The sequence below is a fragment of the Pinus tabuliformis genome, chromosome 3_1, assembly GCF_031772625.1.
Source record: "Pinus tabuliformis cultivar Carrire ecotype Pingquan chromosome 3_1, CPIR1, whole genome shotgun sequence".
NCBI classification, from domain to species: Eukaryota; Viridiplantae; Streptophyta; class Pinopsida; order Pinales; family Pinaceae; genus Pinus; species Pinus tabuliformis.
This window is the reverse complement of record NC_142301.1, coordinates 295,128,556-295,200,644: the sequence shown is the minus strand read 5'-3', so window position 1 is coordinate 295,200,644 and position 72,089 is coordinate 295,128,556. Positions and strand designations below refer to the sequence as shown.

General features: G+C 40.6%; 1 protein-coding gene across 1 annotated transcript; it reads right to left on the bottom strand.

Annotated features, from left to right (window-relative positions):
* Positions 1-30,584: 30,584 nt before the first annotated feature.
* On the bottom strand, positions 30,585-48,381 carry LOC149186943 (peroxisome biogenesis protein 19-1-like). Its single transcript, XM_089409507.1, has 4 exons — positions 47,986-48,381; positions 47,845-47,890; positions 47,456-47,753; positions 30,585-30,692 (listed from the first exon to the last, which is right to left on the bottom strand). The coding sequence occupies exons 1-4, from the start codon at positions 48,032-48,034 to the stop codon at positions 30,585-30,587; spliced, it is 501 nt and encodes a 166-aa protein (XP_089265633.1). The 5' UTR covers positions 48,035-48,381.
* Positions 48,382-72,089: the final 23,708 nt, after the last annotated feature.

Below are 72,089 nucleotides of genomic sequence, written 5' to 3'. Positions count from 1 at the left end.
TGGAGAGTCACCGGTGTCAAGTAGCCTATATAGACCATGGTCCTCTAGGCCAACAGCAACTGTTAGACTAGTCTCCCTGTCAATAATAGAGCACTTGTGTGCACTGAACACAACATCAAGCTGAGGAGAATTCCTCATAATCTGGCTGACAAACAGCAGATTAATTTCCATACCAGGAACATAGTATACATTCAGAAATATGAGTGTGCGCCCACCAGACTGAATTTGAACTGTACCTCTGCCAGCTACTGTGTACTTTTCACCTCCGCCAAATACCACAGAATCACTGAAAGGTGAGAAGTCAATAAACCAGTCACGCCTGTGAGAGAAATGGCGTGATGCACCAGAATCAATGTACCATGCAGAAGAAGGAACATGATCTGAAGACCTTTTAGCCATAAAGGCGTAAAAGGCTTGATTTCCTTCTAACATCAGATTGGTGAGCGTGGCCATTTTCCCAAAGACAATACAGAAGTCCAGCAAAAAAAAATATATCTCCACAGTCTAAAAAATAGCAATAGAGCAGATTCCACTGCTGTAGCTGTACCCTTCTTTCACAAGTCTTACACTGCTGTTTGAAGTGATTTTATTGACTATACAGCTACCGGTTTAACACAGGCTGCAGAACAAATTCTCCACAGGCAGCCTTGACCAAACAAATGCTAAACTTCAGAGATCAAGTAACAGGAAATAAGGCCGAGACTCTTGTATGGCTAGGGCTACAAGATACGTTTTAAAATTCCTCTTTCAGGTGATGCCTTTTCAAATGAAGGAACCACAAATAAATTTCAAGAAAATATCAAGATGACTGTATGAGACTGACATAGAACCTTAACAAATTCTGCCTTGAACAATGCACAAACAAAATAACTCAGATCTGTACCAGACCAAAACACCAGATCAAAACACCAGACAAGAGGTCACATGTATCTTTATAAAATTAAAGCTGATGTGAAGAGAAAAAAATACGTAGACTGAAGCTGTCCACGTTGTTCTGTATACGTTGTTCTGTATATGATACCACACTGACTTGTATATGAAACCACGCTGATACCACGCTTCCGCTGATACCACGCTGACTTGTATATTCAATAGATTTGAGCGATCATTTAATTGAAAAAAAACTGCCGGCAGACTTCCCAGATACGTAAAACAAATACGTAGATTAAAAATAGTTTAACCTACGTGAGCGGATTGATACAGCGGACCGCAGAGAATATTGGAGCTTCAATTTTTGTTGGACGTCGTCAAGGCTTCACGTCTCTGCCAAAAAATTGCACAAGATTCGTGAAAATATAATCGAACGTCTACAATCAATTTCGAGTTTGATTCCCAATGAGCCAGCGGGAGCTGTGTCGAATCAAAGCCTGCCAAGAAATTATTTTTCCGGCCCGATAAAATATGCAAGGTCATTCACGGGACAGAAAGAGTTTCGACGTTTCCATGCCACGTCAGAAAGCCTTGATAGGACGGAAGATGAACGACGAGTATCACAAATTTCCAGCGATTACTCTGAAAAACTTACAGACTCCAGCGATTAGCATTCAAGTTTGGACACGGATCCAGTATTAATCCACAGAAACCCCAAGCTCAAATACGTAGATTGAATACAGTGATTAATTATCGGTCATCAATGGCAGAATGACGTATCACGATGAGATGACAGGGGTTCAAAAGAAACAAATAGACTGAGTCACCTTTGCCGAAGAAATAGCCGGATTCGAGATTTCAAAGCGATTTCAAAATTCTGAGCCGGAAAGCCGTCCAGTTTTAATTCACGATTTCAAGCAAACTGGCCAGCCAAAAACAACAAATCCCTCCCACGAAACGGTCACCGCCACAATTTTAATTCCTCAGAAAAAAAATGATCATGCAGGAGAAGAATCCATTTCTGTATCGAGATGGACGACTGTAAGCTTTTATCACAGCGAGCAAAGCCGAGGCTAAGACTCAGTGAAGGCTACCTGGCTTACAGAGGGCTCGAGCTTAGAAAGGAATGAAGGAACTCAAGAGATTAGAATACGATGCGGATAGCTGATCAAGAAATCTACAGACCCTGAGAGCAGTTTCGAAATGAACTACTGAATTTTTCAAACTATGAAAAATTATTTCGAAAAAAAAAATCCCTGTGCTCTGATACCATAAAACAGTGCGAAACACGCATGTAAAAGAATATCGAATGAATTGATACATTATGAGCAAGCTGAAGCTCAATAATAATACAGAGATATTTACAATAATAGAAACATCAAGTTTCTATGTAGAATATGGAAACAATCAGTTTCATCTAAGAAATTGCTAAAAGAATAAAAATAGCAACAGCTAAAAGAATGAGCATTAAATACTAAATAGGAATATTCTAATAAACCACTTCAATTTTTTTTTTTAATATTTTTTTATATAATAGGGGTTTAATATAATATTTTCTCTTCTTTTTTTATACAATCTTTTTCTTTTTTTTTATATATAAATCTTCCTTCTTTCCTTTTCTTTTTTTCTTAACTTCTTTTTTTTTCTTTTATATATATATATATAATATATATTTATTTTTTTTTTTTTTTTAATGGCCAAAGGGCTGACAACAAGATGGAGAATCTCCAAACACTTGTAGCGAAACACTTTGATTACGACAACAACAAAGTTGACGAAAGATTGATGACCAAAGGCTGGATCAATAGCGATTGAGCGACCAGAGGATCGAATAGCTCTTATACCAATGTAACGAACAAAGTTCATTCTTAAGGTTAAATACTCTAGAAGACTTGGAATATAAAAATCTCCATTGAGATACAAGAATATATAATAAAATGTATGAATGAGAATTGATGATACAAATGAGAGTGAGGGCATGCTTATATACCCTAGGGAGATGCCCCTTTATCAACGGACATGTCCTTGGGGACATACCTCTTCACTAACTAATCACTAATTAATCATTGTTTATAATGTGTTATTATTATTTATATTTACAATATTAATATCTATATTTTATTCATAACAAAGTCCCTGTTTCCAGAACAAACCAAAATACCAAACCAAAGTTCATCCAAAACCTGTGCCAGAATAAAGAAAAGTGACAAGGTAGGGTGGGATCACCTCCACCAAAACTAGTCCAAAAGAAAAAATGGGGTATTAAACCCTCAAAGCCTCAGTGTCAACAAAATAATCCAATCAAAGTCATGCCTCAAGAGATTCTAATCCTCTTATATTTATAGATTTCCTTGAAGGGGTTTTTCTCCTTAATTAATTGAGTGAACTTCACACCAAGCCCCAACTTTGGGCTTTCTTGCCCTAGCTACCCCAAAACTTGCCCAACATTTGATATTTTGGGGTTTTCCCCTTTATCGAGGACTATAGCCTACGAGAACCGATATACTACTTCGTCCCTTAAGCTAATTAATCCCTTGGGGACATTACAATGAAAATGTCACCTTTACTTCAATTTTAACACTATTATTAATTGTTTCAAGGTGTTTGAGAGTGGCTCCAACCTCATTAGATTTCATATGGAGAAAGTAGAATTTTAGATCCCATTCAAAATTTAGCAAACTTAACACTTTTCAGGATTTTAGAATTGGTACGACTGCAATGTTTCCATTGGATTATGTTATGTATGAGGGCATGGAACTGGCATCTTATCAATAGCATGAAGTCCTCTGCATACCCCAATGTTGGTGGCATTAATTGTTGAACTACTCTGTCATGACCCTAGTAAAATGTTCCCTCCACTCAAGCAAAATCATTGATTTGGCATGTTAAGCTTTCCAATATTATTTTAATGCTTAGATGGTGATATTGATGATGAGAATCCCAATATAGGAAAAAATTTGATGAAATGTACTTATTTGTTGCAGCATGATTTATTTGGACTCTAGAAGCCATTTAGAACCTCATTGTTGCTATATTTTTTGTTCAAAGATGGATTGCACTTAGTACTATTTTGGTTATATGCATCCTTGCCATATAGACTAAAAACTTTGCATATTTGTGTATAATGGGTTGGATTCATATGGATGCACATGAAGATATATGTTTCTTTACAAAATTTGAATACTTTATGTATTTTTTATCAAATAGTTTCTCAGTTTGGTTATTTCCATTTTTTTCTGATTCCTATTTGGTTCACATTGTTGGGGGTCAAGCAATGCTAGAAACTACATCCACAGCTAAACCCAACAAACCATAAGAAGGATTCAAAGGAAAAGAATCTCCTAGCCACAAATTCAAGCAATTAAGTCAAAAGCAGCTACAATATGAATGAGAAGATTGTTTGTACATCAATATAGAAAGAAGTGAATCTGAGTAGCCTTCATCACCAAGAAGAGAACAAGATGACCAAACTCTTCCACGTTAAGACCCAAGTTAAGAAGACCATGATAGATGCTCTATTTGACTCAAGTTCACAAGCTAATCTTACAACAGTGGATCTAGTCAACAAACTTGAAATGGAGGTTTGTGATCATCCTAGCCCATATCCATTGAGATGGGTAAACAAGGATGCAGAGATCAAGGTAATAAAACAATGCACAATAAGATTTGCTATAAGTATTGATTATATTGATGAATTAGAATTGGATGTAGTACCACTTGATGCATGTAGAGTCATGTTTGCGAGTTCATAAATGTATATGAGAGATGCAATCTTCATGCGGAAAGCGTGCCAGAAATGCCTCATCAAGGATGGGAAATCCTTCACCATCAAAGCACACAAAGGAAGATCCAAGATTTCACTAGTAAATGCCAACCAAGCCAAGAAGCTAATTAGTTCCAACAAAAAATATGTTTTGCTTTTCTTAAGTGAAAATCAGTCTAGTGATGAGTCAATTAGTGCAAACGCGCTCTTAGAGGGGCGTGTTACCACCCAAACTAGCAAAATTGTCAAGGCTCTTGCAACATGCTTAACTAGCTCATACAAGACAACTACCCATTGTCACCTCGACACAAGTCCCCACTCTTTAAGCCCAACTCCTACTATAATGGCTATGGGGGGATCCGTGAAACAAGTGCTTCAACTCAAAAGTAGAAGATTATGCCTTGTATGGAGTCTTTGGTGAAGAGAAGAGCTAGTTATGGTTAATAAAATTGATCTAGAAATGAAATTTATGCAATAAATAAATGCAAACCAACAATGTATTTTACTCAAAATGCAAGATATTAAACATGTGAACAGCCCAAAAGAGTGAAATTTTGATATGCCTTCCATATCTATTAAGTTTTAATGATACAACCCTTTGGTAAGAGGGGTTAATATGTAGGACATAATTAAATGACTCGCTACATGTCGTGGCACCTGATCCATGCATAATCACCTTCCAAGCTACAATATCAACACTCCCTCTTAGCAAGGAAGGTGTTCTGCACAACACCCAACTTATCCTTGAAGAATACAAATTTGCCCTTCATCAAAGCTTTCGTCAAGATGTCTACTACCTACTCGTCTGTGGGAATGTACTACAGCTTTACTATCCCCTTCTGCACACAATCTCTAATGAAGTGGTACTTGATCTCAATATGCTTTGACTTGTCATGGAATACTGGATTCTCAAAGTTTAATACAACTCTAATTATCACAACGAATGATAATCGGATCCAACTCATCAAAAATCCCAACAAGGAGTTTCTGAAGCCAAATAGCCTCACATGCTGCCATATTGGCAGCCATGTACTCAACCTCTGCAGAACTCAGCGCAACTGACCTCTACTTCCTACTGTACCAAGAGACTACTCTTGATCCCAAACTAAAACTGCACCCAGAAGTGCTCTTCCTATCAGTTGTATTGCCTACCCAATCCGCATTGGTGTACCCCTCCAACTTCACTCCATCCTATTGAGTGTACCTCAACCCATACTCAACTGTGCCTCAGAGATATCTCAAAACATGCTTTGCAGCTACCCAATGCACTTGCTTAAGCTTTGCCATACACTGACTGAGGGTGTTCATTGCAAACAAATGCCTAGCCTAGTGTTGACCAGATACATGAGAGAGCTAATCAACTGTCTATACAAGGTAGGGTCCACTACCTCTGATCTGGAAGTATCAATCTTCTTCCAGTTGGTCACAAGTGGCGTAGCCATGGGTCTGCAGTCCTCCATCCTGAAACGCTTCAAGATCCCAACTGTGTATTTCCCTTGTCCAAGGAAAATCTCTCCCTCTCTCTGCCACACCTCCAACCCCAAAAAGTAGTGCATCAACCCCAAATCCTTCATCTCAAACTCTTCTGCAAGATACTACTTGCAGTGCGCTATGATCTCCTCAGACCCTATGAGAAATAGGTCATCAACATACAACACCAATATGAGAGGCTCACCCTTCACCTGAATGTAGTATAGGTTCAGGTCTACCTCACTCTTGGTGAAGCCCGCGCTCTACAAATAACTATCAATCCACACATACCACACCCGAGAAACTTGCTTGAGCCCATACAGTGCTCTCTTCAACCTGCACACATGGGAATCCCTCCCATGCACCTCAAAACCCTCTAGCTACTCTATGTAGATCTCTTCCTCAATAATATTGTTGAGGAAGGCCATCTTCACGTCCATCTGATGAATCCTCCAACTTATCTACGTTTTTATTTGCCAAAGCAAAGGTCTCATCATAATTGATCGCTTTCTTCTGCGAAAATCACTTAGCCACAAAACGAACATTGAACTTGTCCACATTGCCATTTGTAGCATGCTTAATCTTGTATACCCATCTTGAGCCAACCACTGACTTGCCCATTGGTTGTGGCACAACCTCCCATACGTTGTTATTCATGATGGAAAAATATTCTTCCACCATAGCATTCATCAAAACATTATGTCACGATGCCTCCTAAAAGTTAGCAGATTTAGCCTCAATCAGTTCACTCATCAACACCATATACTTGGAATAGTGTTGAGGAGCCTTGCTATGTCTAATTGAATATCTCGAAGCACCAACATACTCTTAGGCCTCTCTCAATGTTTGCTCTGCCCACATGGCTTGCTTCCCCCTGTGCTTGAAATCTGAGTTGTGACGAATCCCCAGTTCCTCATCCTGATCCTCCAACATGGTCCTTTTCTCTGCGGCAACATGGCAATACACAAAGCACCCAAAGATGTGAATGTGTCCCAAATCTAGTTTCTTCCCTGTAAATGCCTCCTCTGGTGTCAATCTACCCAACAATTTGTGTGGGCTTCTATCATGCAAGTATATGACGATGTTGCAGGCCTCTGCCCACAAAAAACAAGGTAGATCCTAGCCATGGAGCATAGCCTTGGCCACACCAACTATAGCCCTGTTTTTAAGCTCTATGATCTCATTCTGTTGAGGTTTGTACAAAAAAGTCAACCCCTCGATACCTTCTTGAGCACAAAAGTCCTTGAAGGCATTCAAGGTGTACTCACCTCCATTATCCAACCTTAATATCTTGATCTTCCTCCCCGTCTGATTCTCATCTAGAGCCTTGAATTCCTTAAATCTACTGAAGGCCTCATCCTTATTTTTCATGAAATAGATCTAAGTCTTCCTAGAGAAGTCGTTAATGAAGGTCACATAATATCAGTACTCACTCAAGGATATTGTTGACATGGGCCCACACACATCTGAGTGTACTAGATCCAAAATCCCTTTGGACCTAGTGTTGTTGCTCGGAAAACTGGTCTTGGCATATTTACCCAGTGTGCAACCCTTGCAAACCTCATGTTGCTCGACCTTCTAGAAAATTGAGCTTTAGGCCCAACCCGGTTTCAAGTTCATGAAATCACATCAAGTTTAATGCCCTACCCAACATGTATTATGCCACCATCATAAACACGAAAATTTGCAAACTTAAAACACATGAACTTACTCTACTCACTTTTGTTGAGAACAACACAAGCAACCCACAAATTTAACACAGGTGATTTTTGGTCCAATGACCCTTGGAAAAAAACCTGAAGGGAAAACCAATCCACAACAAAGAAATTTTATAAGCTCACAGAAAATTTATAAAGATACACAAGAAAATTTCCAACAATTAATAGCCAACTTATCTCACTAAGTCTGCCCTCGATTTTTGTGCCAAACACCTAGGAAAATGTGCCAAAAATCCCTCCTTGATTTCAATGCCAAATTTGTCCGGATTTGACAGTGTACGACCTCCTAGAAAATCTCATCCAACTATTGTACCACTGTTGTACAAAAAATTGTTGCCTCAATTTTTGTGCCCTCTGCCTCAAAAAATGTGCCCATATTTCATTGTATAACTAGCATTAAATGCATTGTATGGACTACTAATTTTTTGTTGAAAGTGCCTTGGTAATTGTGCCAATTTCTCCTAGATATGCATGCCCAACTCTCCTTTCCTTGTTGCTCCTCCTTCCAAAACTTTCTTTAGCTCTCCCTTTCTCTCTCATTCAAGTCTCATGAAGAATGGTGTGCCTCTTCACTCTCCCTCTCTCCTTTTATTTCTCATCAATGACTAAAATCCCTAACCCTAGATCTCAATGGCTAAGATTCAATCTGACCATCTCAAGATCAATGATCATGACTTAATTTCACATTAGACCCACTTAAATCACTTAAGTGACCCAAACTTTATAAATTTAAACTCACTTTATAAAAAGTCATTTGTTAGTCATTAATTAAAAAGTTACACTTGTCAACTTTATAAAATCACTTTATAAAGTAAAGCGTCTAGGGAGTGAAACGTGCTTGATCACTTCTACATGCTAAGAACCGCCAATGCAGAAGTACCTCCAAGCTACCAAAAACTAACACTCCCTCTTAGCGAGGGAGGTACTTCTTGCACCTCCACCACCAGAATCTATCTCCAAGCCCATCTGAGTACCTATAGCTGCTCCCTCTAAACCTGAAACTTGTCCTACTACCTGCCCTAAAACCTAAGAGAGACTACCAAAACCAACCATGCTCCAAGGAGTCCCATCACACTCCTGAGCATTTATCAATGTCATGTCATACAAATTGAGTCCACTGACAGTACCGGAAGAACATCCCTTCCTAGCCACATGTCCCCTCTTTGTCACTGACACTAATCCTGAATCCAAGATCCCCTTAGATCCAACCATAGGTTGTCCCAGCAACCTGTATGACTACCCCTATCTGATGCCAAGCACTATTGTTGCATCCAAATTTGCTCCCTTTGAATATAGAAGCAGATGTCCATCTGAAACAAAATGTTATATCCATCACCATCCAAGGCTGATACTAAGAGCAAGTGTACCATCAACCTTGGAACAAATAGCATCCCTGTCACCTCCAGAAATCCTCTTGATTCTAGCTAGAATCTAACACATCCAACCCCCTTTACTACATGCGTGGTGCTAGCGCCACAACTCACATGGCAGTCTAAGCTTGTCTTTGAAATAATGTGGAACATTGACCTCATCCCCGTCATGTGACTGGATGCTCTATTGTCCACTAGCCATAACCCATTGTCCTCATACAAAGCAGTACTACTGCCCGAAATACATGTGATAAGAGAAAACTCTTTCTCAAATTTCTTAGCAAAATCATTAATCTCAGGTGAACATGTTGTTTCTACTCAGTTCCTCTTTCTTCTTCTTCTTGTATGGACATTGGCTTGCATAATGACCAATCTTGTGACATGCAAAGCATTTCACTTTGCTCATGTCCTTCACAGAAGCAGATCCCCCACTTCCCTTTACCTTACCTTTTCCCTTTGTCACAAGTAATCAATGAATGAATTGAATTGATTTACAATGAGCAATGAAGCTCAATAAATAATACAAAGATATTGACAGAAATAAAAATAGCAAGTTTCAACTAAGAAATAGAAACAACAAGTTTCTTCTAAGAAACTGCTAATAAGATCACAGACGATCTTATCCAAATGAGCATTAAACACTAAATAGCATTATTCTAATACCCTCCCTTAATGCTCAATCTATTTACAACACCTATAGACCCTCTGAATTTTACAAACTTATCAGGACCAAGGGGCTTGGTGAAGATGTCTGTTGGCTGCTCCGTTGTGGGAACATACAGCAACTGAACGGATCCGTCTTCAACAAGTTGTCGAATGTAGTGGCAATGGGTTTCCACATGCTTTGTTCGTTCATGGAAGACTGGATTCTTGGCAAGTTTGAGCACTCCCTGATTATCACAGAACAAGGGAGTAGGACCTGTCTGGGAAACATGCATATCCGCAAGCATACTTCGAAGCCAAACTGCCTCACAAGATGCCTTAACTGCTCCTCGATACTCTGCTTCTGTTGAGGAGAGAGCCACTGCCTGCTGCTTCTTACTAGTCCAGGTGACAGCACCGGATCCTAGACTAAACACATACCTAACTGTAGATTTACGATCATCAACCAAACTGGCTCAGTCAAAATCTGTGTAACCACTGAGTGTAGGATCGGAACTCCGAGTGTACAGAAGTCCATAATCAGGAGTGCCACACACATAACGCAGCACATGCTCCGCTGCTATCCAATGATCAGCCTTAGTTGCTGACATGAAGCGAGAAATGTAGCTTATTGCAAAATTGATGTCGGGTCTAGTGGCAGTAATGTAGATGAGGTTGCCCACTAATTGCCTGAATAAAGTTTCATCCACAAGTGATGAATGACTGAGCTGAAAGTTTGAGCCCTGGTTCCATAAGAGTTGTGGCAGGTTTGCAATCCTGCATTCTGAATCTGTCCACAAGATTTCTGGGATACTTGGACTGAGAGAGAAAAATGTTGTTCTCAGTCTGCGAGAGACTGAGAGTTCAACCCCCAAACAGTAATGAAGTCCCAAATCTGTCATATCAAAAGTGCTGCACAAATCCTTTTTGATCCCATGGATCAAATGTGTTGAACTGCCAGTAATGATAAGGTCATCCACATAGACAACCACAAACAGAATATCAGCACCAGTATGCTTGATATACAGGTTTGCATCAGATGGACTCTGCTGAAAGCCATGATCTGTTAGGTACTTATCAATTTTCATGTACCAAGCCTGAAGAGCTTGTTTCAGACCATAGAGTGCTTTGACTAATCTACAAACTTTCTGTTCTTGACCGCCAACCTTGAATCCTGGAGGTTGCGTCATGTAGACTTCTTCCTGTAAGTCACCATTCAGAAAAACACTCTTTACATCCATCTGTGGACTTTCCAACTGAACTGAGCTGCTAAGGCAAGAACGAGCCGTATGGTACTCATCTTGGCTGTAGGAGCAAAAGTATCCTCATAGTATATGCCTTCCTTCTGCAAGAACCCTCGAGCAACAAGACAAGCCTTATACTTGTCTAGGGTTCTGTCAACTTTGTATTTCACTTTATATACCCATTTGCAGCTAATGGGTTTCTTCCCTGTAGGAAGATCAGAAAGGGTCCAAGTGTGATTCTTCTGAAGACTCTGGAATTCAGCTTCCATAGCCTGTTCCCACTCAGGTATACCCTTAGCCTCTGAATAGCTTTGAGGCTCAAAAACACTATGTAGGTTAGCCATAAGAGCAAAATTTACTGTAGACTGTTGTTTGCTCTTATTTCTGGAAGTTCTACCTTCAAGAAGCTCATTATCCCGGAGATCACCAATAGTTTTAGCCCACCATTTAGGCCGGAGAGTAGAGGAACCAATATCAGGAGGAGGTGGAGGAGGCTCAGGAACAATAGGAGCAGCAAGAGGAGGGTTATTTTCCGGAGGAAGCTCAAGTAGTGCATCATCAAATACTGATGCTACACCATCGCTCCCATCAGGTGGACCTAACAGAAGAACACTGTGAGGCAGATCCTCAAAACACTACTTAGAAGGAGGAGACTGAAATAACCCTCTTTCTTCATCAAATACTACGTCCTGACTAAAGCAAAGACGACCAGTGTCTATATCGATCAGCCTATAGTCCTTGAAGTGATCATTGTACCCAGTCATCATGAGTTTCTAGCTTTTGGAATCCAACTTAGAGCGCTTAGCAGCTGGAATCCAAACATATGCAACCGAGCCAAACACTTTGAGGTGACTCATCTTAGGCTTACGGCCAAACCAAACCTCTTCTGGAGTCTTCCCCTTAACAACCTGAGTAGGTGATCGGTTAAGAAGATAGACAGCGGTAAACACTGCTTCAACTCAAAATTTGTTCGGAACATTCCTGTGTTGTAACATGGAACGAGCCATTTCAACAACCGTACGGTTGCGACGTTCGACAACACTGTTCCGCTGAGGAGTGTAGGGTGTAGTTAACTGTCGTTTGATGCCATGGGTATCAGAAAAGTTGGAGAAAGCAGAAGAACAAAATTCGCCCCCGTTATTTGTCCTAAGAGTTATGATATTACAGCCAGACTCTTTTTCAACTAAGAACTTAAACTTCTAAAAGATATTAAATACATTAGATTTATATTTTAGAAAGTACACCCACATCTTTCTACTAAAATCATCTACAATAAGCAAAAAATATTTGCAACCAGTAACTGAAGATGTATTCATAGGACCACAAACATTAGCATGAAGTAACTGAAGCACTTTAGATGCGCGCCAAGATTCTCCATCATTGAATGGAGACCAATGTTGCTTGCCAACTTGACAGGCGCCACATACTCCCAAATGCTGAATCTGAATATCAGGTAACCCTGACACAAGTCCTTCTCGAGATAGCTGAGAGAGATACTGAATGTTTAGATGCCCATATCTTTGACGCCATAGAGTGTTGATGGGAGAAACGCAAGCTGTTAAAGCCACTTCTAAAGCATCACCAGTGTCAAGAAGTCTGTATAGGCCAATAGCAACCGTAAGACGAGTGTCCCTGTCAATAATGGAGCACTTGTGCGCACTAAACACCACATCGAGCTGAGGAGAGTTTCTCATAATCTGGCTGACAAATAGCAGATTAATTTCCATACCAGGAACATAGGACACATTCAGGAAGATGAGTGTGCGCCCACCAGACTGGATCTGAACTGTACCTCTGCCAACCATTGTGTACTCCTCACCTCCACCAAATACCACGGAATCACTGAAAGATGAGAAGTCAATAAACCAGTCACACTTGTGAGAGAAATGGCGTGATGCACCAGAGTCAATGTACCAGGCAGAAGACGGAACAGGATCTGAGGACCTCTTAGCCATAAAGGCATAAAAAGCGGATTCCGTCTGCTCGGAATGTTCTGCAACATTCGCTGTCTAATGAGACTCTCCCTGTTTCTTCTGTTCAGAAGCAATCCTCTGTCGGCAATCTTTCTTCATGTGACCGAACTTGTGACAGTAATTACATTGCACATTTTTCTTCCTAGCAAGATCAGAAGGCTGAGAAGAACCTTTCTGCTGAAAGGACTGAGAGGACTGATATTTGGCAGCAAAAGCATTTTCTGAGGAGGCTGATGAAGCACCACTACCAAACTGTTGTTTCCAACGATCCTGCTGCATGAGTTTGGTGCATAACTCCGAAAACTTCAGATCAACATTAGTGGAGGTAATGTTGAGTGTTTCTATGAAGTGCTCATAAGGTTTTGGTAGACTTTTCAGAGTGATGACTACCATATCTTCTTCCTCCATGGTCCGACCAATGGCTTCGAGTTGATCTCGAATGTCTTTAATCTTGTTAAGATGTTCCTGTAAAGACATATGTTCGTCCATCATGATGGAGAACAGCTGATTTTTTAGAAAGAAAGCTCTGCTCTTATCGAATGTCTCGTGCAATTCCATCAAATGTTGCCAGATTTCGGCAGCTGTCTTGCTAGAAGGAATTTGTGGTAACTGATCATCAGTCACAGAGAGTTTGAGAAGCATAACAGCTTCTCGATTGCGATCGTCAAACTTATCTTGATCTGTACCAGGTGTACCAGGACTGAGCTCTTTTCCTAAAACAAGCTGGTCAAGACGCCTATATTCAAAAATGGTCAACATTCTTTGTTTCCAGATGTTATAATTGGTGCCATTAAAGCGTTCACTGCCTTCCAACATCAGATTGGTTAGCGAAGCCATCTGCACGTTTTCCAAGACACAAAAAACACCAAAAAAGAATCTGGCACGGATTTCAATGCAAATGTCGGCTGATCCGGTCAAACTCTGACAAATGCTGGTGTAAATATGAAAGAGAATTAGAAATCGTTCTGAGAGGCTTAGGCAGGAAGAAATGCCAAATGCTGATTTCTCCACGTAGGATCGAACACTGAGAAGCACGTAAATAATCACTGACCAGGAACAACTTTAATTTTAAATACAACAACAAATTGAGCCGCAGAACAACGTGCAATCTAACTCCTGACAAAGCTGTACTGGCCCCAGATTACCACGTCCAGCACCCTTGCCGCTGCACAAAAAACAGGTACGCTGGAAACACTGGTTCACTTTAAACTTCAAAATGGACGGTCCTCCAGCGCTTCAATCTTGCAGAAAGACGACAAATTCCTCCAAAATTGCAGGTCGGGTACAAACAAGGCTGCCAGCTAGTGGACTCAAAATCTTGGTCGCTCCCGCATGCAGACCGAACCAGCCAAAAAACTAAGAGGTAAAGAAAAAATTATTGCCTGCTTCGCGATTAGCTTATATACCTCAGTGCCACGAAACCGCCTTCTGCAATTCAAACAGTTCTTGAGGTTCTTAAATGGGTGTGGGTGGCAAACTCAGGTCGGTCGACAAACAAATGATGCGACAAAAATTCACGACGAAATTCCAAGAAACATTGGGGCTGTAAAATACATGTCAAACAAGCGTTGTTCCGGAATGCAATATAGTGACCCCACTATATTAGTCGACGTGATTGATAGTCGGTCGTTTCGATGCAATGCACAGTAGGGAAAACAAAACAAAAAAAAACAAAAAAACAAAAACAAAAAACAAATAAAATTTTTGCTGCTCACGCTCGCAAACAGAAACGGCACACGCAGTTACTGAGGCTCCAACACCTCCCGGTCAACGTCACGGATTCGAATCACCGCGAAAGCCAAAAAAAAAAATTGATCGTTCTTGCGTGCACAAGTGAAATCTCAAAGCGTATACAACCTCTTTGAAATACGGACCCAAGGATTTCGAATACCCGACTTTGAACTTGACTGAGTTGTACAGCTTTCAAATCCACGCGATGGTGACGAATGGGGCTTCTTAAAAAAAATTCTCCCAAAAGCGGCGAGTTGTTGTTTTGTGATGCAACGCAGTGGGATTTGTTCAGCCGGAGGATCGACTCCAAAGTATATTCCAGTAACCAAGAAACCCTCGGAGTAGTCAGAACCCGTAGGCACAAAGTAAACAACGACGTCCAAAGAGAAAAAAAAATGATGCCCAAAAAAAAATTCAAATTCCAAGAGCAATTTTGGAATGAACCACAGAACTTTTCAAGCAATGAAAAATTATTTCGAAAGATACCCGAGCTCTGATACCATAATCAACGAATGAATTGAATTGAATTACAATGAGCAATGAAGTTCAATAAATAATACAAAGATATTTACAGAAATAGAAACAAGAAGTTTCTACTAAGAAATAGAAACAGCAAGTTTCTTCTAAGAAACTGCTAATAAGATCACAGACGATCTTATTCAAATGAGCATTAAACACTAAATAGTATTATTCTAATAACAAGAGCAACACCCTCCTCATCTCCCCCACCATGTTGCACACCACTTGTGGCATTTCGCCTTATCTCCTCTTGATGGAAATCATCCCACATCCTTCCCCAATATTGAAGTTTCTCACAAGCTACAATCCCATCAATCAAGGCATCCCACCTCTTGGTAAAACCATTCATGGCAGATCTAACCAACTACTCATCAGAGAAGGTTTCTCACATGGCAGCTAACTCAGTTCTCACTTGAATTACCTTGGTGAGGTATGAGAATACAGTGTCGGTTATGTTGAAGAAAGTGTAACTAGGATCGGTCTTCATAATGACACATTTCATTGTCAATGATGTAAATTGTATCTAGCAAAATATTCTGTGAATTTGAGTCATGGGTTTCATGCTCAAATTGTATTTGTAGTAGCTCCCATTGAGAGCTCTAGGCTAGGTGATAGGTTTGTGTCATTGATGTAATTAATTACACTTGTACAATATATAGATTGTGTCTCCAAGATCAAGGGCAGAACCATGAGGCATAACACCTCCAAGTTCAAGGTCAAATACCTTGTCTAAATCTCCTCCAAGCGAAGATCAAAATAGCATTGTAATTTCAGCAAAAATGTATTATATTCATGTCAGCTAAATCATTATGTAAGTCAGTCTAAACTCAAGACATGTCGGCCTAATGAGCAGCGTTAAGAAGACTATAAATAAGGGTCTCTCCTCTCTCATTAGGACACACACTCACCACATCAATTTGGTCTCTTTCTCATGCAAAGAAGTCTAAGAGTGTGAAGTAAAGGTGAAGATCAAGGAGCCACAGTACATAAAAGAGAAGTTTGTTCTGTCCTCCATAACCGCAAGAAGCTCATCCACATGTGCGACACTGGGGCATCTTTCTATCTGCCCTACTTGTCAAGGAAAGTATTTGGTCTTGGGTCTATTTGAAGGGCAGATCTGTTCGAAGAAGGGTGACTAATGGAGCGAAGGTTTAGGAGGGCTAGAAGAGCCCTAAACCTCCCACACGTGCGAAGGTGCAGGTCATCATTAGGGCTGCATTACAGTCCTTGATATTCTTCATGAGAAGGGCTTGATTCAAGGATAAAAGAGCTCGGTTATGCATCAAAGAGGAGATCCGAATATAACGAAGGAAGGAATTGGCTACAAGTACTTGTAGCTCACCCTCACGTGCGAAATCTAGTGACAGCTTCAGGACTGCAGTCAGGTCAGCTGAACAGTTCAAGTCAAGGAGTCACATTATCTTGCCCAAAGGAAAGTCTTGAGGACAACAGCTTGATAAGTGATCTCTTCTATGCAAGTGGAGATAGGAGGAAGGAGGAAAGGAGAAGGAAGTTGATCCTACCATCTACAAGTTGCAGATCTGATCTATGGTGCAGCAAGTTAAGGGACAGCAGTACAAGAAGGTTCTATCTTTGATCTTGGAGACACCTTGGTCAAAGGGTCTTTGTATTGGTCTTGGAAATTTTGTCAAGTGAAGAATCTACAAGAAGAATTACCGTGGGTTTTCCTCTCAGGTTTGGAGAGGTTTTTGCCCTGGCTGCTACCTATATCTTGTGTTATTGTTCTTTTGTTTATTATGCATGATAGCTGGTTGATGAAGTTAACACTCATACATATATGAAAATTCTTGTTTGAATAAGGAAAAGATAAAAATACTTCACAAGCATTTATCTAAGAAAGAGAAATCATTAACATATCAAGCCCTTAGATTTCTCAATAGGTTCTGATCATCATGGTTTGCCTTAGTTTTTCCTGCAACACCATCTTTCTCTTCTCATTAGTGCTTTGGAAAAGTTTGATTAAGACTGCCCAAGTCTCAAAGGCATAAATCTTCCCCAAAACATAGGGAATAAGGTGGTCTTTAATAGCATCTAAAAGGATCCTCTTAGCTTTAAGATTCCTCGTGTTAAAATCGGCCAATTGTACTGGATTAGTAGGTGGAACTACTGCATTCTCAACAATATCCCACAGTTCAAACTCCTAAAGCACCAATACAAACCTCTCCTTCCATGGGCTAAAATTTTCAGCCCCACTCAGCCTATCCTCCACCCTCAACCCTGTTGCCATTGACTTTCTTACCAACACAAGGTTTCAAATCTATCCAAGGGTAAACACCAACTCCCTATCAACCACAGATCCCTGCTTAGTTTGTTGTTATACTAGTTGTTTAATCATTGTTCTCAACAAATCTGCCCACTTGGCTCTTATCATGTAGAAAATTGAGTTTTAGGCCCAACTCAGTTTCAAGTTCATGAAATCACATCAAGTTTAATGCCCAACCCAACATGTTTTATGTTGTTGTCATAAACATGAATATTTTCAAACTTAAAACACATGAACCTACTCTACTCACTTTTGCTGAGAATAACACAAGCAACCCACAAATTTAACACGAGATTTTTGGTCCAAAGACCCTAGAAAAACCCTAGAGGGAAAACCAGTCCACAGAGAGAAATTTTATTGAGCTCACAAAAAATTTACAGAGAAATACACAAGAAAAATTCCAACACTTACTAGCCAACTTATCTCACTGAGTCAGTGCTCAGTTTTTGTGCCAAACACCTAGGAGAATGTGCAAAAAATCCCTCCTTGATTTCATGCCCATCTATTATACCACTGTCGTACGAAATATACCAACTAAACAAAAAATTGTTGCCTTGATTTTAGTGCCCTCTGCCTCAAAAAATGTGTGCAGATTTCACTATACAGCCAGCATCAAATGCATTGTATAGACTACTAAATTTCTGCTGAAAGTGCCTTGGGAACTGTGCCAATCTCTCCTATATATGTGCACCCAGCTCTCCTTTCCTTACCGCTCCTCCTTCCAAAACTTTTTTTAGCTCTCCCTTTCTCTCTCACTTTTCAACTCTCATGAAAAATGGTGTGCCTCTTCACTCTCTCTCTCTCCTGTTACTTCTCATCAATGACTAAAATCCCTAACCCTAGATCTCAATGGTTGAGATTCAGTCAGGCCATCTCAAAATCAACAGCCATAACTTAATTTCACATTGGGCCCACTTAAATCACTTAAGTGGCCCAAAACTTTATAAGGTTAAACTCACTTTATAAAAAGCCACTTTTTAGTCATTAATTATAAAGGTACACTTCTCAACTTTATAAAATCACTTTATAAAGTAAAGTGTCTAGGGAGTGAAATGTACTCGGTCATTGCTACATACTAGTCCCTACCAATGCAGAAGTACCTCTGAACTACCAAAAACTAACAACCTTCAGTTTTGGCAGCCCCATCACTATCTCCTTGGGCACATTAAGTGCTCCAAGAAGAAGATGAGCCATGCTTCTGTCATAACTCTCCCAGCCCTTTACTACAGGTTACCATTGCATGTGTTGGCTCAAAATGTAATAGAAACAAGTTACGTTTCCTAACCCCTATTGCTTTCATTGTCTTGGAGTTCATGGGTTGGATATACACTTTACCCTCCTCAAAGATCACAATGCAACCCTTGTCCTCCAAGGTAGCAACTAAGATGAGGTTCTTTGTCATACCCAAAACATACAACACATCCTCCACCACCAAGGGTTTGTCGGACTCCCTCTGAAACTTGGTCATGCCAATACCAACTGGATGGTACTTGGCATTGTCTCCAAGCTCTATGTAGAAATCCAACTCCTCCTTCAAACTGGTGAAATACTCTTTGACTCTTGTCATGTGGCAAGAAGCCCCATTGTCAATGTACCACATGCTAGTGGAAACTAAAATCGAGAGACATGCAATGAGAAAAAACTCATTCTCAAACCGTGTTGCAAACTCGTCCACCTGTGCGGTAGCATCAACCTACTTCTTCTACTTTCCCTTCTTCTTATTCAGGCACTAGCTTGCGTAGTGACCCAACTAGTGGCATGCAAAGCATTTAACCTTGCTTTGATCACTCTTCTTCTCACCATTGAAAGAGGTCCCCTCGCTTCGCCTTTCTTGGTTTTTTTCGTACCCTTGCTTCCCAAAGCAATGTTTTCTTCTTCTTAGAACCTCTTCCTTTGATCTCTTGTTAATTTTAGAAAACAATTGTATGTTCTATGCTTGCAACAATTACTTCAATGCCCGCTTATTAGCCCAAAGATAATTTCCAAAAGCAATCACATTAACCATTCACATTGACAATAACTATAGATAGAACATGAATAATAAGATGCGAAAGGCAAGCCAAGACAAGAGAACACAAGAATTTGACTCGAGCCAAGGAAAAACTTCAAGATGGGGAAAACCCTTCATCAATTCTTCTTATTATAAACATCAAATGTTCAATAGAGAGACAGAGTACAATAATACAAAGTCAAAGTCAAAATTGACTTGCCAAATCACTATCCAAAACATCCTTGTAAAATCTGCAAACCTGTTCTCAGTCAATAGTAGTCAAATCAGCCCTAACCAATCAACAATCAAACTTCCCTTCTTGAGCTTGGTCAACCTCAGTCAAACTCGACCTTCTTCGCTGGTCAAAGTCAGCGTAAAACAGTCTACAAAACAGCACTCAAAATTGGTCAAATTGAAGTCAGCGCTGCAATCAACGCAGATCAAAGTGCCCAAATCCTCGGTTCCTGTGCCAATAAATGCGGCTTGTTGAAACAAAGATTCTCCCACAAACTCACAGTAAAATCTGGTCAAAATCACCTCAGTCAACGCTGATCGAACTTCAACTAAAACAAAAAAGTCTAAGCAGTCAAAATATGCTGCCTGAAATCCGCACGTGTAAGAAAAGTATAGTTGCTTGCAATTTGTACGACCCAATCAGATGAGGAAAGAGAAGATTTGTTGAGTTGATGAGATGCCAAATGAGGTTGGAGGTCACTATTATTTATATGAGTCGATGAGAGTCAAAAGACATGTCCCTTGGGCTTCATGAGCCTACATGATGGTGTGGTCGACCTTGACAATTTGCACATGTATGGGCTTCACTTCAAAAACATATTTCTCCTTGTCCAAATTTAGTGATCTTTCGATTTTGGTTCTCTTAAAAAGAGAAATTCAATGCAATAATTATCTCCATCAAATGAGTTTTCCAAAGTGAAATTTGGCCCTAGTTGCCAACTCTAACGCTCCCTCTCAACTAGGGAGAATTCCACCTGCCAATCCATCCATCATCATGCCATCATGTCATCATAAACAATCTCTACATCTCGTCTCAGCTCTGTTGAACATTGATATAGATAAGAAGAAGAATCGATTGAGAGTGAGTCACAAGACCTTACCACTCTCCACTAACAAAAGTCAATCCACATAACCAGGGGTAGAACCCCAATCTGACTTGATCCTGAGTGATCAAGTTGTTGAACATCATGCATCCTAGACATAGGGAGTAAGGAATTACACAATGTGTCCATCTATAGTGCTATGGTCCCTATCCTCTTTTCCCAACTCATTGGCCAGATGAGAGGTACTTCCCAAGAGTCCCAGATTGCAAGGGTAGGATGTATGTTGGGGCATTCGTAGGAGAAGGTGAACCACTCATCCTGCTCATATGCCATAGGAGAAGGTGAACCACTCATCCTATGCATATATCATCAGTCATAGGGGAAGGTGAACCACTCACCCTATGCTCTCATATATCATCATGGGGTATCACAGGGGAAGGTGAACCACTCACCCTGTACACAGCATACCTATAGGGGAAGGTGAACCACTCACCCTGTACACAGCATACCTATAGGGGAAGGTGAACCACTCACCCTATGGTCGCACATAGCTCCAAGAAGTACCCCAGGCCCCCAAGAGCTCCCAGAGCTCAATGTCCAACTCAAGCGGGACCCTCATGGGAGGGTCCTTCCACGACTCCAAGTCTCTCTCAGAAGGTTAAGAACTTGACCTTCCCCAAGGGCTTCGTGAGGATGTCAGCAACCTACTCATCAATCCTGATGTGTTGGAGCCTTATTGCTCCCCATTGTACCATATCTCGAATAAAGTGGTACCTGATATCAATGTGCTTGGAGCGGTCATGGAACACGGGATTCTCTGAAAGGCGAATCCCACTCTGGTTATCGTAATAGATAACGGTGGTATCTAGCACGTGCTCAAATAGCTCACTGAAGAGCTTCCTCAACCAAACAACTTCACAACAGGCCATACTAACAGCAATATATTTGGCCTTGGTGGTGCTTAAAGCAACCGATTTCTACTTCCTGCTCATCCAAGAAATTGAAGTAGATCCCAAAGAGAAGCAACATCTTGACGTGCTCTTTCTATCCACCACACTGCCAACCTAGTCAGCATCAGAATATCCATGTAGCCTCAAATTCTCGGCAGTGTATCTCAGTCCATAGTTGATAGTGCCACGAAGATATCTTAAGAGATTCTTTGCAACAACCCAATGTATGTGATGAGGCTCAACCATAAATTGACTCAAAGTATTTACAATGAAGCATATGTCTGGTCGAGAGTTTACCAAGAACATCAGGGCCCCCACAAGTTGTTTGGGCCCAACAGCACTTCACATAGCTTCTTGAAGTTGAGTTCCATCGGAGTAGACACGGACTTGCATTCCACCATTCCACATATCTCACAATGTATTTTCCTTGAGAAAGGAAAATCTCATCTGCCTTTTGCCAAACCTCCAGGCCTAGGAAGTAATGCATCAGTCCTAGGTCCTTCATCTCGAACTCAGAAGTCAACTCCCTCTTGCATTGATAAATGAGAGGGTCTGCACCAATTAGAAAGAGATCATCAACATAAAGGACCAAAATAAGTGGCATGTCCTTTTCAACCTTGAAGTATAGGTTTGGATCAGCATAGCTCCTTGTAAATCCCAGCTTCATAAGATAGCTATCAATCCTCTCATACCAAGCCCTAGGGGCTTGCTTCAACCCATTGAGGGCTTTCTTCAGCCGGCAGACATGTGTCCTTCTATCTTGTACTTCAAACCCCTGAGGTTGTTCCAAGTAGACTTCCTCCTTAAGTGAGCCATGCAAGAAGGCAGTCTTGACGTCCATCTGATGTAGGCTCCAACCTTGGTTGGCAACGAGAGCAATAATAGATCGGATAGTGGTATATCAAGCAATTGGTGCAAATATTTCGTCATAGTCCACTCCTTCCTTTTGAGAGAAGCCACGAGCTACGAACCTGGCCTTATATTTTTCAGCACTTCCATCAGCTCCATGTTTAATTTTGTAAAGCCATTTTGAGGTGACCACGGACTTGTCCTTAGGTCTAAGCACCACGTCCGAGACATCATTTTTCATGATTGATTGATATTCCTCATTCATTGCATCTTTCCATACTTAGTGCTTTACAGCTTCTTCGAACGTGCATGGTTTAGCTTGAACAATAGTACTCATGGCAGCAAAGTACCCTTAATACCTGTTCGGCTTCTTACTTTCTCGAAACGTCCGTCTTGGCACAGTATGTCTTTCAGCATCTTCGAGAGTATCTTTGGGCCATAATGGTATTTTCCTTGAGGTAGAGGGATCACCCAGAGGTGAATCAATAGGATCCGTCGAGCATAGGCTCATCCATCAGAGGTTCTTCTTGTTTTTTCGACAGCATCATCATCGTCCTTTGAGATGGGAAGATCTTTGGCTTTCCTGAGGGCAGTGTCTTCATCACAGATAACATCCTAGCTTACTTCCACATCTCTTTGACCAGATACATATATTCTATATGCCTTTGAGTTTTCACTGTATCCAACGAATATACATTTCTTCCCGAAAGGTTCCAACTTATTCATAGGCACATGAAAGTATATAGGACAACCAAAGATTCGAAAATCAGAAACATCAGGTTTCTTACCAGTGAAAACTTCCTCGAGTGTCTTGAAATCCAAGACTTGATGCGGGCTCCTATTTTGAACATATACAACAGTGTTGGCAGCTTCTCCCCATAAGAATTTTGGTAGACCTTGATCATAGATCATGGCACGAGTGGCTTCCATAATCATTTGATTCTTTCTTTCAGCAACACCATTATGCTCAGGAGTGTATGGAACAGTTGTCTTCCTCTTAATGCCAGCCTCTTTGTAAAAGTCATTGAATTCATTTGATTCATATTCGATTCCATTGTTGGTCCTCAATGTCTTGATCTTCTTCCCTATCTGATTTTCCACCAATGCCTTGAAAGAATAGAACCATTTGAACACTTCATCCTTCCTCTTCAAGAAATAGATCCATGTTTTGCATGAGAAGTCATCCAAAAATATTGCATAGTATAGGTATCCTCCTAATGAAGTCACGGGCAAGATACTAGACACAAAATGGACCAATTGAAGAATATTAGTTGTCTTTCTTTCACTAGAAGGGAATGGTCCCTTTGTATGTTTCCCAGCTACACAACCCTAACAAACTCCTTCATGGTTCGTGTTGAACTCGAGCATCCCTGTGACCATCTTCCTTACCCCAAGTAAGTTTTTGTAATGTAAGTGGGCAAATCTTTGGTTCCATATCTCACATTAAAAAGAAGTATCACTTGCCAAAGCTCCCAAAGGACTTCCACCTAACTTGACAGAAACTATAAACCCTAAATCCAAGAGTAAATGCATCTTTAGGGTTTTTATGCCAAATACGTACCTTTCCATCAATGAATGCTACCTTGAAGCCTTTGTCTTCCAGCACAAAAATAGACACCAAGTTCTTCTTTGAATTGGGTACATACAAAACTTCCTGTAGATGTATCGTTTGACCATAATTCAAATGAAGAGTGACAATACCAATCCTTTTCATAGGGTAGGTGGCATTATCTCCAAGTATGATCTTTAGATTAGTTTTCTTCTCAACCAAATTTGAGAGGGCCTCCTTGTATCCAATGAAGTGCCTTGAGGCTCCACTATCAATCAACCAATGATCCAAAGTATCTGGAGGAGAGGCAGTAGATAGAGCAGAAATAAGATAGAACTCATCTTGTTTTTCTACAACATTACTTTCATCATACCTGGCGTTTCTTGTTCTTTTGGGAGGTCAACCATTTCCATTTCGAGCAACTGGTACATTCCTCTTTCCCTTGTTGAACCTATTGTTCCTTTGATTTCCATTGCTTTTGTAATTGTTGTTGTTGTCGTCATCCCTTGGAGGATTCTTCTTGTGAGGGCACTCTCTAGCATAGTGGTTGAACCTGTTACAATTGTAGCATCTTCCTTTTCTTCCTCCTTTGAATCCCTTCTTAGATCCTTGACCCTGTCTCCTTGGACCAGCATCATTCTTCCTTTTTGCATGAGCAAAGAAAGCAGTAGGTTCATTTCCATTGGAGGACTTATCTCTCTCCATCATCCTTGTCTCTTCTTGAATGCATCTAGCCAATAACTCATTGAAACCAGGTATCATGTCATTGTTGAGAATGGTGGTGGTAAATATATCCCAAGGTCTTCAAAGACCTCCAAGTGCAATGAGAGTGAGTTCCCTGTCAACAATAACTTCTCCAATAGATAGCAAATCATTCTTGATTTGAGTTATTTTGATGAAGAAGGATTGGATAGACTCCCTATTATACATCTTGATATCCTTCAACTTGTTTTTGAGAAAGAGGATTTGATTTGCATTGTTCACTTTGAACATCCCAACCAACTTATCATATATTTCCTTAGAAGTTCCCAAATTAGAAATATAGGCAACCAAATGCTTTTGAATGAAGTCAATCAAATTTTTCTTTGCTTTGACCTCACCTTTTCTATAATTCGTTTTCACAGTAGCAAGTGCATTTGAAGGAGACTCCACCATTTTTCCTTGCACATAATCCAATACTTCATGCTCCTCCAAAGTCAAGTCCAAAGTCATCTTCCATGCATAATAGTCAGATTTGTCATTAAGCTTTTCCTCAGACTTGAAGTAAGATGTAAAGGCCATGGAGGCTTGTCCAACAAATCTCTTAGTGATTGATTTTCTTTCTCTTGCTTGGGCTTTGTCTTCACCTGGGCTCTGATACCATGTTAATTTTAGATAACAATGGTATGTTCTATGCTTGCAACAATTACTTCAATGTCCTTTTATTAGCCCAATGATAATTTCCAATAGCAATCACATTAACTATTAAGATGAACATTAAATGTAGATAGAACATAAAAAATAAAATGCAGAAGACAAGTCAAGGCAAGAGAACACAAGAATTTGGCTCAAGCCAGGGAAAAACCCCAAGATGGGGAAAACCCTTGATCAATTCTTCTTATTATAAATATCAAATGTTCAGCAGAGAGAGAGTACAATAATACAAAGTCAAAGTCAAAATTGACTTGCCAAATCACTGTCCAAAACAACCCTGTCAAATTTGCAATTCTGCTCTCAATCAACAACAGTGAAATCAACCCTAACTAGTCAACAGTCAAACTTCCCCTCTTGAGCTCAGTCAACCTCAGTCAAACTTGGCCTTCTTTGCTGGTCAAAATCAGCCCAAAACAAAAGTCAAAATCAGTCACATTGAAGTCAAGCTTGTGGTCAACGTAGGTCAAAGTGCCCAAAAATCCTCGATTTTTGTGCCAATAAATGTGGCTTGCTGAAATAGAGATTCTCCCACAAAATCGCAATCAAATATGCTCAAAATCACCTCAATCGACGCTGGTCAAACTTCCACTGAAATAAAAAAGTCAACACAGTTAAAAGATGCCTCCTGAAATCCACACGTGTGAGAGAAGTATAGTTGCCTACAATTTGTACGACCCAATCAGATGAGGAGAGAGAAGATTTGTTGAGTTGATGAGGTGCCAAATGAGGTTGGAGGTCACTCTTATTTATATGAATCGATGAGAGTCAAAAAACATGTCTCTTGGGCTTCATGAGCCTACATGATGGTGTGGCCAACCTTGACAATTTGCACATGTGTGAGCTTCACTTCACATATTTCTCCTTGTCCAAATTTAGCGATCTTTAGGTCAATTTTGGTCCTCTCAAAAAGAGGAATTCAATGCAATAATTATCTCCATTAAATGAGTTCTCCAAAGTGGAATTTGGCCCTAGTTGTCAACTTTAACATCTCCCTACTCACCACTATCTCGAATCTCCACCTGGACGAAATCATCCCAAAGCCTCACCTAGTTAGGTAGGTGATCCTGGCCCATAATACACTTGACAAAGACCTCTCAGTGCTTCAAAAAGCCATTCAAGGCTATACGCACTAGCTCCTCCTCAATAATCATCTCTCCAACAGTAGCCAATTCGTCCCTAACCCATGTCAACCTGGACAAGTAAGATGTCACACTCTTCCCTTGGACATTCTTGTGCCATGCAACTTGTCCTTGAGCATCATCTTTCGACTATGATAGTCGCTCTAATATAGTCTCGTGAGTGCATCCCACATCTTTTTCGCAATATCCTTCTCTGACAGATGGGGTATGAGATGATCTTTGACCCCATTGAGAATAATCCTCTGCGCCTTGGCCTCCTTGACCTCATGCAAATCAAGAGCAATTGGATCATTCGCTGGTGGAACCACTGTTGTATTAACGAAATTCCACAACTTGTTCTCCTTGAGAACAGCTGAGATTCAAACCTTCCATTGAAAATAGTTGAAGAACCCTCAAGCCTATCCTCATATCGAACACTGGTAGCCATTGTAGAATAAAATCCTCAAAAAGATTGAAAACTAAAATTTGAATTTTTTGTCCTGAAACCTGTGTCAAATATCCTTGGCTTCGTATTCAAAGTTTAGTGCTTGAATACCATGTTAATTTCTTTAAACCCAGTTGCAAATTTACTATCTCAATAAATAATCACATATCTGAAATAAACAAAGCTTTATAATTTGATTTGTAACAATAAATATTCCAGGTTTTTATCCAAATAAACAGCAGAAGCAAAGGTACTCGAAACCAATCACATGCAATAGAGAATAACACAAATACCCTGGAAACCCCAACGTGGGGAAAACTAACAAACGTTGGACTTCTTATTCAACTTCAAGAGAAATATTTCCTTAGAGCAGTTACATAAGAATTTGCTCTGGAAAATACCTAGCAAAAGATCTCAACCCTCTTTCTCTCACTTGGCTCTTGTACGACCCACACGCACAACCCAGCAGAAAACTTCCAAGTACAAAGAAACTTGGCCCCTTTGTTGATCTCGCTTGCCCTGATCTCACTCTAGCTAGCTTGATCTAGCCTTTTCTTGCTCTCGCTACCAAACATTGCGCTCCACTAAATCTCAACGCGTGCCAAATCGAATGTGCATCTCCTTTGGCTCAAACCTCCTATTAAAAAGATCAAACCCTAATCTCAATGGTTGAGATTAGATCTCAACTCACTGAGATCAACAATTATGACTTAATTTGTCATTGACTTATTTTCCCTTTTATAAAAAGGTAACCAACAATTAAATTAAATTGTCGTCTAAATTCTTGACTTAGGAAATTCATTAATTAATTGTTGTAGGAAATAATTAAGGTGACTCGTTACATGTCAAGGCACATGATCTATTCAGAATCACCTTCCAAGGTACAGTCTCAACATCAACTGGCCACAGAAGATCCAAGCCGCAAGATAGGGATCAGTCGACAAGCAGATAGAGGAAACACAGGGCAATTGTCAGGTTGGGTTGACAAATGCTAGGGCCAGTGCGTGGATGGCCAGGGACATGGTGTGAAGCCACCAAGCAAATATGAGGGCAAACCACCACTAAGAAATTTAAGGGTTAGGTGGAAAATTTTAATCAAGTCACTGAGTAAGGTAGTCGAATTGTGCACAAGGGCAATGTCGCGTTGAGAAAGTGTGGAGGCAATAGGGGTGTATTCTCTAGTCATGGAACCGCAGGACGCGTGGGGAGGAAAAGAGATGCAGCTACCACTAAGACAGGTTAGTCGCTAATTAGTGAAGGACAGGGCTGAAACCGCCTAGAAAGGCAGCCATAGACCGAGTACAAGTATCTACCGATAACATAGGAATAGGTAATAGCCGCGTGCAGTGGATAATTGGCAGGGTAGCCGCCTAAGGATGTGAGACAGGTGTAGGCTACTGGAGATGAGTTTGACAAGCCGAAGCAAAGCACAGGACCGAAGCCGCTACATGAACAACGTCACAAGTGAAAGGGAATCGACACAACACAAAAGAGGTGTGGCCAAGGTAAGGACTCACTAGGACAGAATGTGAAGGAGTCTACAGTCGCCAAAGAAAAGGATGGCAATGTAGCCACTAAGAGTTTGTGGGAAGAGATAAGGCCAATCCATCTGCCACAAACCCAAACATACACAAGGGGTGTCGGTGTCTACAAGAGGATCCAACCAAGACAACTCAAGCACTGGTTAAGCAGACCGGCAAGAACTAGGAAATGCAACAATCGTAGGGGCATTGTGCTAGACAGAGTTGATAGGTCAATGAGAGTGTCATCAGAGCCCATGGAGAAGACGTTAGGGTGACACTCGATGCAAGACGGACCAATCGGTAATGTGAGTAGGTTAAGAGAGCTAGTGTCAGCCAACAGGGATAGGTCGACTCGTAGGAGCAGGTCACATAGTCATTGAAAAAGGGATCTATCGCAACAAGCCGTGAGTGGAGATGTCGGCAAGATTTGGCACGCAAGTGGAACGCGGGACAAAATAGCATTATAGCCAGCTGCAGTCGCCGAGGAGGGTGCTACAAGGAGACATCTTAGAGGATCATGTCGCAAGGGAAGAAGGGTTGATTGTACATACCATATGTGGTCATACAGGTATAGAAGCCACCATAAATCAATGATACAGGTGTTGCAGCAATGCGGTGGACAACAGAGGACATAAGCAAGGGTATGAGGGACAGTATTGCAAGCCTACAAATCCTTGATATATCAACTGACACGAAGGACAGTGCCAGTGCAACTGATAGGATAGGTTAGCCTTCAAAGTGAGAGAGGGAAATCGTACCATTCCGACGATTGGTAATACACTAATTTGTTAGAAACCAGGACACTACTAAGAAGGGGGGTGAATCAATATTGTGAGAATTTTAAAACTTTCTTTCACTAGTAAAGAATACTAGGACACCAATAAACACTTCAACAACCATTCATATAAGCATCACAAGAAGCACAAATTAAACACAGATTCTTCAAACTTCTCTTCAATTACTTTCACAAAGGCAAGCTTCAACTTGTTGTTACAAAGTTCTCTGGCTCCAACCAGAAGGAAGCTACTACTCCCTAATTTATCAGCTACTACTAAAAGGAGCTACAACCTGTTGTTGATTTTTGTAGCTTGGGAGGTACTCCAAGCCCTGAGGATCGAGGGTTTCGAGGAAGGAGCTCCACAAATGGCCTTGTGGGCTTGAAACCCAAGCTTGGGGTTTTGCACCCATCGATGTTTGGGGCAAAACCGTGACAAGACTTTGACATGTGATGGATGAGTATGATAGTAGATGAAGAGACGAACCCAACGCATCGAGAATCTTCAAATTTCGAGTTGTCCTTGAAGAGTTATTAATTTTTGAAGTTAGAGTGTGGGCTTGCATGAGAAGTCAAGTCAGCCTAGTGTTAAGAGGCCTAATGACAGGTTGTCAAGCCCTCTTGGACGAAGTTGGAGCCCTTGTGTTTGGTCTAGATACAAGGTAAAGTTGGAGTCATTTCTCATGATCCTAGAGCAACCCAAGAGAGAAATTCGACTACATTTGTACATCTGTGGCCAAATGCACTTGGATCGTTGATAGAGGCAGTGTTGCATATTGGAGGCTGAAGGACCGAGTAGGTATAGGGTATGACCGAGAGTACCTGAGAGAGCATGTGACAGCCAGATGGTCAGAGTATCTTGTTGAGGGTAGATTGGTTGTCGATGGATTAACACCAAGCCCCAGTTTTGCATTCCTGTCCTCGTGGATGTATGAGGGTCATTATCCCTGGTACGGGAGCCCTAGACTGTTGTATTATTCAGGTTGATTAATATAACGAAGTTGGGTTATTGTACAAAATTGTAAAAAGTTGTCTATATTTTGTGCACTAGTAGATTTACTATTGTTTATATTTTGTTGTGGAAAGTAGTTTCATTGTGATCTTTGGTTTGGTAGCGTCAATGATTTAAGATTCTATCCCAGACACCAAGATCGTGGAAAAACAACACCCCTGATTTATTTGCTGCTATTGAAAGGAGCTCCTACCCTTGATTGTTTACTAGCCACTACTGGAAGGAGCTACAACCCCTGATCTGCAAGCTACCACTTGCTTGACCTCCTTGATTCATCTTTCATTCCATTTTCAAACTCAAATCATGAAGGCCACTCTCTTACATAAAACCAATAAATTTATCCTCAATCACCACAAAATCACCTTCAACATCCTCTGATCTGTGACTAACATGCACAACACCAACATCAATAGCAATAGCATGAACCTATGAACAACAACCTTCTTGCAAATTCAATTCTGCTTATAAAGCATTAGGACTGGTATTCTAAGATCTAAACACTTTAGATATCTTCAATTCTTTTTCATGCATAAAGTCTTATTTTTGCTTATGTCCCACACCTATCAAGTCTTCTAAATGTGTTCAATTATTTTTCAAATTGTAATCTTCTGTCTTTGTGAGAAAAACTGAGCTACACTGCCCAAATTTGCAATTTTGTAAAATATCAAGGTTTAGCTGGACTTCTATCTGTAGTTCCAACTTTAGTTGGCCTTTAAGTTTGGCCAAAATTGCCAAATTTGTCTCGCTACCAACTCATTCATGCGTTTTAACTGGGCTTTTAGTGTTATGCCAATTTAGAGCTAATTGCCAAATATGGCCCAATTTTCCAAATATATAGTTGTCGACCCATTCATGTGATAGGCCCTCAGTATAAGCCCAAAGGGGCTTAAATTATGACTGTGGAACAGTTTTAGGACAGGACGCTAACACATGAAGCCTCTGCATAGAACCCCCTGCTAGGCCCTTTGCTCTATGCCCTGAGGGCTTAACTACGTTCAATGTTCCGCACCCTCGATCACTTAACATGCATAGAACCGTGTCTTGGAGAGCACTTAGCCCCTAGCTTTATTTCCCCGGGAATAAACAATGGTGCGCCTTCGTTTTCCTCCGAGGTCAATCCTTCGGGGTTACGTGTCCCAGTGGGACCACCTCTCATGTTCTGGGGTGATGTGTCAAAGCATGAAGCCTCCATCCCTTGCCACTTATGCGACAGATTATCCCGGATCCTCATCAACTCAGAGAAACTACATGCAGCTCACTTAGAAACTGTCAGGGTGCCTGGCCTTCCAGGGTCCAGGATGACGTGTCTCTATGGGACCTCGCACCGCATAGATGGACCAATCACATACTAGCCAGGATGATGTGTCTTTGCCACTTGTATGCCAACGTGTCTTGGAGCCATCTCCCCAGACTTTTCAACTTGTGCACCCTCGAGGACTTCCGAGGTCATTCCTCCAAGATGACGTGTTCCTACTAGCCTATATGCCACCTCTGCAAGGATGCCACGTGTTAATGGCTGAGTGGTGCCCCGTGTCACCCATTTCCAACCCACTTGGCCACCCAAAAAAGCCAAATCTGCATGCCACGTGTCATGTCCTCGTTGATGCCACATCGTGTTGACATCATCATGCCATCGTGTCTCCATGTCACTTATGTGAGCCAATACAATCACACCATGTCTCATCATTTGTGTAGCACGGGTTCGTGAACCCGTCCCAGGTTCTTGTCCCCACGAACCGAGTGTTGAAACGGGTACTTCCGAAACGAACCCAAATGAACTCGGTACTTCCCATAACAACCCGGTACTAAATATCTTGGGCTGGGTTCTTTTGTGTAAATGGGTTCACCGAACCCCCAAAATGGGTGCATGAACCCCGAAAATGGGTACGTGAGGGGTCCTTGAAGGTGTTTTTCCTTTCTCCATAAATCCTTTTCTTCTCACATTCCACGTAATGGCTTGTCGTTGTGTTGAATAAGTTCATGGAAGTTCTAAATTCCAGTATCAAACAAATGATAGAGAAATGATTTGGGTATCGGATATCCATATGATATATCAAATGGAAGATAATCTCCTCCTGCCTAAGAGTAGCTTACAAATAAATTAATAAGTTTAATGGAGCCTTAATTAACCAATTCACTATAATGACATTTTTACAGTTGAAGTTGGGTTTTAAAGATTGTCAGGTTAATGCAACCAGATCGTTGTACCATACTGTTATCTGAATATGGTAGAATCATACTAGAAGAGTTTTTATGTTATTTTCAGTGCAAACCCTATTCTCAGCCTTCATAGTTTACTGGGATGTAGTTAGTAGGTCCACTAAATATATAAGCTAAAGTGTTGTTCATGAAAGGATTGGTAGAAGGATGGCATTATGTTATCTGGAAACATTCTCTGAGGGACTGATAATAATGAATTTCCTAGAGGTCAGCTTCATCTATAGGTATTCTTTGACTGATAGGAATCAAATCATCTTTTCTAGCATGAATATGTCGTCCTTGTCATTAACTTTATTATAGACCTTAACAACATTGTGTTTCAACTTAATAACGAAATGTATGTGTATTTTAAAAGGATTTTAGTCTGCCAGCCAGTGTCATAGATGAGTATCAGATTGTTAGGTTTCAACTTAAACAATTGTTAACATGCATATTGTTAGGTTTCAACTTAAACAATTGTTAACATGTAAGTTGGAAGATTTCAAAATTCATATATATTATAATTTATAAAATATATATATATATATAAATTATAATATACCCCCGACAAACCCACGTACCCTATTTCAAAAAGTGACGCACCCATCCCTGAACCCATGTTTCCTGGCAACATAAGTCATCATCCAATTTGTCCATGTGGCCAAGTGCCATGTCATCATATAGCAAAAGGAGGGTCTCGGACCTTAGTTTTTCAATGAATTTCTTTGTTATTTGATTTTTGTTGGGACAAGAAGTTTTGTTGCATTTGTCAAGAATTTTCCTACTTTGTGACTCTGTTATCCCAAACAGAATTACGTGGAGCTCCCTTTAAATCTTTCGGGGAAGGACCTCTAAGGTTATAAGTCCCGTGAGGTCCTCTGTGCGCTTACCATTGGTCCACCACTCTGCCATTGTGCCAACTGGATGCCACATCGTCTCGGCTCCCCTATCCACAGGACTTTAAACTTGCACTCCCTTTGAAACTTCCAATGATAGGCCTCCAAGGTGATGTGGTTATGGGGTCCTAACTCCTCCCTACTCTAACATGCACCAATCACCAATCGTTCCACCTGCCATGTCGTCCCACTTTGTAAGTCCAACTGCGTCACTCTTCTTACCATTGTGGTTTTCGCGAACCCCCCTTGTATGGGTTAGTGGTAAAAGAGGGAGGGGGTCTGCTTTTAACAAGTATCGTCAATCACACGATCAATAGTTTGGGCAATACAGCCCATTGTAGACCCCCTATTGTTAACCCTTGGTCGGGCATGGACCTGCGCAATTTCTCTGATGGGTTAGAGGGGACGTATGGTGCACGATCCACCACCTAACTTGCCTATGTTGTGAAATCTAGGGCATCAAGATTAGGTGATTTCTCTATTAATGATAACAGTTTGTGAATGCTTTTTCACTTCAATAGATTATGATCTTCTCTATAGTTAGATTATTAGTGTTCTTCTTCATCAAACAGCTACAAAAGCATAAACAATAAAGAGACAAGAGACATAGAATGTAGGTTGTCACACAAGGCCAAAACCTCTCCCACTTGAGAGGAAAACCCAAACAAATTCTTCTTCTTATAGAAACTTCAATTGACGAACACCAAGACCATGACCTAGACCCTTGACAAAATGACCTCTCCAAGACCAAGTCACAAGATCCTTCTTTGTTGCTTCTCCTTCTTGCACAAGTCAACACAAGTCAAACTTCTTCCTTCACTGCACTTCTTAGCTACCCTGAAACTTCGGCCTCTTTTCCACAGATCTGCAATTCGTACTACTGAGATTTCACACGTGTGAGGAGCAAGAACAAGTTTGGAGGTGTTTCCCTTCTTCGCTATATTTGGAGACTTCTCTAGATGAACTCGGCTACAATAGAACTGATTTGGAGACCCTTTAGATGACCTTCTCTTGGACTGTTATGATACCACTACAGAAACCCTAGCTTTTTTGCCACACGTGTGAGGTTACGAGCCCAAGGACAGTGCCAAATGCTTCAATCTTTCCTTCCTTCTTAATGTTGGTTATATGGTTGTCTTCCTTCACCTTACTCGCACTTCTTCTTACTTCAGATTGACCAAAAATTGTGTGTCTCCAAATGAAGGCCGAGCTGCCTATTTATAGTAGTCAGTGCATCCAAAATAAGCCAACTTGAACATGTGCCTAGGCCGACATGCCTTTCTGGAAACATCTTTAGGCCGACTTCAAGGTGACTTTGTGACAAGGTCTTGGAGAGTTTATGACATAAATAAATTACCTCTTACAATGTGTAACATGCCCAAATGGGTCTCCAAACTTTGACATTGACTCAATAGACTTTATGACTTGATGAAAAATCTTAAAGGTTCACAATGGGAACCTTAACTAAAATAAAATTCCTTGATCATGAAACCCATGATTCAAGCATTACAAAAATAATTTTATTTTCTTCTTTACATTAATTACATAAAATCATATTTACACATGTTATTATGAAGACCAAACCTAGTTACACTTTTCAACACTGCCTCTTAACTAGGGAGGTATTCATAATGGTACTTGGTCATTCTCAATCTGAAGAATTCTCATAAGAAGAGTCGGATTGGTAACCTAGCTGTTTAGCATCATATCAACCAGCATTGTCACATAGCAAGGCCTTAACTAACAACTCTATCTCTCCACAAGATCTAAGCTCAATGATAGCGAGACCAATGATGTATAGACACCCTCATCATTGTCTCTTTCGGAACATACCCCACCCGAGTTCTCACGGTGTGTTCCACCAAGACTATTCTTATCTTGGATTCCTAGTCCTAAAAGAATATCGGTCCTCTACGACTACTCTCATCTTGTATGCCCTAACTCATCCTCAAAGAGCATTGGATGTCAGAGGTTTACCCAATGCTCCATTTTGTCTTCCCAAGTGAAGACAAGAATGATGTATCTATCTCTCCCTCTTAATTAGAGAGGACATACCCATTCCAATGAACGAATGTACTCATTCCTACGAAAGAAATGTACCTAAGCTCCCTCTTGGCTTAGGAATTTTGCTTCCAAGTTTCTACCAAGTAAGAAACTTGTTTCCAGGCTCCCTCTTAATTTGGGACCTATAGCAGCTCCTCATGTGGAGATGATGGGACAAACAGCTACTTGAAGAACTCCTCCTCACAATGTCATGAACTTATTTTCTTTATTCAAGAGTCTTCATGTTTTGGGACTTCTTTGTAGGGCACAGACCATCCATCACTTTCATCCATGAGTCAGTCATGTCATTATTCCTTTCATCGGAAAGTGATCCATCAGTTCCTATTTGGCCTTCCTTCATGCCATGTTGCCTTCTTCATGCCATGTTTCCTTAAGGATCTTTCATCCTACTACATGGACATCAATGGTGGAAGATATCCATAGCTCTTCCCTTGGCAACCCTGCGTATGCCCATCCAGATATTTGTTCACAAGTAAGAAACGAACACTAAATCAAAATTACCTTTGTGATGATCTTTCATCATGACATCTCCTAGTTTGCATCAGCATCCTACATATGTATTGACACATCTCCAAAAGATATATTTTTCCAAGGGCCTCTTTCTTTTTCAAACTTCATCAGAGCCTTCATATCTTTCATGGAGATATCCTAATCAAAATCTTTTAGTCCTTGGATGTTGATTGCCTTTTTCAATCGTTGCATATTCCACGATCTCTTCCTTCCTTTATTTATTCACACATTTTTATTCCCGGGAACTTTTAATCAGAGATCCTCCAATCGATTTGGGGTAGCATCGGATGTGCTCTAGCCATGAAAATTGGTGAAGAGGTTAAAGCACATGAGATCTCCAAAACCCAGAAATCGTTTTGGAAAAATCCATCCGGATGAAGAGTTATTAAAATAATTAATATTTTTAATGAGTTCCTAAGTCTAAACTTAGGGAAATAAAAATATTAATGGGTATTAATAAAGATAAGAATGAGAAGCTTCCAAAAGATAAGGATCAAGTCTATTTTAATCTTAGCATTGATTAGGGACTTAATCTCAGTCGTTGATTCATCAATAGGAAAAGTATAAAAGGGGACTTGAGGGTTAGTTGGAGATACACTGAGGGAGACCAGTCAATTCGATTTCTGGAGCGGGGTTAACTGAGAAATTCAAACTAGAGGTCTAGAGCGCAACAAGAGGCAACGAGTACGGAACAGAGAGTCAGGAACAGCACCAGAAGATCGGTGCAGAGGTTAGAGAGGCAAACGCAGAGGCAACAGGACTGCACAATCACTGGAGGGCCTGCGTGGGTGACGCAGAGAGGCCCAGTGCTGACGCAGAGAGGCAGGAGCTGATGCAGAGGGTCTGGGAGTTGCGCAAAGGCCAGCAAGCCTGACGCCGAGTCTGGGAGAAGTGCTAGAGAATTTATCTCTGTTGGGTAAGCTAGTTTGGCACCCAGTTGTACTGAAGAATAGCTGATCAGTAAAATCCTCCTCTGTTGCACAGATTTTCCCGCATTGGGTTTTTCCGGGGGCAATTGTCCAAAATATCTATGTTGATGTGTTTGATTCTTGTGCACGTATTTGTTTCTGTATTATGGTGTGATATCTGCAGCAGAATTTATTTTAATGTTCACTGATGGGTTTTTCGTAAATAACTTAGTGGAAAATAAGTAGGTAAAATAAATCAGTTGTTGTCGTGATAGAATTTTCACATGGTATTAGAGGAAGTAATCAGAGACAGAAAGGGAAAATCAATTACGGGTCGAGACCATGATGCAGAGGCATCTACGTCAGGAGACTCGCATAGATTTTCAAAAAATTACAGAAGAGACAGTAATTTCAATTTCTCTATGTTGGCTTCCAGATTGGAAGAAGAAATTGCTTGTGTGACTAGCTCTGCATCATCAGAGGTATGGTATATAGACAGTGGAGCCTCTTGGCATATGACGGTAATCCGGGAATGTTTCTTAGATAATCAGGAGGAAAGGATGAATTTTCAGATCACCATGGGGAATAAGGCAAAGTGTACTCCAGTAGGGAACAGTACCATAGTTTTTCAAACAGAAATGGAAGAGTGTTCCATGCTGCGATGTGTTGCATGTACTAGGATTGGGAATGAACTTACTTTCTGTGTCGCAACTTCAAGGCAAGGGCTATGATGTTTTCTTCATCAAGGAGAAAGTATACGTCAAACACCCGAACTAGAAAAAGAAAGTTCAAATCGAGATCAGAAGTAACAGGTTGTACAAACTACAACTAAAATCACCACTGGCACTGATAAGCAGTCATGGAGACAAGTATTTGAACGAACTATGGCAGGAGACTCGCATAGATTTTCAAAAAATTACAGAAGAGACAGTAATTTCAATTTCTCTATGTTGGCTTCCAGATTGGAAGAAGAAATTGCTTGTGTGACTAGCTCTGCATCATCAGAGGTATGGTATATAGACAGTGGAGCCTCTTGGCATATGACGGTAATCCGGGAATGTTTCTTAGATAATCAGGAGGAAAGGATGAATTTTCAGATCACCATGGGGAATAAGGCAAAGTGTACTCCAGTAGGGAACAGTACCATAGTTTTTCAAACAGAAACGGAAGAGTGTTCCATGCTGCGATGTGTTGCATGTACTAGGATTGGGAATGAACTTACTTTCTGTGTCGCAACTTCAAGGCAAGGGCTATGATGTTTTCTTCATCAAGGAGAAAGTATAAGTCAAACACCCGAACTAGAAAAAGAAAGTTCAAATCGAGATCAGAAGTAACAGGTTGTACAAACTACAACTAAAATCACCACTGGCACTGATAAGCAGTCATGGAGACAAGTATTTGAACGAACTATGGCACAGAAGAATGGGACATTTGCACCATGGGGCTCTGAGAATTCTCAGGAAAACTGTAACAAGAGTCCCAGATCTTAGTACAAAACGAGATGATGTATGCAGAGGATGTGCTATGGGAAAGTATGCCAAAGCAGCTTTTCCTACAAGTAAAAACAGGGACAGGAGTATTCTAGGATTAATACACTCAAATATCTGCGGACCTATGTCCACTAAAGCTCTTAGTGGTGTCGAATACTTCGTCACCTTCATTGATGATCACTCAAGGAAAACTTGGATTTATTTTCTGAAAACCAAGGACGAGGTTTTATGTCGATTCAAAGAGTTCAAGGCTCTGGTGGAGAATCTAACAGGGAAGAAAATAAAAGTTTTGCGCTCAGATAATGGTGGAGAGTATGTCAATAAGGACTTCACTGATTTTTGCGCTAAGGAGGGCATTAGAAGAGAGTGGACAGCTCCTTACAATCCGAAGTAGAATGGAGTAGCAGAAAGAAAGAATAGGACTGTCATAGAAGCAGCTAGGGCCATGATATATGATCACGATATGCCAAAGTTCCTGTGGGCAGAAGCATGCAACACGGCAATCTATGTTTAGAATAGAACTCCTCATCGGGCATTGGGCAAGATTACTCCAAAGAAAGTCTTCACAGGGAAGACACCTGAAGTCAGTGATTTCAGGATATTTGGGAGCTTAGCAATTGCTGCATACCCAAGGAAAAGAGGAAGAAGTTGGATCAAACTACAAAGAAAGGATATCTAGTGGGATATAGCAAAAACGCTAAGGCATACATAATGTATCTTCCAGGGAACAGGGAGGTAGTAGTTCGACGAGATTTGAAGTTCATGGAGGACAGGGCTTTCAGAAAATCTCGAGAAATGCCTTCCGAGGACCAAGATGAGTCATTGGTCAAACCACTTCAACCAACGGAAGTAAAGAATTCTTCCACAGATCAGGAAGAATCACATGAGGAGGAGGAGCTAACAGAAGCACCTACTACCAGAGGAAGAACGAGCAGGGAACTTCATCAGATTCTGCGAGATGCAGAGGATTTCATCGATGCACCAAGAAATAATAAAAGGGAGTGAAAACAGCCAGATTGCCAGATAGATATCAGGCATTAGTAGCTCAGGATGAGGAGCCTACCAGTTTTCAGGAGGCTGCTCAACATCAAGTTTGGTTGGATGAGATGGTAAAGGAATACAACTCCATAATGGTGAACGATATCTGGGAGGTAGTGCCAAGGCCTCAAGATAGATCGGTGGTAGGTTCAAGATGGATCTACAAGATTAAATACGCTGCAGATGACAGTGTGGAAAAATACAAAGCCAGGTTTGTGGCTAAGGGGTATGCTCAAAAGGAAGGAATTGACTACAAAGAGACCTTCGCCCTAGTAGCCAGGTATACATCTATTAGAACCGTGATATCTCTTGCAGCACAGATGGGATGGGAGATTCATCAGATGGATGTCAAAACGGCATTTCTGAATGGGGTGATAGAAGAAGAGGTATACATTGAACAGCCAGAAGGCTTTGAGACACATGAGAAGAAGTCTCATGTATGCAGATTAAAGAAAGCCTTGTATGGGCTGAAACAGGCACCTAAAGCATGGTATGGTCGAATTGATGGCTACTTGCAGAAGATGGGATTTGTCAAGAGTGACACAGATCCAAATCTCTATTATCTGGTTGTAGAGAATGAGCCTCTAATCCTAGTATTATATGTGGATGATCTCTTCCTAACAGGATCAGCTAGGCTCATTAGGGACTGCAAAGAGAATCTAGCCACAAAATTTGACATGAGGGATTTGGGACATATGCATTATTTCCTGGGGTTGAATGTTTGGTAGCAAAAGGGGGAGATCTTCCTTGGGCAAGGGAGATATGCTACAAAAATTCTAAAGAGATTTAGGATGGAGGACTGTAGACCCATGGCTACTCCAATGATCACCAACTGAAAGAAAATTGATGCATCAGAAGACAAGGATGTTGATCCCACCTTATACAGGCAACTCATAGGGTCCCTAGTGTATCTGGTCAATAACAGACCAGACATTTGTTACGCTGTCAACACCCTCAGTCAGTTCATGGTGGAACCAAAGAGGGCGCACTGGGCAGCAACCAAACATGTTCTCAGATATATACAAAGAACAGTCGATTATGGACTCTTGTACACCAGGAGTAAGGATATCAGATTGAGTGGATTTACTGATGCAGATTGGGTTGGAAGTTCAGTGGATCGGAAAAGTACCTCTGGGTACTATTTCAACATTGGATCGTGAATGACCTCCTGGTGCTCAGAAATTTGTAGCTCTGAGCTCAACTGAAACAGAATATATGGCCGCAAGCATAGCTTCGTGTGAAGCCATATGGCTTAGAAAATTGCTTGTGAACCTATTCGAAAGAAAGATGGAGGCGACCAGGATCATGTGTGATAATCAGAGTTGCATCAAGCTCTCTGAGAATCCAGTATTTCACGATCAGTCAAAGCATATTGATATTCGGTGTCACTTTGTCAGAAACTGTGTCCAACGAGGAGTTGTACAGTTGAGCTACACTCCTACAAGAGAACAGGTGGCAAACATCCTTACCAAGGCCCTTGGAAGAACCAAGTTTGATTATTTCAAGGAGAAGATGGGGATGATAAAGAATCCATTTCAGTAGCAGAAATGGGTATGATGTTGCAGTGCAGTAGCAGTTAGCAATAGCACGATGCAGCATGATGAGAAGGGGTTGCAGTGCAGATGTTGTGTTGGGAAGAAGGACCAGCAGCAGCACAGATGCAAAGGGAATTGCAGTGTAGATGTTGTGTTGGGAAGAAGGACCAACAGCAGCATAGATACAGAGGGAGTTGCAGTACAGATGTAGCAGTGGCAGTGATAAAGCCATGGGCAGCAGTACAGGATGCAGCAATGCAGAGGATGTTGGGCGGGGGGACTTAGCATCAGCACAGGTACTGGTGTCGTCTACTCGGAGTGATGCTCAGTGTGGAGTATTACTAGAGCACAGTCCTCGCTAAGAGGGAGTGTTGATTTGGGGTAGCAACGGATGTGATCTAGCCATTAAAATTGGTGAAAAGGCTAAAGCACATGAGATCTCCAAAACCCAGAAATTGTTTTGGAAAAATCCATCCAGATGAAGAGTTATTAAAATAATTAATATTTTTAATGAGTTCCTAAGTCTAAACTTAGGGAAATAAAAATATTAATGGGTATTAATAAAGATAAGGATGAGAAGCTGCCAAAAGATAAGGATCAAGTCTATTTTAATCTTACCCGTTGATTAGGGACTTAATCTCGACAGTTGATTCATCAATAGGAAAAGTATAAAAGGGGACTTGACGGTCAGTTGGAGATACACTGAGGGAGGCCAGTCAATTTGATTTCTGGAGCAAGGTCAACTGAGAAATTCGAACTAGAGGTCTGGAGTGCAGCAAGAGGTAGCGGGAACGGAACAGAGAGTCAGGAACAGCACCAGAGGATCAGCACAGAGGCAGACGCAGGGCCTGCAGGACTGCGCAGTCACTGGAGGGCCTGCGTGGATGACGCAGAGAGGCCCAGTGCTGACGCAAAGAGACAGGAGCTGACGCAAAGGGTCTGGGAGCTACGTAGAGGCCAACAAGCCTAACGCTGAGTCTGGGAGAAGTGCTGGAGAATTTATCTTTGTTGGGTAAGCCAGTTTGGCACCCAGTTGTATTGAAGAATCGCTGATTAATAAAATCCTCCTCTGTTGCACCGGTTTTCCCGCATTGGGTTTTTCCGGGGACAATTGTCCAAAATATCTGTGTTGATGTGTTTGATTCTTATGCATGTATTTGTTTCTGTATTATGGTGTGATATCTGCAATAGAATTTATTTTAATGTTTACTGAAGGGTTTTTCGTAAATAACTTATTGGAAAATAAGTAGGTAAAATAAATCAGTTGTTGCAGTGATAGAATTTTCACATGTCAACCACCTCATATTTCATATGAGGACATATTATGTTGATTTCATCTAGACAATGTGTGACCCATGCCTTCTTGCATCCTTTCAAAGGAGGAGATCCTTTCTTTTGATCATGCTCTCGAGATAGGGCATTTATCCATGTTTACTAACAACCATATGACATGACTCTACAATATCGAGTGTAAGCATACATACCTCATTTTCCTTTATGTCATCCAGACTTCCTCTAGCAACTTCCTTGATTGAAAGAACTTCAATCCCTTGATCTGCTTCTCCTCTTTTGTCATCATAGATTCATACCACCATCCCATGAATTCCACAAGTTTGATATTCTTGATGTAACCCTTGCTTCCTTTCGATTGGTGAACCTTCCGACGAAAATTCTAATAGAGGATCTTGAGTATCCTCATCTAGCAGATGTTTCCTTTTGACAAATGTATGATGAGCCTTGTACTAGATGACCTTTTCTTTCTTTTCCATAAGTACCACCTATGTTACTAATGAGGTTTCCAAGAGCTATATCCTTCCATGGGTGATTGCCATGGACTTCACTTTCAACCATCTTTCATGCTTCTCTATGATGATGTAACGAGCTCTTGCTTTTAATGCTTCTATGATGCCATGATGAATCCCATTATTTTTCTTAGTGAATCATGATAGCCATATCTTACAACAAAAGACTTAAGAATAGGAACTTGAAAAGAACTTAAAATGACTATCTCAGTTATAATAGAGATCTCTTACTTCCTCTTTCTTGGACTTCTTCTTTTCAACTTCCTCTACTTCCTCAATGATATGGGCTTCTTCTCTTCCTCTTGTTATTGTCCTTCTTGATCTTAGGACAATCTCTTTTGTAATGCTCATATTCTTGACATCCATAGCATTGAATCTTAGCTATGTTCTTTTTCCTTTTCTGAGAACCAGACTTTCCAAATTTTCCATTTCTTCTTGTCTTTGTAGCATAAAATTGATTTTGCTCACGTGGTCCTAGATCAGATTTGGCCTTTAGCCTAGATTCTTCAATCTTGCATAGTGACCATAGATCCTGAAATGAAGTAGCTTCTTTCTTCCCATAAATACTTGAAGTAAATTTACCCCACTCCTCCGGTAGTGCATTTAGTACAACTGTAGTCATTTCTCTATCAGACATGACTTCTCCCAGATCTTGAAGTTGATCCCGGATTTCAAATATCCTCATAAAGTATGAGGCTATTCCTTCTTCTTTCGACATCTTTAGCTTGTAGAGTTCTTGCCTTAATAAGATGACTTCTCCAGCGGTGCTTACGGAATACAACTCTACCAGTTTGTCATAGATTTCTTTTGAAGTTTCAAGTTTTGATACATATGGAATGAGGGGATCCTTGATGGATTATATGAGAATCCTTTGAGCCCTCTCTTCCCCTTTCATATACTTTGCAAGTGCTTAAGCATCTTCCTTTGCTGATTTAGTGATAGATCCTTTGAAATGTTCCATAACCTCAATTTCAATGAGATTCAGATTTGTCATTTTCTTCCATGCAAGATAGTTTGAAGCCCCAACCAATTTGTTGATTTCCTTGCAAAAAAAAATTTTGACAGATTCAAATGTGGACATAAATATACTTACTTGATAGGATGCTCCTTCTCCTTGTTGCATCCTTGATGTTGATGATGATATAGAGAATAGAAAACTTCTCCTTGATGAAGATAGTTTTATTCAAGAATGATCCTTGATCTCACAAAGAGGGAGACTTCTTTAGATCATTTGATAGGGATGTCCTTGTTGATGATGATGACTTCCTGATGGTGTCTTTGATGCTTCTTCTTCAATGGAAAGGACCTTGCTTGAGAGAGAGATTGCTTTAGAACTTTTGATGATGTTCTTTGATCTTGCTTCCTTTGAATGGATAGACTTCAAGCTACCTTGATTTGAAGATCTCTTCAATTTGATGAGGTCCTTTTGATGATGACTTGAGGATTCCAAGACTTCTTTCTAGTGTAGACTTCTTCTTTGATCTAGGGTTTTGATACTTCTTTTGTACATCTTGACTTCAAGATGATCTTCTAGACTTGCTTCGATGCCTTCCTCGAGATTTGATCCTTGAGTGTCCCTTGATAAGATTCCCTTCCTTGACTTTGTTACCTTAGCTCTAAAACCATGTTGAGAAATCTAGGGCATCAAGGTTAGGTGATTTCTCTATTAATGATAACGGTTTGTGAATGCTTTTCACTTCAAAAGATTATGATTTTCTCTATATTTAGATTATTATAGTGTTCTTCTTCATCAAACAGCTACCAAAGCATAAACAATAAAGAGACAAGAGACACAGAATGTAGCCTGTCACCCAGGGCCAAAACCTCTCCCACTTGAGAGGAAAACACAAACAAATTCTTCTCTTATAGAAACTTCAATTGACGAACACCAAGACCATGACCTAGACCCTTGACAAAATGACTTCTCCAAGACCAAGTCACAAGATCCTTCTTCGTTGCTTCTCCTTCTTGCACAAGTCAATGCAAGTCAAACTTCTTCCTTCAGTGCACTTCTCGATTGCCCTGAAACTTCAGCCTCTTTTCCACAAATCTGCAGTTCGTACTACTGCAATTTCACACGTGTGAGGAGCAGGAACAAGTTTGGAGGTGTTTCCCTTCTTTGCTATATTTGGAGACTTCTCTAAATGAACTCAGCTAACAATAGAACTGACTTGGAGACCCTTTAGATGACCTTCTCTTGGACTGTTATGATACCACTACAGAAACCCTAGCTTTTCTGCCACACATTTGAGATTATGACCCCAAGGACAGTGCCAAATGCTTCGATCTTTCCTTCCTTCTTAATGCTGCTTATATGGCTATCTTCCTTCACCTTACTTGCACTTCTTCTTGCTTCAGATTGACCGAAAATTGTGTCTCCAAATGAAGGCCAAGCTGCCTATTTATAGTAGTCAGTGCATCCAAAATAAGCCGACTTGAACATGTGCCTAGGCCAAGGAATGCAGAACTTCAAGGATATTTTTAGACAAGATGGCAAGGAAGGCTTCTAATTCGGAGGAAGCAATCATGGCATCAAATGCAGATATAGGATCGAAATCAGTTCTAGGGGGCAAAAGTACCTCCCTCGCTACGAGGGAGTGTTGATGTTTGTAACTCGAGCAAGTACACTGTACTTCTACACAAGCCTAAGTTTCTAGGTGTGCAGAAGTCGACAAAACTCTCCTTAGACACTTCCTCTAGTGTGAGAAAGTTGCATTTGTAACTCAGCGTAAGTTCAACTTAAGAAAAGCACATAATTATTATGTTGGTTTATTGAGCTAAAGTAAACTTAGAAAAAAGTAAATTAATTACTTTAGTGATTATGTTTTAATCTCAGCTTTTAATTTCAAGTGAGTCAAGATTTAATATCGGCCATCAATCACTTTGGAGATTAGGGTTAGGGATTTCACTCAACAAAAAGTTATAAAAGAAAGGCTGAGGAGAGGGAGAAGACACACCATACAGCAGCACAAGATTGAGAGAAGCATTTCAATGGGGCGTGTGATGCTCTAGTGTGTTGGGTCCGAGGGAGTGCAGAAGGAGAGCTTGGAGATCCAGATCAGTCAAGGGGATTGAGCACCAATCTAGGGTCTGATCTGCAAAATCAAATCCAAGGTTTTTTTTTGTAATCTATAATTCTTTCTCAGTTGGGCCATTTTCCCAAGATGGAAGCCCAAGTAAATTCTAAAAGTTAATGAGGCACAATGATTGGGTAGAATCTGTTGTGTCATCATGATTGAGATTGGTTATATTTTGCTTTCAGTGAATTTGTTATGTTAATAAACCTAGCTGTGCAATTAATCAGTAGATCTGTAATCTACTAGAAATTAGGTGTCAGGTGCTAGGTTTGCAGGAAATTTAACACCATCTGACCATTCCAGGCTTTAATGCTCCAATGTGAGAATATATTAGGAGATTTGGCGATGGCTGGCTGTAACCAATTTCCTACCATGTCACCTATCTGCCACCCCAGAACATTAACTATTAAACCCTGTGGCATCATGGAATTTTAAAATGGGCACCCCATTTGGCTCTCTGGCTATTCTTTGGCAAACATTTTAAATTCCTTTGTGCATCTTTGCCTGTTTGCTTGATATTATCTCGATTTGAGGCTGGGCAATTATGGCAGAACCGAAAAAAGGAGAAGAAAGGAAAAAGATGAGTCTCAACCCACTATGTGGCTCAAATTTCATTCAGGAAAGGATGAGTCTCAACCTGCTCTTTCATCCACGAAAGAACAATGGCCTTCAATGGAGGAGATGAAAAAGATGGGACTGGATGGTTTACTGTACTTGAGGTATGAGGAGATGTGGGAACTTGGTAGGCCCAATAGAATTGCTGATCTGGGCATCATCTCCACGAGAACAGATAAGATATAATAAGATAAGATAATTTTATTAATGTCCAACAAATGACCACAAAAGTAGGTAAATGGGACTAAAAGAAAGTAGGTCAATGGAACTAAAAGAGTATATCCAGCGTGAGTACAAAGTGGGAGTGCTAAAAGTTAAAGCAACTGCTATATCAATATGCTATAAAGGATCAATGAAAATAACGATCGGACTAAAGTGGCCCTGTAGGCTAAATTCAGGGAGAGGCTGGGAGAGGTCAAAGGAAAGGCCATGGCACAAATTTGGCAGGTGATATGAAAAAAAATGAGAAGATGTACAAAGCAGCTGATGCGGAAAGGAGAAAGAACAGAGGTGTAATCTTGACCACTCACCAGAGCATCTAGAGATGTGCTGATGTGGAAAGGAGAAAGGAGCATGGAAGCAATCTCGACCACGTCACCAGAGGTTCTAGAGATGTGCTGCAGGCTAGGCTAGACATTGCTGCAATGAAGATGGCCATCGCTAAATTGAAACTTCAGCTAGAAGAGGAGTACAAAGATACCAAGATTCATTTCAAGTAGTGGGATAACTTCTCTGAACAGTTCTCTCACCTCAGAGCTTGGCCTGTGCTCACCTATGGCATTAATGACGACAGGGATAGCCAGAACAAAAGCAATCCTTTGGAAGGGAGAGAAGTCTTACTTGTTTATTCAAGTTATGCTCTGCGTTGTCGTTCTGTTACGACTACGCTTAATCTTAGCTTGAGCATACTGAAATGTTTGTTAATATCTTTTGTGTTATGTGTTCTTGTTTGCCCATTATGGGGACACAAAAACCTGATTTTCTGCCTATTTTATTTTATCGACATAAATTTCCATTTTTGACTGGCTAAAAAATGCTGTGGAAAATACTATTACCTGGGTTCCACCGATCTCCTCGAATTGTTTGAAGAGATTTTCAACCAGCTTTTCTCCAGCAACATCCTCTTGGCCGGCTGAGTCCAGGCCCTGCAGCGTCTGTCTGGTCTGCTGGGCAAGCTTTTCCAGGGTTTCTGCCACATGGGCATCTGTTGAAATGGGCTTAGAAGAGGTCCCAATCTTCTGCTTCCCCTTCCTCTTGCTGGGGGGGCTTGGCAAACCTATACCCAAGCCTTGGACTGAATGTTTCTCCTGCCTTTCTTCAATTGAGCCGGATGAATTGACAGTTGTTGCAGCCCTGGAAATAGAAAAATGGTTAAAACTTTAAAAGTGGAATGATACAAATAATTATTTCTAACTGAAAATTCAATCGAATATGTACAGCTTACCTCTGAGTTGAGTCCAATTCAAGCTTGCCAAAATCATCCAAGGCACCTATCAAAATAAAACGAAAAACCCACTGACATGATACTTCTGTCCGTCTGTAATAAAGGGTAAAATTCACAGTTAATGAGTAAATGGGAACTTACTCTCAAGAAGATCGTCCAAGTCATTGTGAGAATTCTGAGAATCAGCCATGGCGATCGAGCTTCCTGATCAGCCTATTCTTCCCCTCCCTACAAAGGCAATAATGTCACACTGTCGAACTTTCGCACAGATTTCACATCAATTTTACAAATTAAAACTTAGTATTCAATGTCCATCCCAAGCCACGAGCCATAGGCAACAAGAATAGCAATCGTGGAGCGATTTACTCAGCATAAAAGAAGGTAAAGTGGAGGATGATTTTCCCGATAAAATGGTAAGAGAGAATACGCAACAATGGAGTGTTTTTAACTCCGAATAACAGAAGGTAAAAACTCGGCTGCGTCAATCATGTCAATATTTTTACGCAAGATGGAGGTTTTGACTCGGAAGAAAAGAAGGTAGAAGTCCAGCTGTGTCAATCATGTCAATTTTTTAGTGGTTTTTTCCGAGATATATTGTGAGAACGGTGATAAGGACCAATAATTGGGTGCGATGCTATTTCTTGAACATAGAAAGGGAAAGTTGTATTTCATAATTTTGAGGAATTGGTCATTGGATTATACTCTTGATCCATGAGTGCAAACAAATTCAAGGGGTCAGTAGGGAGAATACTTAGGCAAATTATAAACAAATTCAAGGCGGTGATTCGCACGGAGAATATTTTGGGAATTTGTCAAAAGTAAATGACAAACTAATTAAAAAGTGATCTATGCAAATTTAATAATATTATTGAAGAAGAAAGTATATGTTATCGACATTCAAACATTGATGTGGTGTTTCATAAGGGAAGGAATTCTGAGGTGGTGGGAGTAAATGAAACCATCATTATCTTTTGTTAAAACAAAAGATGGTGAGTGGCATTTTTGACATAAACCTATATAGTTTAGAAGAGGAGGTCTTTCTTCCACATGACCAGGTTTTGGTAAGAGGTCCAAGTTCAAAGGAAAAGCAAAGAAACTAGGTTTTATGGGCAATATATTGGACTTGGAAGCTTTGAGTGGAGAAGGGCAGTTAGTAAGCTATGATATGGGGAAACCTAAAGTTAACTTAGCGAAGAAGAGTAGGAGGCGCATGAAGCAAATAAAGAATATAATGAAAATGATAATTAGAGGGAACATTTACTAGGGACAAATAATGGAGTTCCAAAGAAAAGCTTTGACAAAAAAGATTTTATGGGAGTTACATGCTAAAGAGAACCCTTAACAATTGGCTCCAAAATTTTGGGAATCCAATCGTGGGGTATGCACCAAAGTTTCCTCTAATGCCAAGAGGATGCTTAGGGTTTATATTCATAGGACCCGACTGTAGTGCACCTCCCAAATCATCTTGGCACGCTCACTTGAAGGAACACAGATGTGTCCCAAGTGCCATAACAATTCATCCTGAAGGTGAAAATTTGGAACTTGCTTTCCTTTCAGGAGTGTCTGGTATATGCTGTCGAATTTTGGATTGCTCTTGTAAAGATGCGGCCACCCCGATGTCTCGTACCCACAGAAGTCAAGCACAGTGATTAGCGCCATGACCAGTGGTTGGCTAAGGCAATCAGCGACATTATTGGTGTTGCCCTTCTTATACTTAATGTTCAAATGGAACTATTGCAGATAGGTGGACCATTTATGATGGCGATCGTTCTGCAACTGCCCTTGTGTCTGTATGAACTGTAGAGGGTGGTGGTTTGTGTGGATGATTGTTTCCTTTCCCAGAATGTAATGCTTTCATTGATGGCAGGCCTGCACAATGGAATACATTTCTTTGTCGTAAGTGAGATACTTACGGACTGTGTCTAAAAGTGGCTCATTGTGGTAATCCATTAGATGCCCATGTTGAGTAAGAACCGCACCAATAGCATAGTCGGAGGCATCTGTCTCAATCTCAAATGGTTGTTGCAGGTCTGGTAACTGAGCACTAGTACAGAACAGAAGTGATTCTTCAACTCAAAGAGCACTAGTTGTTGGGTTTCCAACCAAAAGAACTTTGTGTTAGCTCCGCCCTTGGTGACTTGACTTAAAATCCAAGTGATATGAGAGAACCCCAACACGAACCTATGGTAGAAATAGGCAAGACCCAAAAAGTTGTGGAGCTCTGTTAGAGTGGTTGGGGCTGGTCAATCCCGAATGACTTGTATCTTGGATGGGTCCAAATGCACACCCTGCTCATCAATTTTGTACCCCAGATATTGAACCTGGGTCGGGCCAAAGGTGCATTTCTCCAAGTTGGCACACAACTTGTGTTGTCAAAGGGTTTGAAGGACTTGTCGAATATGATGGAGGTGTTCTTCCCAACTTTGGTTGAAGATCAAGATGTCATCTAAATACACCACCACGAATGCATTGGTGAAGGGTCAACAAGATGTTGTCCATCAGTCTCATGAAGGTTGCAAGGGCGTTCGTCAATCCAAATGGCATGACCAACCATTTGAAAAAGCCCTCCTCGGATTTGAAGGCAGTCTTCTACACATCGGAGGGTTCGATAGGCACCTGGTGATAACTTGACTTCAAATCAAACTTGCCAAAATATTTTGCCCCCTTGAGCTTGTCCAGAAGGTCATCAATTTGCGGGATTGGGTACCTATTCCGGACAGTGATCTTATTCAGTGCCCAATAGTCAATACAGAGCCTCCAGGTCCCATCCTTCTTCTATACCAATACAATCTGGCTCTCACAGGATGATGAGCTTGGCCTGATGTGCCCTTTCTGTAGTAGTTCATGAATCTACCTCTTGATCTCATCATTCTCTAGAACAAAGCGTCGATAGATTGGTCCAGTGGGTAGCGGCATGCCCGAGGTCAGATCGATGGAGTGCTCGACCTGACAATGCAGAGGTATCCCTATGGGTGAGGCAAAAATATCCCTGTACTCCTCCACGACCTTGTCCATTTGTTGTTGTTGTGCAGAGGATCCCTGCCTGGAAGTCGTCACCATAACCTTATTCTTGCCTTGGGGGCGAATCATAAGAAAAACATATTTCCTGGTCTGGGAAATGATCTTAGTGCATTGTTTTGCAGTGATCAAAGAGATGGCGGTAAGCGGGGCTTCCGACGGCATCCTGTACAACTTAGTAGCCAAAGTAATAATCACAGAACGAGGTCTAGACTCATATACATCATGTCACTTCCACAAGTATGGTTGTCCTAACAATACATTAGAAACTTCAATAGTAGCAATGTCACACAATACCTCATCCGTGAAGGGCTTGAAGTTGTAGGGAAGGAAACATTGTTGGTTGACACCAAGATCGTGTCCTTAGTGAAGCCACCCGATGGTGTACGACTATGGATGTGTTGTAGTATTTAGGCCCAGCGACCCGACTGTAGTGCGCCTCCCAAATCATCTTGGCACGCTCACTTGAAGGAACACAGATGTGTCCCAAGCGGTATAACAGTGCATCCTAAAGGTGAAAATTTGGAACTTGCTTCCCTTTCAGGAGTGTCTGGTATATGCTTCCAAATTCTGGATCACTCTTGTAAAGATGTGGCCACCTCGATGTCTCGTGTTGACAAAAGTCAAGCACAGTGATTAGCACCATGACCAGTGGTCGGCTGAGGCAATCAGCGACATTATTGGTGTTTCCCTTCTTATACTTAATGTTCAAACAGAACTATTGCAGATAGGTGGAAATTTCTAATGGCGATTGTTCTGCAACTTCCCTTGTGTCTGTATGAATTGTAAAGGTCAGTGGTCTGTGTGGATGATCGTTTCCTTCCCCAAAATGTAATACTTCCATTAACAACAGGCCTGCACAATGGAATACATTTCTTTGTCGTAAGTGGGGTACTTTCGGACTGTGTCTGAAAGTGTCTCACTGTGGTAAGCCACTGGATGCCCATGTTAAGTAAGAACTACACCAATAGCATAGTCAGAGACATCTGTCTCAATCTCAAACAGTTGTTGCAGGTCTAGTAACGTGAGCACTGGTGCAGAGCAGAGGCGATTCTTCAACTCAGAGAACACTCGTTGTTGGGTTTCCAACCAAAAGAACTTTTCTTTTGCTTCGCCCTTGGTGACTTGACTTAAAGGCCAAGTGATATGAGAGAACCCCAACACGAACCTATGGTAGAAATTGGCAAGACCCAAAAGGCTACGGAGCTCTGTTAGAGTGGTTGGGGCTAGCCAATCCCAAATGACTTATATCTTAGATGGGTCCGCATGCACACCCTGCTTATCAATGAAGTACCCCAGATATTGAACCTGGGTTAGGCCAAAGGTGCATTTCTCCAAGTTAGCACACAACTTGTGTTGTCAAAGGGTTTGAAGGACTTGTCGAATATGGTGGAGGTGCTCTTCCCAACTTTGGCTGAAGATCAAGATGTCATCTAAATACACCACCATAAATGCATTGGTGAAGGGTCGCAAGATGTCGTCCATTAGTCTCATGAAGGTTGCAGGGGCATTCGTCAATCCGAACAGCATGACCAACCATTCGAAAAGGCCCTCCTTGGATTTGAAGGTAGTCTTCCACACATCGGATGGTTCGATAGGCACCTCGTGATAACCTGACTTCAAGTCAATCTTGCTAAAATATTTTTCCCTTTGAGCTAGTCCAGAAGGTAATCAATTCGTGGGATTGGGTACCTATTCCGGACAATGATCTTGTTTAGCGCCCGATAGTCAATATAGAGCCTCTAGGTCCCATCCTTCTTTTGTACCAATACAATCGGGCTCCCACAGGGTGATGAGCTTGGCCTAATGTGCCCTTTCTACAGTAGTTCCTAAATCTGCCTCTTGATCTCATCATTCTCCAGAATAGAGCGTCGATAGATCGGTCCATTGGGCAGCGACGCGCCCGGGGTCAGATCAATGGAGTGCTTGACCTGACAGTGAAAAGGTACCCCTGTGGGTGAAACAAAAATCCATGTACTCCTCCATGATCTTTTCCATCTGCTACTGTTGTGCAGAGGAGCTCTGCTTGGAAGCCGTGGCCACAACCTTCTTCTTGCTTTGGGGACGAATCATAAGAAAAACAAATTTCATGATCTGGGAAATGATCTTACTGCATTACTTTGTAGTGATCAAAGAGATGGCAGTAGGCAGGGCTACCTTCAGTATCCTATGCAACTTATTAGCCAGAGTAATAATCATAGAACGAGGTCTAGACTCATATACAACATGTCGCTTCCACAAGTATGGTTGTCCTAACAATACATCGGAAACTTCAAGAGGAGCAACGTCACACAATACCTCATCCATGAAGGGCTTGATGTTGTAGGGAAAGCGACACTGCTGGCAAACGCGAAGATCGTGTCCTTGTTGAAGCCACCCGATGGTGTACGGTTGTGGATGTGTTGTAGTCTTTAGGCCCAATTGCTTCACAACCTCTGCTGAAATGAAGTTCTTTTGGCTCCTGTTGTCGATAATGAACTACAGCAAAGAACCCTTCACCCACATCTGTGAGTGGAAGAGTTGTTCCCCCTCCTCTGGATCTTTAAGCTCAATTTTGGATCTTTGTGGTGGCCTCCTTGGCATTGGACTCTGCATCAATGATCTGCTTCCCTTTGTCAGTTCCCTTATCGGGTTCTGATTCATAGTTGGATCCTGCTTCTGATTCGGAAGCCTTCAGCTCGATCACTAGTGGCTGCTTGGCCAACACTCACTTGTATTGTGAGTGGAGCTCTTATGGAACTCACACCATTTTCCCATGTCCTTCTTCATCTTCGTGGTGTTGTTCTTTTCTTGTGGCTTCGTGGGTTGTCCTGGGTAGCCCGCCTTGGCTTGGTCCTTTGTTCTGTGGTTTGGAGGCGCCTTTCCCTTGCTTTAGATTCACATATCCAAAGTCTCGCTTCTTCTGTTTAAATTTATGCTCAATCTTTACAACATATCGATACGCCGTGCCGAGCGAGGAGATGTCCAGGAACTTCATCTCATCTTGGATGTACTTGTGTAGATAGCCGCAGTACTTGAGCACAAAATGTGGCTCAGTATCCTTGATACCCAGCTTTGTGCAAAGGGTGTGGAAAATATTTGTGAACTCTAGCACATCTTGGTCCCTCCTTATCGTAGTGTGGTCCACTTTATGTATTTATCTTCATAGCTCCCGACAGGGTAATACTGTCTTGATGGCATCTCAGAAAGAATTCCAAGTGGTTGCGCCTGAAAACAACGAGGGCTCACTCTCGTCCTTTTGTTCACTGTAGGTTTCCCACTAGTCCTTGACCTGTGGGGCAACTTTGAGAAGTGAAAAAAGTAATATTTTCCCGCTTGGAAAAGTCATGAACTGAAAAATATCCTTCCAACAGATTTAACCATTTATCTACGGTGCATCTATCAGGCCTTCAAATATGGGAATATCGAAGTTAACTTGTACCTTAAAAGGAGTGTCGCCTCCAAGGTGGCTGCTAGATGAAGATGCATCGCCTGTGGGTAGTCATGCCCAGATCCTTTCAACATGGATAACTTTGCAACATTTTGAAAGGATCTCCCTTCAAAATGTTGCTCGAGGATCTGGGCATGACTACCCACAGGATAACTTTGCAACATTTTGCAAGGATCTAGATGTGGGTAGTCATGCCCAGATCCTCGAGCAACATTTTGAAAGGATCTCCTGCCCCCTCGTCTTTCTTTTCTTCTGCCATGGGAAGTTGTCGAGTTTTGTGAAGCTACTCCTACAATGGTTCAAACAGATCAAGCCCTAACTCCTTATACCTTGACCTCGTTAGGGATATGCAAAAAAAAACAGAGAAAGAGCAGACCGCTCTGATATCACTGATTTGAACTTAAACAGGAATGCAACAACTTACAGTTATAATCATAAACACAGAGATGCAGCAGAAAAACATTTAATTTCATTAATAGAAAAATATTGAACTATGCTTACAAACATAATGGAAATAAGATAGCTCAGGTGATTGTAGTTTATCTTTGAGAAGAGATGTGGCGGCTACATGCCTCTGAATTGAGTTACAATGAGGCTCAAGGGCCTTTTTATTATTTAACTATAAGAGAAAACCCTAACCCAAGGAGATGTAACACCAAGAGTTTATGGGCCCCGTTGTGGTTAATTGGGCAGCCAACTTCCGAGGGTCGTAACTTGGTCATATTATCTTTGTTTAATGCATATGATGCCTCGTTGGAAAGATATCTCCAAGGACTACAACGATTGACATGATTGCAATAGCAATCATTGATTGATTTTTCCAAAAAATCGTTGTTTAGGGCCTCAAAACGGGTCTAGAAGTTCATGACCTGAAAAACTACCAAAAAAAATAAACTATGCTACAATTAAGGAAACTGAAAAACTGAAAGAAACAATGGTGAGGGTCCAAGTGGAATAGGTGGGTGGCCACCAATATCCACCTGGATCATTGATGGAATTAGATAAGGTTAGATTCTAGGTGGAGGTTGAAGGTGGCTTAGATCATCCTCCTACTCCATTAGAATTAGAGAAACAAGACTCGACACTAACAAGTTCTTTTAAAGTTAACCCTATTTGGATAGAGGATGAGGAGTGTCTATAGTTGTTAAAAAATGAATGGGTTGGTTTTGATGAAACTTCAAAGGATTTAGTGAGTTATTGATTTGCAGTAGGACTAAAAAAGGAAAAACAAGAGTGTATACTTTGGAGAAAGATTTGAAATAAGTGGAAAGTGTGGCAACATAACTTTATGAGCAGAATGTAGATGGCGTTTTTGATGAAGAGGAAAAATTGAAGTTAAGGACCTTAGAAAAATTTAAGAAAAAAGTTGCTATATTGGAGAAAAGTAAAATGGAGAAAGAAGAGTAGGGTAGTCTTGTTGGAAAAGATATGTAAACCCAAAAAAAATCATAAATATGCAAAGCATAAAAAAAAATAAAAAATTAGAGAAATGTAGAAAGAAAATGGAAGTGAAGCTAGAGAGTTTCATGAAATTGTTGATATATGGATCCTTCATTTTGAGTATTTATATATAGAGTTAGATAGAGCTAACATTGCTAAAATTATGAAGCTAAGTAATTTTTTCTAGAATTTGAAATTGAGGAAAAAAAAGCAAATTATAATGGAAAAAGTATCAAAGGTGGTGCTAAATAGTATTTTAGCATCCTTCAAAAGGGACAGAAGCCTTGGACCAAATGGTTAGCTAGTAGAGTTCTTCAGTAGGTTTTATGACTTGTTGTAAAATGACCTTATTAGTCTAATTAAAGAGTCAAGGAGTACACTCCTTTATAAAAGATACTCTTGTGTATAGGGAGAGCTTCGCTAGGATTTAGGGTTTTCAAAAATTTATGACTACTCAGTGATTTTCAACATGTCAAAATTATTCAGGTTGTTTTTCCTATAGTTTCTATTTTGGGGAATTTGAATTGGTCATGTGAGTGGAGCCATAGGGAGGGGTGCAAACCCCTACTATAGCAATATTGTAATCGACACCCAACATCCAACAATAGGAGGATTCGACACTTCAGCCAAAAATAATAGCAAGAATGAAAGCTCAGTACTTGGTTCTCAATGCCAATCTCACCTTAAAGGGAGGTGTTTAGCAAAAGAGATTTTAAATCATAAGCTTGTGGTTCCACACAATCAATTGGAGGGATCTCATCAGTACAAGAAAGACCATGCTTTAATTTGTAAATTCCTTAGAATTATGCCGCGAGAGCATGACGTAGTGAAATGGATATAGGTGAAATGGTAATAAAAGGGCCAAATCGATTTGAGGTTCAGATTGAAGGGTTTTTTTTATAATCATCTTCTCCAATCTGGAGGACAGGACAAGGGTCTTTGAAACTGGCCCTTATTTTTTCAACAATGTTGGTTTAGTTATGAGGTTATGGGAAGAGTGTTATGACATCGTAAAAGAACAACTTCTTGGCGCCTCTACTTGGGTGGGATTATTTTCATTACCAAAAGATTTATGGGAACCATACATTATAGAGGGTATATATAACTCAATGAGATATTTTGTGAACAAATTTGAAGTTACAAAGAAGTGTAATTATGCCTCCTATGCAAGAATTTGTGTTTATATGAATATATCCAAGTCACTCCCATAATCCATTGAAATTGATTATCATGATGAGTAGACTCAACCTTTCAATTAGGAGCACATGCTATTTAGGTGTTGTCAGTGCCATGGTTATGGCCACCTAATTGGGGACTACCAGTAATGTTAGCAGAGATGGAGGAGAATGCCCTAATGGTAGAACCAGAATGGTTCCAAAAAGTAGTCAATAAAATAAAATAAAAACCCAAGTCCCAACTAGATCCACCGCCCCAACCAGCCCAACCATCTCCAAAGACTATTACCGGAGAACCAGAAGGAAGTCAAGAAGAATGAAGGCAATACCCAGGAAAATCCCACCCTAAGCACAAATCCCTTGAAGCCCCATCAGACATTCCAAAAACCAAAGAAGTGGTCATGGATGCAAAGATGGAAATGGAGACAAAAGCAAACTAGGAACTCTTAAGCGAGGAAGAATAGTCAATGATGGCAATAATTAAAGCATGGGCCAACATGGATTTGGAATAAATATTAGTTGAACAAAAGTATCGCCAGCTTTATCTCCAATGGAGACAACGACGACATGAAAGAGAGGCGGAAAGTTGATCCATTCATCTGGAAGCGAAAGGCCCATCTCAATCAGGAAAATGCAAGGAGCAGGTAATCGTGAAGAGTAAGAAAAGGGTTAGGAAGATGACCAATGAATCAATCTAGAATGTGGGGAGAATTTTTTATTAACTCAGGGTAGGAGGTTTCGATGTTGGGGTATTTTCCAGCTTCTCAACATTCTTCCCAATGAGGATTATCACCTAAAATATAAAGGGCCTCAACAATTGGGGAAAATAGAGGCACCTTCAGGATTATCATATTACAGGAGACAAAGGTTTTGAGTGAAAAAGTTATTGATCTAATGGAGCATTGTTGGAAAGGTTGTGAATCAATGGTGTTATTTGCTAAAGGCAACATGGGGGGTTGGCAGTGGTTTGGAACCCTCTTGAGCTAGCCTTCAACAACCGGATTGCGTGCCCTCACATTTTGTCTAGCAGGTTCTAGTAAGTGGGGGGGAACGAGATGATTTGTTTAACAATTGTTTATGGACCACATATAACGCTTGAGAAAGCTTCATTTTTTTCACAACTTCGGGCAATCAGAACTCTTCATGACGATGAATTATAGATTGTATGGGGATATTTTAATCTAATCAAAAACTTGAAGGAGAAGAAGGCGAAATTCAGACGTCTCACACTAAAAGCCCAAAAATTTCAGAAGCTCATTCGATATCTTAGGATCACAAATCTGGATACCAAAAATGGAATGTTCACTTGGAGTAACTATAGAGGAGGGAGACACCACGTTGTAAGCAAATGGGATCGGTTCCTAATTTTTAAATCTTTGTTGGGGCACGACATATTTATAGAATCCTTTATTCCTCCTTGCCTAAGGTCATATTATTGGCTTATCTGATTAGAGATGGACTTGAAGGTAGCGCTAAGAAATTGCCCATTTAGATTTGAAAGCTTTTGGCTCTAAGATTCTGGTTTCCTGACTAAAGCTAAGAACTAGTGGGAGGTAGTTAATATCCAAGGAAAAAATTGGATGCATACCTTTCAATTGAAGTTGGAGGAACTTAAAACTAAAATAAAGGATTGGAAAAGCATTTTTTCAGACAAACAAACATTAGATAAAAACATACAAGAAATTCAACAAAGAACTATCTTGGAAGTTTGCTCCAATGGCTTAGCCTTGGAAGAAGGTCAACTAATACAAAGACTAGAGTAGAGGGCCAAGCAAGAGGAAATTATTTGGAGACAGAAGTCCTACATCTAATGGCTTAATGAGGTTGAGTGAAATACTAAATTCTTTCATAAATCTATGATTAAGCATCGTCATCATAATAAAATCTTCTCCCTCACAGCTACAGGGGACAAAGACTTCTATAACATGAAGAATTAGAATAAGATCTGGTTTCATATTTTTGGGATATGTTAACAGAGTTAGTTCCAAACAACATGGTGTTATTAGATGCACCATGAACCATTTTCCTCATCTCATCAATATGGAACAAAATGAGGCATTAATGCGAGAAATCTCATTTTATGAAGTCGAAGAGGTGGTAATGGTTATGCCAAGCAACAACACTCTTGGTCTTGATGTATTCACAACAAATTTATTCAAATCATGTTGGCCTTTCATTGGTCAAGAAGTTCATGCACTAGTTGAGGAGTCCCGGAGATATCAAAAGGTATGCACTAGTTTAAACAAAAGTTTCCTCACTTTAATTCCCAATCCTAGTAAATATGATGATCCGAGTGGCTACTAGTCGATTTCTCTTTTCAGCGTGCTTTAAAAAATTATTTATATTGTGATTTTCAATCGCCTTAAACCCCTTCTCAATATGATCATCTCCCCTGAGCAAACTAGATTTTTTGAAGGTCGTCAAATCTTAAATGGGATCATTGCTTCTCATGAAGTCATTATGTCCCTTAGGAAAGTTAAGAAGGTTGGGATGCTAATTAAATTGGATCTCTCCAAAACTTTTGATAGGTTAAACTGGGATTTCCTCCTTTAGGTACTCCATGCCTATGGTTTTTCTCCTTAGCGGGTCAACTAGATCACGTCACTTACTTCAACCCCTTTTTTCTTTATTCTTCTCAATGAACCTTTTTTCCCACTCATGGTTTAAGACAAGATGACCCCGTCTATCCCTTCATGTGTCATCCTTGCTGCTAAAGGCATTGGTCGATAAATCAAGGTGGTTGTTATTCAAAACACACTAAGAGGAATCCATCTCTATGGCGAGGATCTGACTATTACTCATCAACAATTTGTTGATGATATTACGCTTTTTGACAAGCCTACTCTTCATGAAACGAGGGCCCTTAAATCTATCTTAAAGGATTTCATGGATGCATATGGGACTATGAGCAATGGAGAGAAATTGAATATATACTTTTTCAACACCAAGGTGTCAATTCAACACCACTTATGGATTTTAAGATTGGTAATCTTCCAACTCGATATTTGGGAATCCCTTTGGTGGCAAACTCATTACAAACCTCATGACGACAATATATTCTTCAAAAGATCACTAACAAACCAGAAGTTAGGCTTTCTGCACTTTGAACTTGGCAGGTCGAGTGGTTCTTATAAAATTTGTTCTTAGGTCATTGTCGATGTACCAACTATCCTCTCTAGCAGCTCCCAAATTTATCTGCAAAGTCGTCACTTCCGAATTTAGATATTTCATATGGCAAGGAGTTAACCATGCTAAGAAATGGGCATAGGTTGCGTGGAAGAAGGTATGTTTTCCTAAGTTGGCGGGGGGTATAAGAATAAGAGACTCGGGAATATTGAATAAGGCTCTTGGAGCTAAATTGTAGCGGAGATGGTTACAAGGGTGTTAGGAGATCTGGAAATATATTTGGGACAGAAAATACATCCAATCCCTTTCTCAAGTAGATAAATTATGAGCAATGACATATCATTCAATATCATCTATTTAAAATCTATCTTAGGAAAATAAACCCCTGATTCAGAATCATGCCTTTTGGGAAATTAGGAATGGAAGAACAACTCTCTTTTGGGAAGAAGCTCGAGAGTGATACCCTTGCTTGGGAGATAGGGTAGATCTAAGGGAATTAAAGATCTTTCTTAAGGAGCAAGGTGCTGTCAAGGTAGTGGACTACTGGAAAGAAGATCAACCTGCCAATACATGGCACATATGGGAAAAACAAAAACAAAAATGCTCGGACCACCCGGAGTTAAATTCCTGACCAACTTTGGCTCGAGACCTTAGGGAGTGAAAGATAGATATAGCTTAAGATCCATATATGTAACAATGGGACCAATAACTGAAAGGTATGTTCACACTTAAAGAAGAAAGAAGCATATAACATGTTAGTGGGCTATATAGACTTACCTAGAGAATCCCTATTGTTATTGGGAAAACTAGTGTCCATTCAGAGCTGCTAGTCCCACTAAGACGGGTAGCTATCTTAGAAACAAACAAACTAAAGTTACTTGTGTTTTCCTTTATGAGAGATAGATGAGAGAGAAGTAGAGAGTACCAACCTCAGTCTTTTGATAGTCTCCTTGCTCGTTTCCTCTCTCCCTTGATAGAGCTTTCGCCACTCCTTTCTCACTTGTCCCGATTCAAAGAACACCTGTAGAGTCAAGGCAGCAAAATACCATCAAAGCATATAGATCTATAACCATAAACAATGTAGGATCAGATATACATTAACCATATAAATGCATATACAAATAGAAGATTCAGAGATATACAAGCATATGGAGGAAAACACAAATACCTTTATTGATAGAAGTAGTAGAAGAGAGGATTACAACCAAGCTGTCTGATCTAGCATCATCCTCCCAGCATGAAAGCCCTCTTCACCTCATACAAAGCAAGATCACCCAACAATGTCTTCAAAGAGAAACCAACAACACTTCCTTGCAAATTACAAAATTCCAGCCTCTAGATCTCTCAGATGAGGGATCCATTTATAGATGTCTTGCAAGGGTGTGAGTCAGCTCTAGGTTTTTGATTAGTGTCATTCCACTGATAGTTCTTCGTTCCACTTGGAGATTTCATGATCTCTTACTCATCCCTGGGCGAATTTAGAGAGGCAAGTGTCACAGGAGAAGTTTCTGGAAGATTCCATGATCATCCACCTAGAAAGCTGCCTCTACCATTTGTCTACTCTCGCTCATCACACCTATAGAAGAAATTTTCAATATGCATCGCACCCCCCATGTGTAATAGGTGAGATGCATCGCACCCTCAGCATGGAGCAGGTGAAATGGTCCAGTTTTGAGCAGTTTTTCAGGGAGAACTTCTGGGAAATGATGTAATCAGTTGACCTTGATCCTTTAGGGTATGAAACAACACTTTTAGGGGTTTGAGAGCCCTTAGTTTATTGACATATGTGATTGGGGTTGCAGTGCCCAAATATGTCTATAACAGTTGCCCCCTAAAGCATGAGGTCGTAAATCTTCTGATGTCGGGTGAAATGCTTTGTCATGAGGATCCGTTGTTTTTCGAATTGGAAGGTGACCTGTAATAAGATACAATACAATACATTATCTTCATAATATTTTCATGATCTAGCCGAGGCAGGCATTCCCATGCTCAACTTTATAAATTCATTTTCATGTACATAGGACAGACAACCGTCTGTGTGGCAAACTGATGATTCTGGTAGAGCCATCATCCCTTAGCTTGGATGATTATCTGTGCAGATATGGTGTACATTTGATGTCTTTATTTTCCTGAATATATCACAGCTCAGATGGATGAAACTAGATCCGGGGTCTTCAAACTCGTTCAATCTTCGCCCGAAGTACAAGTCGATCTATGTGAAGAGATGTTCTGATGTCGAACATGGAAAGACATCACCTGATTACCAGCCAATGATGTAAGCTGTTAACAGGCGCGAGAGGAATCACCGATAATGATGATGACCCTCAAGGTACTACAGTACAATTCACGTGGTGTGAATACATGAGTCAATGTTGAACACCATGCAAAATCTTTCGGTCGAAGGTCATTGATGTAAACCTGTTGTCGGAAGTGAGAAACTTGCCATTGAGGCATGCAAGCTTCAAAGTATTGAAAGGGTTGTTCCTAAGTCAACTTCTTGGATAATGAGCTGATGTCGACAAGAAGTGACCCATCGTAGGAGGGCCTTAATGAATCCCACATCTACGACACGGAATGGAGCAAATTATTTTGTGGAGGTGAAAACAATCTGATGATACAAATTTCAGGGTGGCGGTCATGAAAAATGGAGAGTGAAGGTATTGCAGCGGATGAGGTGTTAACTGGGTTGGTGAATTCTCTGAGCGACTTCTCTTGAACATATCGGCGACACTGGAATGGATTGGTAGCGTTAACCCCAAAATGGATGGTATAGAGGACCAATGGTAATATGACCGGTGAACGGAGTAACCCAACCCGACTCAATCATGGTGATGGAGTGAAAGTGTCATGTTCAAGAGCGACCTTCTACCAATGAAGTTCTTCAAGTTTTCTTCCCTTTTACCCCAGTCATTGCTGACCAGTACCTCTTTATTTTTGTCAAGCTTGAGGAGGATAACATATGCTTGTTCTATAATTTTCCCTTTGGGCAATCCTGTCGCTATGTTTTAGTGAGCCTAGCGACAGTGAAACTCACTCTTGTCCGTATGGACAAGTTTGTTGCTATTGTTTTAACAAGTTTAACGACAAAGATAACTCGGTCTTTTTCAGTTTTAGAGAGTCTGAAAAGAGACGGAAAGGAAACTCCAGTAGTCCTTTTTCATAATATAATCCCTTAAGTGTGAAAAAGTATAAAATAATATGAAAGGGATGACTTTTTCGATCACTTTAGCGAGCCGAAAAAGACAAGCGCTCGATCTTTTTGTGTAATGATCCCTCAGGTCCAAAAAGATTAAAATATAGAGGAGAGATGACACTTCTAATCACTTTAACGAGCTGAAGAGGCCAATTGCTTGGCAATCTTTTTATATTTTATGAGTCTAAAAAGATCTTAAAAGAGACTCGTTTTTTAGGAACAAGTGATGTTTTTGGGTAGCAGCTGGTTCCAGGTAAGGTTTGGAACTTTTCAACCACGGTAGTGTAAAGAGGGTGGCTAATAGAATCACTCGTCGCAGCTGTTTCTAAAAAGGGTAAACAATCAAGTGGAGGCGTATGATCCGCTAAAAAGGTGGAGGTGATGGTAAGAACACGACCAAGGCTCAAAAGCTGATAGTAATGCGATCACAAAGGTTATTTACCGAAGGTGGGTTCATTTTTTAATGAGCTTGAACTTTGGGGGAACATATGCTCATTGCTAGGTTTATTTTTTAACTAGCTTGAACTTCACGTAAACCTGCTCGTTTTCCTTATTATGTAAGCTAGGAACGACCAAACTATAAAGATAAAAAGCTCAAAACGCTAAAAAGCTGAAAATTGAAATTGGTCGTTTTTGCTTGTATAAAAAGGTTTGCATGCCCCCAGCATAAAAAAAAAAGTCTTCAGTAACCATATGGAAACTTACTGTGGTTAAGCAGGATGCTTTTCTATCAATACTTAGACAAAACACTTCCTGCACTTTATCCACCAAATAGACAAATGTGAAAGGTCACTCGGACCAATCACATAACTTACAAGGAAACTTATCTCTACAACTGGGTTTGTCCGCAAAATAGACAAGGGTGCATGCCCCCTAAGCTTCATTACATTCTCCAGATTCGTCGCGGTAATTAGGCGGATGGAATGAAGGTTCCTTTACGAGATCAAGTGAAAGACTCGACTTGGAACTTTGCTCATCCTTGTTTCATTTTTTAATGAGCTTGACACAAGACAAGGAATTATGCTCAGATCCTTGGCTTCATTTTTTAACGAGGTTGAGACCAGTCAACGAACTAGCCTCTGGCGACCTTTGATCACAACTCATAAGGGGTCATGAAGGAAAGATATAGTTCCAATGCCCCCAGTACATAATGTACAACATCACTGAGTTGATCGTCAGATGATGTAGGTATGGTAGGGCTTGGGGGCAATACCTCGCGATGATCCACACTATCAAAATGGTCAGAGTTCTTCTTAATATTTGATGATGTAGAAGATATCATATGACAGGTTTCCAATGTGGCCACTTCCACCAGATTACTTGGAGGCGGGAGGGAAAAAGTACCCATTAAGAAAGGGTCTTTTAGGAGACCTACTCCGATATTTTGAAGCAATTGAGAGCTTCCATGGATCAATGGAATGCTTCCGGTAACTTGGGAACTGTTGGGGAAAAAGGTTAGTTGGTCAATGATTGTAATTCCACCTTGGAAGGGAAATGCAATCTTTCTAAAATATGTTGACACAACGGCGGCCATAGCATAAATCCAGGGCCTTCCTAGCAAGATATTGTAGTCAAGGTTTCCATCAATGACCTCAACTTCAATTTCTACTGTCTTTCCCCCTAGTTCAACTTGCAAGTTACTTAATATCCCATATGGCATGTATGTTCTTCCATCGAACGCTTTTAATGTTGTTGATGATCGTGACAAGGGTGGAGAGCCTAAAGTTTTCCAGCAACTCATTGACATAATACAGGTAGATTCCCCCTCATCAATAATTGTTCGATGAACAGTTTTGTTAAGGGCTTTCACTTGGATGAGTAAAGTGAGTTAGGCCAGTAACTAAGGTTCGTATCCTTTATGATTAAAGGCCACTAGATTGGTGTCCGTTGGATCAATCCCACCTATTGCTGATAACAAAACCTGCTTTTGGGAGCGGCAATTCTGCAGTACTTCAAGTGTCGAAATAGCGGATGGCGATTGGGCCAGATCTTCCACTATATTATAATTCTGGGCTGCTTGAGAACAAGGATTAAACGTCGATTTATGTGCTACTCCCTTAGGCGGTTTTATTGTTAATTAAGGAATGATTGGTAGAACAAATTCTGACAAAGTTGTTGTCGAACTACCAGGTTGATCTGTAGCCTTGTTGTTCAACAACTGTGGATTCCCATAATCTTTATTCCTTATCGATATCAAAGCATCATTTTGTTGTTTCGAGATGGATAGCATAAGCACTTGGGATGGGGACGCAAGATAAATAGCAACCAGGTTTGTTTATGGGCTTAGAAACAGATTAGTCAACACCGCTGTGGTATTTGAAGTTTTTACAAATTTTCATAACCTTAGCTTTATGTGGACAATCTTTCGTGAAATGCTCGTCGTCGCATATGTAACATGGATAACGAGGTTTCTTTTGCCCAGTAGGGCTTCCAGAAGATTTCTCAGGAGTCGAATCTTCCTGTTTCTTCTTTTTATTTTTCCCTTTCTTCTTGCCCCCTTGTTGTTTCAGTTCTTTGCCTTTGTCGGTCGACACGGCATTAACCTCCGAGGCAGGAAGTTTGTCATTTGCCTTTTTACTGGAAACTGCAAGAGCTTTACCAGATGGGGTCTTTGCGGTTTGTGTACTTGAGGTGCCAATCACGCCATCACCGACATGAGAGTCCCTATTCGATTTAGGAGGAGGAGTGTTATCGGGAAATCTAGTGTCTATTCAGAACTACTAGTCCCACTAAGACGGGTAGCTATCTTAGAAACAAACAGATTAAAGTCACTTGTTTTTCCTTTATGAGAGAGAGATGAGAAAGAAGCAGAGAGTACCAACCTCAGTATTTTGCTTGACTCCTTGCCTGTTTCCTTCCCCTTTGACAGAATCTCGCCACTGCTTCCTTACTTGTCCCACTTCAAAGAGCACTTGTAGAGTCACAGCAACATAATACCATCAAAGCATAGAGATCTATCACTGTAAACAATATAGGATCAGATATATATTGACCATACAAATGCATATATCAACACAATGTTCAGATATACACAAGAATATGGAGGAAAACTCAAATAGCTTTATTAGTAAAAGTAGTAGAAGAGAGGATTACAACCACTTGGTCTGACCCAGTGCCATCCCCCCAGCTTGAAATCCCTCTTCACCTCATACAAAGCAAGATCACCCAACAATGTCTTCAAAGAGATACCAACAACACTTCTTTGCAAATTGCCAAATTCCAACCTTTGGATCTCTGGGATGAGGGATCCATTTATAGATATTTGCAGGGGGGTGAGTCAGCTTCTGGATTTTGATTAGTGTCATCTCTCTGATAGTTCTTGGTTCCACTTGGAGATTTCATGATCTCTTACTCATCCTTGGGTGAACTCAGGAAGGCAAGTGTCAAATGAGCAGCTTCTAGAAGATTCTCAGGGTCTCCACCTAGCAAACTGCTTGTGCCATTTGTCTGCTCTCGCTCATCGCACCCTACAGAAGGGCTTTCGAGTATGCATCGCACCTTTGCATGTGGCAGGTGAGATGCATCACATCCTTTGGACTGGCCAGTCTGTATGGTCCTGCTTTGACTAGTTCTTAGTGGTTTTTCATGTAAAACTTATGGGAGATGATGTAATCAGCTGACCTTGCTCCTTTAGGGTATGAAACAACACTTTAGGGACTTAGAAGCCCTTGGTTTATGGACATATGTGATTGGGGTTGCAGTGCCCAAATATGTCTATAACAAGGAGGAACGGAAAATTTTGGTCTAGGAGCATCAGGAATTTTGTCATAGAGCGTGCCAGACTGAGTATAGATCAAGTCTATATATTGTGCACGAGCAATGACTTTCTCTTCAGTGACGACTCTTCCCTTGGTCACATCTTCTGTAATAAAAGGTAACAATGACTTTATAAACCATTAAGCTAAAAGTTGATTAGGAACGTATGTCTTCACCATTCTTTGACGACACTGCCACTCATGAATATGATCAGATATGTGAGTGGCTGTTGTCTGTTTAAAGTTGGTAAGGAGTTCTGTCCCTGTTTTGTACCTTATGGGTAATTCAAAATGGGTTAAAAAGGTAGTGGAAAGGGTACTGAAGTTTTCAAATGAAGCTCTAGGCAATTCTATATACCATTTAGCTGTTGGACCTGTTAATGTTTGCTGGAAAAGGTGAAGCCTAATCGAATCATCATTCAAGGTGTTGGATGAACACCACAAATGGAAAGTCATCACATGATTCGACGGATCTTCACCCAGATTTCCATTGAATTTAGGAATATTAGAGGGAAGTTTATGAGGAATCGCAGGCCACCAAGGGGCATAAGCAATTGGATCATTTGTCAGCCGGTTTAGATCTAGTAATTCTAGAGTTGCTACAAAAGGCAACTGTTGATTCAGGTTAGGCGAAGCATACCCAGGATAAGATGGAATCGCCTAAGCAGTAGGTATTTGCATACCAACATAATGTATTTGATGCTGGTAACTTTGATAAGGTTGATGGGCGTAGCCATTATAGTATGGTTGTTGATAACCGATTTGGAAATGCGATTGCCCATTACTTACAAAGATTTGTTCCTCAGGTCCTTGGTATGATTGCTGGAATTGCGGTTGTTGGTATTGAACCAGCCATGGTTGTTGGACCATTTGCTGTTGTCCAATACTGGATGATTGACCAAGATGAGGAGTCATAGTACCTGTTTGAGCTTGAGTCGCTCCAGATAAGGAGGCACTAACCTGAGGTTGTGATTGAATCGCTGAGACGAGAGGTTGTTGTATTGCAACCTGAGAAACTTGAGGTTGACATACAACAGGTAGTGCTTGTACTTGCGATACAGTCACAATAGCAGGTGTAGTGGGAATATTCGACACAGGATGGACTGGTTGCATTGAATATACAACCCTTGGTTGTTGAGGCAGTATTGGTACCCAACCGCTGGATGTAATTCCAGTTTGACTTGAACCTTGTTGTAAACTCTCATATGGTTGTTCTCCTGGAGGGAACAATTAAAAGGCATACTGCCCCCCATATGGTGGCAATCTGGTACTTAAAGGATAGATTGGCCTTTGAATACAAATCGGATCGACTTGTTGAGTTTCAACATAAGAAATACTAGATGAGAATCCGAATGAAGAAATATGAACTGACCATGTCGTCGAAACAGTCCCTGATTGGACTCCGACTTGTTGTTGATAACTTGCCGGGATAGATGGTATACCAGCAATCATTGTAGGAACGGCAGCAGGAAGTTCCGCTGCTGTTGTGTCGGTTGACACAGTCCTAGATGTTGATGGTTGTTCAGACATGTTTAGTCTATCCAAAATATTTCCTAGCGATTCGACATGAACTTGCGATGAAAAAGAACTGACTTCTGTAGTAGAAGGATGTAAGTGGATACCAGTTCCAAAATGCACTGGAGTACTAGGTGGAAGATCCTCCACTATCTCTTCTATAGCAATAAATCCAAGTGGAAGAGGTAGACCATCAGGCCCGTAAAATATTTCTGGAGTCGAAGAATGTGTAGCTTCTGCAGTAATAGATACTGGAGGGGTGATATCTTTCCAATCAGCCCTAGATGGAGCTAGTTCAGGAATAGAAGTGTTTGCCGTTACACTAGGATCAGTTCTAATGTCCTCTTGTAACTACAAAACTTCTTCTGTAGAGGCAGGGGTACTAGAAATAATTGGAGTAACTGGAGTCTCTGAGGTTGTTGAAATGTTTCAAATAAACCAGGAGACTTCGACCCAGTTAAACGAGATCCCTTGGCCCGGAATGGTTTCATTTCCGGAGTCCAAGACGGTTGACTCGTTAGTCTCAACGAACGACGAGGTTTTGATTGACTTTCTTCCACGATTTCGGATTACTCGATCAACTCAAAATAAAAGGGGGAAATGTTATTCCGAATTAAATGAATTTTATGATGCTTCAACAGAACTTGATTTTTGAATTTTTAAGAGTCGAGAAAAAGCTAAAGATGACTCTAGTCGCCTTCGATTTTTAATGAGCCTGAGGTGACAAGTGCTCAGATGGACCTTTTCTTTTAAGGGGTCTGAAAAGGAAAGAAAGTGACTACTCTAGAAATCTAGACAGAGGGATTACCAAACCAATCGCAAAACTGCAGAATACTTTTTACGGTACAACAGTCAATCTTCCCGAATGTTGTGTTCAGTGCATTGCGATCGATAGGGCGGCATACACGGCTTCCTAAGGATAAAGGATGTAGCCTATTGTGGCCTGCCAATATATACTCGATGGTACGTGGGAGCACAAGTTCGTACTGGCACTTGTCGTCTAAAAGAGGAGGAATCACCCAACCTACGATGAAAGCGATAGTTACCAGGCTTTATGACACCGAAATACGTCTCTAGCCTAGACTTCTAAATGTTGTGCGTTAGGTTCCAAAGTGTTTTTATGTTCATTGAGGTTTATTTTACAGTTGATATTTCTTAAGAAGTTTTCCTTTAAGGTTCACCGCGTGATGTAGATATACAATTCCTAAATATGCAATCTAAGATGATAAACTGTCGTTTACTTTCTTTTTGTAATGAAAATCCTAGCTACTAAGGAAAGAGAAATGAAATTCTTTCAACATAGAGCAGAGAGCACACACTAGATGCACTTTTCCTAAATCAATTTCAGCATGCAGTCTAAATGCAAATGCACATGCATGTATTGTTTTTCAGTTTCCTTAATGTAAGAATGACAAAAAGAAAGTAAGTATATATTTGAATTATTTTCTTTCAAAGTGATAGTACTAACAATTTTCTCTTCAAAAAACGAAAGGAAGACTATGACGACACTTTGCGATTTTGAATTAAAACTGCTTTCGACACTTGAAATACTAATAATTTCAAATCAAATACGATGGCAAAAGTGTAATCGACTATCTAAAAGAGGAAGACTTTACGACACTATTTTTCTTGACTGAAAACGACACTTGCGACACTTTCAAATCAAAAGACGACAGTTCAATTAAGCTACTATTTGCAAAGGAGAACTGTAAATGATGAAAAATACATAAAAAAACATTCACAATTCCTTCTGATGGAGGCTGAATAATGCAAAGGAAGATGGTTTCAACAGAGATATACTGATCATAGACAACAAAACCACTGAATAAAGCTGAAGCCAGTGAAGAAAAAACCAAAATCTAGAGGCATAAATAGTCCTAGTCAATCATCACACCTGTAACACAGGGAAACAGGGATGCATCTCACCTGCAACACACGGGAGGTGCGATGCATCCAGATTGCCAAGAAGAGATAGTGCGATGGTCCAGGGACAAGACTGAGCTTGGTTTTCAATCACAGTGTGCAACTAAGTTTAGGGATTTAGGCTAAGCTAATGATTGTCAGTAAACACAAAGTATAGGGGCTGATCTAATGAGGTTATTTGAGCTACCACCAGGGCACTTAGGATGTTTGCAAGCTAGATGTTCAGTTCATAAACCAACCCGAAGATTGACTGAAGCAGCGTTGATCTACTTTGCAGTTGCATAGCAAAAGCAGTTCGAAGGCTAGCTGGCTTAACTTCAGGCTCCGTCTGTGGTTTATAAAGCAAACAACAATAACAAAACAAACAAACTATTCGCTCCCCAGTGGAGTCGCCATTTTGTTATCGGGAAAACTAGTGTCCATTCAGAGCTGCTAGTCCCACTAAGACGGGTAGTTATCTTAGAAACAAACAAACTAAAGTTACTTGTGTTTTCCTTTATGAGAGATAGATGAGAGAGAAGCAGAGAGTACCAACCTCAGTGTTTCACTAGTCTCCTTGCTCGTTTCCTCTTTCCCTTGATAGAGCTTTCGCCACTTCAAAGAACACCTGTAGAGTCAAGGCAAAAAAATACCTTTAAAGCATAGAGATCTATTGTTGAGCTCTGAAACTACATCTCTCCTACACATTTTCCTATACTTTTTCCCCTCACTAGTACCTCATAAGCTATGAAAGACCATTGCATATTGATTCTAAAAGAGCATTTAAGTGGTTTTCTAACTATGTTTTTGTGTTTGCTATTTGAATTAGATTTTGTTCATTAGCTGCGGAATGCAGCCACTTTCCGCAGTTGATTCAACTTTTCGCATCTGTTTTTGTTGATATCTATATTACAGGTGTCATCAAGCAAAATGAGGCACGTGGGCAATTCAGGAATGGTCTGGACATGGATCAGGTCCTATTGGTTTAGCCGGATTCATAAAGGAAAGATGTGGTCAAACGGTGGTCAAACGAAGGAGTCTTATGGAAACAGGTCTTTGTTTTTCAACACGTGAAGGGTCCGAGGCCGTTCCTAGATCCCTGGGTTCATTTTGACAGCTGTAGACTGCCTCCACGACACAAATCCAACAACCATATTTTGATAGATTGAATGATCTCGGCAACCATCATGCTAAACTCACGGATGTTGTCTTTTTACGTGTCCTCTGTTGAAGGTGTTTCATGAGAAAACAGTTATGTAATTTCCCTTATAAATAATGCGTTTACAAACACATAGAGTTAGTTAGTTTTTGATGTCGTTTTGCTGTTAGTCATTGTACTGTGCCGTGAACTGGACCTGTTGTTGTAACGAGAGGAATCTTCCTCTGTTTTGCAATATAACAAGACTCTGTTTTATATGACTATGTGAGCGTAATTCCAGACTGATAGCATGTTGACCAAGGCCGTGCAGAGGGCCCCTGCACACTGAGGTTTTGTTTTCTTTATTGCTGTAAAGTTTTTATGTATTGTTTCCTTGTTTCCATTGTACATATTTCATAATTCGTTCACCTGTGTATATTTCATAAGATAGTTATGATGTTAACATTACAGTCCTGTACATGATTTTTCAAGCATTGTATATTGTTGCTAACACTGATCAGTGTGTGTTTCAGGATAGGCTAGGCCCGGGCAT

Coding starts and splice junctions, on each gene's coding strand:
- LOC149186943 (XM_089409507.1), bottom strand. CDS start 48,034: ATGGCTGATTCTCAGAATTCTCACAATGACTTGGACGATCTTCTTGAG. Junction 47,891..47,985: donor CTTGGACGATCTTCTTGAGA/GTAAGTTCCCAT, acceptor TTATTTTGATAG/GTGCCTTGGATGATTTTGGC. Junction 47,754..47,844: donor GAATTGGACTCAACTCAGAG/GTAAGCTGTACA, acceptor TTCTATTTCCAG/GGCTGCAACAACTGTCAATT.